General features: G+C 56.1%; 3 protein-coding genes across 4 annotated transcripts in view; 1 reads left to right on the top strand and 2 right to left on the bottom strand.

Moving 5' to 3' along the window:
* The window catches only part of SEMA6B (semaphorin 6B), a 27,434-nt gene extending 25,156 nt beyond the window's left edge, over window positions 1-2,278 (bottom strand). The window contains exon 1 of the mRNA XM_073887188.1: window positions 2,229-2,278. The gene's annotated coding sequence lies outside the window, so the exon portion shown is untranslated. The remainder of the gene's footprint in view (window positions 1-2,228) is intronic.
* Window positions 2,279-39,736: 37,458 nt separating this feature from the next.
* TNFAIP8L1 (TNF alpha induced protein 8 like 1) lies at window positions 39,737-53,709 on the top strand. Of its 2 annotated transcripts, XM_073887381.1 has the most exons (4): window positions 39,737-39,836; window positions 40,365-40,472; window positions 42,639-42,756; window positions 52,063-53,709. In XM_073887381.1, exon 4 carries the CDS (start codon window positions 52,068-52,070, stop codon window positions 52,626-52,628), a length of 561 nt encoding a protein of 186 aa, XP_073743482.1. In that variant the 5' UTR covers window positions 39,737-39,836; window positions 40,365-40,472; window positions 42,639-42,756; window positions 52,063-52,067; the 3' UTR covers window positions 52,629-53,709. The 2 variants fall into 2 exon arrangements, with proteins under 2 accessions (XP_073743482.1, XP_025717184.1); XM_025861399.2 differs by lacking the exon at window positions 42,639-42,756 and having other exon boundaries at window positions 39,743-39,836.
* A 2,315-nt stretch (window positions 53,710-56,024) lies between these two features.
* MYDGF (myeloid derived growth factor) lies at window positions 56,025-66,913 on the bottom strand. Its single transcript, XM_025861398.2, has 6 exons — window positions 66,277-66,913; window positions 65,136-65,186; window positions 60,676-60,737; window positions 59,205-59,286; window positions 57,804-57,876; window positions 56,025-56,505 (listed from the first exon to the last, which is right to left on the bottom strand). The coding sequence occupies exons 1-6, from the start codon at window positions 66,580-66,582 to the stop codon at window positions 56,426-56,428; spliced, it is 654 nt and encodes a 217-aa protein (XP_025717183.2). The 5' UTR covers window positions 66,583-66,913; the 3' UTR covers window positions 56,025-56,425.
* Between the last annotated feature and the right edge of the window lie 2,230 nt (window positions 66,914-69,143).

Below are 69,143 nucleotides of genomic sequence, written 5' to 3'. Positions count from 1 at the left end.
GCAGAGGAGGCGACAGGACCCGGAGGAGCCGTGGGTGCTCAGCCCCAGCAGAAGGTAGGCAGGAACTGGAGGGAGAGTGGAGAGGTACAAATCCAGGGCATTCTTATGTGACCTCTCTTTGCCCAATCTCCCTCCACTCAGGCCCTAAACCCAAAGATCTCCTCCTGAGGAGATGGCAACCCAGAGAGGGCTAGACACCTGTCTGAGGTCACACAGCTGTGGCCCTCTTAGCCCCAGCTTTTTCCTCTACACCGAATTTTTTCTTTTGGAGAGGGCTGGGGCACTGGAAGCTCCAGGTCCAAATTTCCACACGGCCCAGAGTGGACAGGGTGGTGGTGGGTCCAGGGTAACCTTTGGGAGGGCTCCTGGGTTTCAGCTGATGTGGCACCTCCTTTCCCCCTTAACCCTGTCTAGCAACCCCAGGAGAGGAGAGGTCTGGCTTCCCCCTTTGCCCACTCTGCCAATTTCTTGGGCCTCAGTTTCCCCATCTACTCTTGGGAACAGGCCAGTTCACATGCCACTTGAATGAAGCTTTTGCCAGGCCACCACCTACCCAGTAATCAAGGGATCTCCTATGGGCCACAGTGACCTCCCAGCCAACTTCCCAGGGAGCTTAGGACCCCCTCCCAGGTGGGCCCTGGACCCACTGGTGAGCCCCAGCCATCTCCCCACATGCTGTACTCATTCTAAATAGAGTTTAGACCAATTGCCCAGATACATCCCCAAAATTCACCCCTAAAGGAAACCAATAGCGTCTACTAGCATTTGGGAAAGAGGCTGGGTGGGGGGAGCCCATGGAGGAGGGGATGCTCCAGCCAGAGGACTCCTTGAGAGCGGAGGGAACCCAGAGAAACATGAAGAAATGCAATTTTGTAAATGGGGTGGGGGTGGCGTCTCTACTGTCGGCCTAGCCATTAGCCACCCTCCCGCTTTCCTCCTTAAGCCCAAACCCAGATCCCCAAAGCTTGAAGGTCCCTTCTTCTAACTCCAAGCCTCAGTTCCCCTCCCGTATGCGGGTCAAAGACGACAACCTCCGGGGTGGGGGTGAGGGTGGGGGGCGAAGGGGCAGGGAGGGTAGGATGCCGAAGACCTCGGCCAGAGAGGGCCAAATAGGGGCTGAGGGTCTGTGAATCGCCTCCAGCCCCAGGACTCTTGCAAATACTCCCAGCTCCAGCATCTACCGGGGCAGGGGTGGGGGGTGGTTCCTACAGCAGCGCCCCCTCTGGGAGGTGCCCTAAACTCGGAGGGCGCCCGCAGGCGGAGAGCAAGGCGGAGAGGGGGGGCACGTGACCCCCGCCCCGGGGACCAATCAGCGTCCGCAGGAGGGGGGCCACACTCGGCGCCCCCCACCTCTCCCGGCGCGCTCGGAGAGAGACGCTTTCTTTGTCCCTTTGTCAGCTCTTGGGGGGCCCCGAACCCCCCAGGCCCCCACTGCAACGGGGGGATCCGGACAGGCTGGCTCTCTCCCCCCACCGCGTCCCCTCCCCCGCGGCCCGGGCCCTGGACTCTTTCTGGGCCGGGCGTGCGGCAGGAGAGGGCTCAGGGGCGCCCAAGGTGCGGCGGCTGGACCGCCGAGTGGGGTGGAGGGGCCTCACCGGGCCAGGACCACCGCACCGGTCCCGGGTCCGCCTCGACTTAGCTCTCAGGGCTCCGCCCCCCAGCACCACCCCCCCACCCCCGGCCAGCAGGCCCCTGCCGACCCCGAACCCCCCACCTGGGCCCAAATCCAGCTCCCCAGCGGCGCAGCCGCGAGCCCCGTTATTGTGCCTCCCACGGCCCCCCCGGACAAAGTCTCCACCCGCTGCGGTGCCGACAGAACCCCCATTATAGCTCCAACATACAGGCCCCCAGGCAACAATCCAGGCCCCCCCAGCTGCGGTGCCATTAGACTCCCCCATTATGGTGCTTCATTCAGCGCCCCAGGCCCAAATCCAGCCCCTTCAAAGCGATGCTACTGGACCCCCACTACACCGTTCCATACAGTGGCCCCCCTAAAATCCAGCCCCCTCCCCAGTTGCGTCGCTGACAGATCCTCCCGCGATAGCGCTCCACAAACCCCCTCGCCGGCCAAATCCATCCCCCTCCCGGCGGCGGGGCCCTCCGGCCCCCATCCTAGCGCCTGACCCGGCCGCCCCAGCCGACGATTCAGCCCCCCAGCTGCGTGCCGACAGACACCCCGGGACTGCGCCGCCCCCAGCCCCCTCTCGCAGACGCCCCGGGGCGCTTACCTCGGAGCCGCCGCGCCGCGAGTGCGCGGGAGGGAGCGCGAGGGCGGGAGGGCGCGGGCGGGGGGGGGGGGCCGTGCGCGGGGGAGGCACGGCCCGACCCCCGCCCAACCGGGCATCCCGCGCGGGGAGGGGGCTGGGGGCGCGCGCTCTCCCCGCCCCCGGCCCGCGGCGCCTCGCTGGGGGAGGGGGCTCAGCCCCGGCCCCCGGCGCGCTGGCGTCGGCTCCGGGGGGGGCGCTGCGCGGCGGCCGGACCCGGGGCGCGCCGCGGCCGCATCTCCTCCGCCCGCCGCGGCCGCCGCTGCGACTCGCGGCTCCGCCACCTCCGCCCCCCCTCGGGCACCCCCCGCTTAAAGCCGGGCCAGAGTCACGCAAAACCCGGCCCGGAGCTACGGCGGCGCGGAACGGGGGGAGGAGCCGGGTGGGCGGCAGGAGGCGCTGGAGGCGGAGGTGGGGGTGGGGGAGGGACCCAAGAGGAGGCACCCTGCTTTTGTCTACGTGGGGGGCCTAACTGGGCCCCGCCCCGACTTCCCGGTCTCATCCACGCTGGCCAGACTCGCATCCCCAGGATCCATTCCCCAAGCCGACCCAGGGGGATGATGGAGATGATGCGGCGTCATGAACCCCTTGGTCTACATGGCCCCTTTCATATATGAGGTCATTTATTCAATCCACAAGCATTATGTTTAACAACACTCGATGGACACGTGAGGAAACTGAGGCACAGGAAGGCGTCTTGTCCAAGGTCACTCAGTTAGAAATTGTCGGATTTGAACCTAGGCAAGCAGGCTGCAGGGATCACCCCAAGGCTCGTGCTGTCCTTTGTCCAGCGCCCATAGGGCCTGGTCCAGAGGGGGGCTTCCAGAGGGCTGCAGGCCTCTCTGAGCCAGTGGGGAGCCCTCCTGGCCCCTTCCTTTGGCACTCCAAGACAAACCGGTCTTCAGGTTTGGGAGACCTCCCTGTAACCCCCCTGACCCTCTGTGACCTTAGGGGAGCAAAGGAACCTCTCAGAGTCTCAGCGGTGTTCTGGGTCCAAAGCACCTCCCAACATGAGAGCGACATGTATGCAGATGTCTTCCCTACTGGGTTGTGGGCTGTCCTGGTCCCTCCAGCATCTCCAGTATACAGTAGGTGCTCAACAAATGTTTTACTATTATGTATTTATCTGGTGATGCTTCTTGCACACACACTGCATGCTGGGTGTCTTCTCAATAAATCTTCTCATTCATTCCTCACGGAAGCCCCCCAAGGCTGCCCTCGATGGGACGCTGAGGCGCAGAGAGCTGGAGGAGCTTGCCTGAGGCCACCGATGGATGGGAAGAAAGCATGAGCCCTCTTACTGCTGACTTACTGAGCACCTTTTAGGTAGGCCTTACCCACTTTGTCCCATCCATGGCTCCCAGCAGTCTGGCGGGCTCAGACAGGGCATGTGGCTTCCCACTGGCCATGCGCAGAGCGTGAAGTGGGGCTCAGACTTTGAACCCTACTCCTCAGGATACACTGGATCCTGGGCAACCTTCAGCCTCCCTGGCTTCCGTGGAGACAATCCAGTTCTTCCAGGCCCCAGGCATCAGCCAGGGGCCGGCCGAGACCACAAACCTCCGCAGGCAGCCAGGCCTTCCTGCTAATGGTTTTGCCCTGACCGGCTTTCTGGCTGAGCCACCGTCCCAGGCTAATCAGCCGGCACCTGCTCTCTACCAGCCCCTACCCCTGTGTCCTGCCCACCTGGGAAGATGGAGGCCTGCCTGACCCGGGGCGGGGGGGGGGGGCGCTAAGTCCAGCCCCTCAGCTTGGTGCCCAGGCTCTGAGCCCTCTTCCCACCTCCACACCAGTACTCATGCTGTGTCCACCCCCCACCCCCCGGCATGCCCTCCCTTGCCCATGGCCTTGGCCAGACTGGAGTCCTTCGCAATCTATTCCTTCAACATTTATTGGACGCCCACTGGATGCCAGGTCCTGGTCTGAGCAGTCAAAAAGACGAACTGACTCACTACCTTCACACTAGCAGGGTCATAGAAGAACCAGGGCTGCAGAATGGAAGGTCCAGGTACAGGCTGAGATTGCTGGGTGACGGGGACTGAGTGAGGACCACGGGGAGGTGATTTGGGGGCCAGAGAAGGACCATAGATAGATCTGGCAAAGCACAAGGCGTGCGGGGCGGTGGGGTGGGAAGGTTATACTAGGCAGAGGGGCCTGCTTGGGACAAAGGCCCTGAGGGAGGCCCCACCCCCGCAGGCCGGCTCAGCTGCCACCCAGGCTTGGGAGGACATGAATGGGTCTTTCATGCCCTGGACCAGGGCAAGGTCAGGTCGGGCTGCTCCCTTCCCCCCAGCCCTGGGCTCCTGACTGTCTGAGCCCTGACCTGGAGGGGGTGGCAGGAAGTTCACAGTTTGCCCTCGGGGGGAGCTAGGGAGGCCCAGGGAGGGGAAGAGCCTCGCCCGAGGTCACCAGCGCCAGCAACACCCTCCTAATTGTATTAGTCTGAGCAAAGCTTGCCCCTCTAGGCCTCAGTTTCCCCTCCAGAGCAGCCGGGTTGAGCCGCTCTGCGCTCCCGTCCTGCTCCGACGCTGGCGGAATCCAGTGCGGGTTTTGCCGGCGCCCGCGTCCGCCGACACCTTCTTCCCAGCGCGGCCGGGCTGCGGCCCCGGGTCCGAGGGGGCCTGGGGAGATCCGGAGGGGCCCTGGCGGCCTTGGGGGCCGCGGGATGGGCTGAGGCTGCGCCTGGCCTGGTGCCTGGCGCCTGCGGGGTAGGGAAACCCCGCCCGGCTGCCTGCGCGCACCCTCTGAACGCTCCCTGCCTCGGCGCCCTGCTGTGTGACTCCGGCCGCTCTCTGCCCCTCTCTGGGCCGCGCGGGAGCCGGGCCGGCGGGCGGCGTCTCAGAGAGGTCGCCTGGGTCCCGTTCCCTCCCTGGCGGGCCCCAGCCTGGTTTTACCTAACCAGGTGCGGGCCCTCTTTTAAGCCCAGGTTAGGGGGTCGTCGCTGCCGGGTCGCGCCCCTAGTAGCTGCTCGGGCCTGGGAATCCCCTGGGGGCTCGGAAAGGGCAGCTCCGATTGGCTGAGGCTGCGTGTGACGTCAGGGCCTCCCCGACGCCCCCTCCCCCAGAGGCACGTGGGGGTGGCCGCGGCAGGGGAGGGGCCCGGGGTCCGGGCGGATTCGGGGTGTCCCCCCAGCCTGAGGCGGCAGCTGGGCAGTGCAGACGCGATTCTCCTCGGACAGATTTTTCCCTAGTCCCATATCCCCCTCCAGCCCCCCCAGAACGGCAGCTGCTCAGGCGGCAGATGCGCCGGCTAAATCCGCCCAGCTGGTCCCTCCGCAGAGCTAACCGCCTAGAACCCATTGTGGTTGGGTAGGGGTGTGTGTGTGTGTGTGTGTGTGTGTGTGTGTGTGTGTGTGCGCGCGCGCGCGCACGGGCGCGCGCCTGGGGGGCATGACCCTGCCCCTTGCCCTTTGACCCCTGCCTCTTCGCAGGGCGGGTTGGGGTGGGGCTCCTCTTGTGGACCCTTCCCCAAGTTCAAATACCCTCCTGGAGCTCTTGGAAGGATTTGGGAGACCTGGTGCCCAGAGAGGGTGTGGCCCTTTCCAAAGACTACACAGCACCCCTGGGCCTGCGGTCCAGAAAATGCCCCATGCCGGGCGTGCATTAATAATTATAACCGTTTATCCCGCCACTACTGCATGCAGCTCCAGGATTCGAAAGCACAGGTACTATTACACCGTTTTCAGGTGTGGAAACAGGCCCGGAGAGAAATGTCTTGCTGGCTCACATAGCCAGGGAATGGAGCTGGAATTTGAACCCCATGCTTTTAATAATTTCCAGGGGCTCAGGGACCCCTTAGCTTGGTAGGCTCTTAAGGCAAGTGACTTGGGGTCATTCACTTGAGTGGGTGGGGTCTTGATGGCCACCCCCTGCCCTGTGTTTGGGCCCCTCTGAGCCCGGCACAGACCCTCCCTCCTTTGCTTCTTCAGCCCCATTGGGTGCCACTCTCATCTGGAAGTACTGAGGACCCAGGGGGGGTCTTCCTGGAGGAAGAGGAGGTGGCTCCACTCTGAAATGTTGGGGGTGTAGCTGTCAAGGGCTTGAGGGTGCTTCGAATATGTAGTTTTATATCCAGCCTGTCCTGCCTCTGGGCCTTTGCACTTGTTCTCTCCATCTGGAATGTTGTCCCCACTGAATTCCAGCATGACCTACCCTCCACCCTTCAGGTCTCATGCAAATGTCACCTCCACAGTGACAGCTGCGTCATCCCTGTCTGTCCTCTTACCCTGCTTTGGTTTTCTTCATTTTATTTGTCACAGCCAAGTATTGTACATTGTTCCCCACACAGCACTGTTTTGTTTCCTGCTGAATCCCCATTGCCTAGAACAGTGCCTGGCACCCAGTAGGTACTCCATAAATGCTTGTTATCCAGAAATCTCAGAGATGTGGGCACGAATAGAGGACTGGAGGGCAGAGGGCAGCCATGGGGAAGGCGCATATGGTAGTTCAGTCTCGGTGTGTATACAGGAGCCTGGGCCATGACCCTGGTCTGTGCTCCCTGCATCCAAAAGTGCCCTCCCAGACCCCACCTCCTTCTGCCCTTCGCCCACACCAACCTCCTCCCTCCTCCCTATTCCTCCAAAAGCCCTTCCTGCCTCAGGACCTTTGCACAGGCTGTGCCTACTGCCTGGTGGAGGGAGATATTCTTCCCCTAGATATATGAATGGCTCTGTCCCTCACCTCGTCCCTCACCTACTCAGGTCTCAACTTAAATGTTCACCCCAATATGTCCCCATCTAAATAGTCACCACTCTGGGGGGACCTGGCTGGCTCAGCTGGTAGAGCATGCGACTCTTGATCTGTAGATTGTGACTTCGAGCCCCATGTTAGGTGTAGACATTACTTAGAAAATGAATCAATAAAATAAAATGGAAATCCCACTGAAGGGGGAACCATAAAGAGTAATAATTAAAAAAACACCACCCTTTTCTCTGTTGTGTTTGCTTTTGCTGTACTTTTTACTGTTGGCATTTCTTTTTATCACTTATTTTATTCTCTTCCGACCCCACCCCCATTCCCTGCCAGTTAGCTGTGCCAAGGAAGGGCAGGAGTCTGCCTTGGTCTCCACTGGGCCCCTGGGGGCTAGGACAGGGCCTGGCACACAGTAGGCACTCAGCAAGCGTGTTGAACAGATGAATGAGCGAATGGGGGCACCTACAAGCTCTCTGGAGTCTGTCCTTGTCACATGGAGCGGGAGCCAAGGTTCAGTAGGGAACCCAGGGTCATGCGGTTCCCTCAGTAGCAAAATAGGGCAATAGGAGGTCACCCCTTCAGGCTGGGGAGGGGTGCCCAGTGAAATAATAACTCAAGGAGCATTTATTAAGCATTTACGGTGTACACTGTAGGCTCTTTGCACGTTTTCAGCCAGGATGGGGATTTGAACCCAGGGCACCTGGTCTCAGAGTTCGTCCAAATCCTCCTCCCCCACAGAGGTTGTATGCAAGGCCCCCGCGCACAGTAGGCCTTCAGCCAGGCAGTCAGTGGGGAGTGGCTGAGGGCTGCCCAGCCTGACATCCCCTCTCCAGCCCCTTGCACCAGGGGCTGGGCTGACTGTGTCTGGCAGGAGCTAAAAGCACCCTACATGGGCCCAGGAAACATTAGATAGAAGCAGCAGGATTCACTGCCTGATGTGCAAGGAAATTGGAGCAATTATAAGCACTTCCTCAGCTCAGAACCACTGAAATCCTCCCCCCAAAGGCCCAGGTGTGTCCTGGGCTAGCCCGGGTTGTCCCAGAACCCCCTCCCCGAAGGCCTCATGTGCAAATGAGGCAAGGGACACCTTGGTTCCCAGAAGTGGGAAGTGCAGAAGGAGGGATCCAGGAAGCTTTGAGCTCCCTGGGGTCTGTCCTTGGATATGGATAGGAAACAGCCACAGAGAGGACTGAAGTACAGGGTTACTTGTGGGGGGCGGGGAGTGTTACATTATCCCTTTTCAAAATCTGCCCTCCCCTGGCCTTTACATCCCAGCCTAGTGAACACACAGAGCTCCTTCCTCAGGGCCTTTGCACTTGCTTCTTCCTGTGCTTGGGAAGATCCTTGTGTGCCTGGCCAGTGTTTCTTTCTCCCAGAGACCTCTGACCATTTTGGGGGACAGGGCAACTCTTCTAATCCTGTTTTCTTTCCTCTAAAATCATCGTGTTAATCCATTTTCGAATCAGTAATAGAGTGGTGAGCTGCCCTTCACCCAAAGCAAGCAAGCCAGTGGTGAAACGGGTGTGCTCTCTGCAGGAAATTCTGACCCACATTACAACATGGATGAACCTGGAGGATGTTATGCTGAATGAAATAAGCCGGACACAGCTGGACACATCCCGTAGGACCCCACTCCCAGGAGGTCCGCAGAGGAGTCCCGTCCACAGAGACAGAGAGGAGAGGGTGGGAGCCAACGCTGAGGCAGGGGATGGGAAGTCTGTGCTTCATGGGGACAGAGTCTCAGTTTGGGGACATGGGAAGTTCTGGGAATAGACGGATGGTGGGGGTGGCTGCCCGACAACATTAATGTGCTTAGTGCTTAATGCCATGGAATGGAACCCTTACAAATGGTTAAAACAATAAATATTACATCATGTACAGTTTACCACAATAAAAATAAAAGGAAAATCAAAACTGTTATGGAGAAAAAAAAAAAAAACAGACAGTGACACTGGAGGATGTGTGTGAATGACCTCAGCTGGTGGCAATTCAGTCATTGCCACCAGGGCTCTCAAACTCAGGTGACACTGACATCAAAGTGTGGAGGTGTCGTGGGTGGGTGCTGAGCTCACACTCCTTGCCCGTATTTCTCGTACTTCTCGTACCCTTCCACCCCACCCGGGGCCACCTCTGCTCTGGCCACAGGACCTCCACAGTCTTTGAGAAGCAGAGCTGAGCCCATGGGGCTTGCCCCTTGTGGATCTATTTCTTCATCTAACTTTACCGAGCACCTACTCTGTACTGGGCTCTCCTGGGCGGTGCTGGGGATACAGTGAGGACCGAGACAGAGCCAAGCCCTGTCCTGGCAGAGCATGGGGCTCAGGGCAGGACAGGATTCATTTATTTAACAAGTATTTATTGAGCACCTACTGGATGCCCAGCTTGTTCTAGTCATTGGGAGCGCAGCAAGGAACAGAACAGACGAGTCTCTGGCCTTGTGCAGCTGATGTTCCAATGGGGTTGACAGATGTGAAGCTGTATAAACAAGTGAAATCTATTCTGGGCCAGATGATGCTAAAGAGAAAAATTAAGCAAGGAAAGAAGATGTGGAGTGCTCACTGGGTGGGGTGGGAAGGATTTTAAACAGGTGGTCAGGGAAAGCCTCACGGAGGAGGTGACATCCGAGCAGAGACTCGAAGGAGGTGAGGGGAAAACTTGTGTAGGTATATAGAGGAAGAGCGTTCCATGTGGGGGGTGGATAGTCAGTGCAAAGGCCCTGGGGCAGGACCATGCCTGACCTGTTGGAGGAGGCAAGTGGCTGGAGCAGCAGGAGCTCGAGCCAGTGAGGGGGAAAGAGGGAGTAGGGAAGGGCGGGGAGGGAGTGGGAGCAGGTCGTGCAGGGCACTCTGTCTCTCAGGGACCACTTTTCCCCGGCCTCAGGGCCTTTGCCCATGCAGTTCCCTCCTCCTGCCTGCTGCCTCCCTTCCTCCCAGACTCATTCTGCTAACTTCTCCTTTTTTCCCAACATAAATGTCACAGCTTGAATCCTACCCACCCCAGACGGGGAGCCCCAGGGCATCTGGCGGCTGTCTTTGTCAAGGCCCTTGGGCTTGGTCTCAGCACCTCCCAGCACAGAACCCGGCACAAAGTAGGCACTCAATGAGGTAGTGGGCAAGGTCCACGCAAGCGTCAGGGAAGCCTCTTTGCCTCCAGAGTCCCACAGAGCAATGGGCCAGTTCTCATCCCAGCCCTACCCTGGAATTGCCCTGAGGCCAGTGGCTCCCCTTGTCTGGCCTTCCCCTTCCAGAAGATTCCAACAGGCCGCGATGGAGGTGGAGGTAAGAAGATGACTCTTGTGATGCAAGCGTGCGGTGGGGGGCAGGAGACCCCCACCACACCCTCCCACATCACTGGCACTGCCCACTCCCCAGCTTCCAGTTCCCCTAGGCCAGTGGGGATTTCAGGGAGGGGGGCAGGGAATAAATGTGCATGTCATTTACATAAAACCTGCACAATTAGCATAATGATTGCTGGAGTCTAGAGAAACGGGCAAGGGAAATACGAACTTTATTTTTTTTTAAGATTTTATTTATTTATTTGAGAGAGAGAGAGAGATGGCGAGAGAGAGCAGGAGCAGGGGGAGGGGTAGAGGGAGAAGCAGACTTCTCGCTGAGCAAGCAACCCGATGTGGGACTCGATCCCAGGGCCCTGGGATCATGACCTGAGCCAAAGGCAGATGCTTAACTGACTGAGCCACCCAGGCGTCCCAGAAATACTAACTTTAATGACAAACAAGGTAGGCAGTTTCCCCATGGGAACAGCTTGTCCTAAGTCCACCCCCGTTTTACAAATGGAGGAATTGAGGCCCATGGAGGTGAGGTCTAGCCAGGGTCTCTGCCTTCTCGGGGCATCCATGGACACAAAATAAGAAAACACATGAATGACTAAAATAATTTCAGATTATTGTAAGGGCCGGGGAGGGGGGAAGAATGAGGAGCAGTAGCTGTCTGGGGGCATCAGGGAAGGCTTCTTGGAGGAGGTAACATTTGAGCTGAGATGGAAAGGAGCAGTAAAATCCAATTGGGGGGAAAACAGGGAAAGGGCAGATAAACAGCATGTGCAAAGGCCCTGGGGTAAGACTGTGCCTGGAGGAACAGTGAGGAGATCCATGTGTCTGGAGCAGGTGAGCGAAGGAGAGAGAGGGAGGAGTCCCTTCCCCAACCTGGCTCCTCACCCCCCCATCTCTCCCAACCTCCTTTGGGCTCAGCTCATATCACCTCCACCAGAAAGCCCTCCGGACTGCCCTGGTCAAATCTGAACTGCCTGCCTTGGCCCTGCCAACTTCCCAGGGCTCTGCACAGCATAGAAGTCCCACATGTGCCCTAAGAGAGAGAAAGAAGGTTCCAGGGTTCTAGGATCTGAAGATTCTGACAACCTCATCATCCTCAGTTCTGGGCTGAGAATCTCACCTGCACCTTCCAGGGATGGGCCCAGTGTCGCTCCTCCTTTCTCAGCTGCCTGGCAGGGGAGGGAGGTTGAGCCAATTAGGAAAAACCAAAGCACCATTAGCTGCTTCTCTTCACTGCTTTCCAGTAGGGTCCCTGGGGTTGGGGGCTTTGGCCCAGCTACTGGAGTGGGAGCCCGGCCAGGAAAGATCCGGGAGTGGGAGACAGGCAAGCTCAGGAGGGGCTAGAAAAGTGTCTATTTTTCCTCCTGCAGCTGTATTTATAGATTCCCTTTGATGTCCCAGCGGTTGGCTGACCTGGTTCCTCGCTGCTGCGGAAGGAAGACAGGTTCTTGGAGCTGCTTCTTGGAGCTGGGCGGGGGTGGGGGGGGTGCCTGGGTGTGGAAAGCCTGTATGTGCAGTGACTGGGCCCCTGGGCTTGGGAGGAGGAAGGCAGGGAGCAGCCAGCCTCGGTTTCCCTATTTGCAAAAGAGGCGTCAGTGTACCGTTCTCAGAAAGTTGAAATCGTGACTCATGCCAACGTAGAGTAAACACAGGTCAATGGTTGATTAACTCGTTGTCGGGGAAACCAGTTAAATGGTCAAGCTGGTTTTTAAGAGCATTTTAAGGAACTGCATATTTATCAGGATTTTTCCTTTTAAAGATCATCAGGATAAGATTAGCTTAGATACGAGCTAGTGAATGTCCTACATGCCATGAAATCCTAACCGGGGTTCTCTTCTGCATTCTGCAAGTTCACTGTAACTTCCCAGGGCCTGGGCTCTAATCAGATAATAAAAAGCAAAGTCAAGCAGAGGTGCATTTGCATCAAGCAAAGCTGCCCCACAGAACTTTCCGTGATGAGGGATGAGTTCGAAATCCACACTTTCCCACCGGGCAGCCACCAGCCACAGGGCCTCACCAGCGCTTACCTCGTGGCTAACGTGAGCAAGATCCTGGATTTGTAATTTCACTGTAGTTGACGTAAATTTTAATCGTCATAGTCATCTGTGGCTAGTGATATCGTAGTGGACAGTGCAGTGAAAATAAAATAATCTGTGATGGCCATTTTAGACAACATCCCCGCGGGACGTGGAAAGCACCTGCTGTTCTCGCTTCATCTCCGTATCTTAACAGGTAGCATGACGGCAGCAGTGATCACAACCCTATTCATGGGGTGGCCCTAGGGTGTGAAGTGTCCCTCCCCAGGCCCAGGAGAAGGGGGTCCCAGCTTTACAGCTTGGTGACTTCGGGCAAATGGCTTGGCGTCTCTGGACCTCGGTCTCCACATCTGCCACAAGGGACTTCTATTAAGGGTTCCCATGACCGCATTTGATTTGGGGGAGAATTAAAATCAGCTAATCCATCTCAAGAAGCCTCACGGCGAGCTCGAAATATGTGCTGTTGTTGGTACTCCTAGATGATGATTTCACCTCGTGCTCTGTTTTCACATCTGTGAAATGGGGTCAGCAGTACTTGAGAACTCGGAATCTTGCCATAAGACAGAGCTCATTCGTAGAGAGGCTGTACACGGGGCTCCAGGCACACGGTAAGCATGGAGGAGGTGGTTATTACTGTTGATGGTGGCAGGGACCAGAGAGGTGGACTAACTTCCCAAGGCCACATAACCAGGCAATGCCAGAGCTGGGAGTTGAAGTGGGGTCTTTCCAGCTGAGGTCGGGAGCAGTGCCAGGGCTCCCCACAGGGTCAAGAGGGATGGCGTCGGGCCTCTGAGGACCCGGCGCCCAGGCTCCAGGGTTAAGCCCATGCAGCAGCTGAACTTCCGTGCATCTACTCCTCTGAAATCCCTGGGAAGCGAGGCATCAGATGTCCCGGAACAGGCCCCTGCTCTTGACAGGCCACACACACATGGAGGGACAGCTGGTGAGGACTGGTGGGCCAGGGAGGAGGGGCCCAGGGGAAGGGGGCACCTTGGCCAGAAAGAGAGGTCACAAGCTGCCCCAGCAAAGCCACTCCCAGACAAGGGGCCATGAGCCTTCTCTCCACAATCCTCCAGACCTCAAGTTCTCTCATAAACATTTGGCAAATATTTATGGAGTACCTGCTGTGTACCACGTGCCCTGCTGAGCCCTCTCCTTAAGCACTGGGAAACCGAAGCTCGGAAAGCCACGGTCGCCTGTCTAGGTCACACAGCAAAAAGAATGGCAAAGCTGGGACTGCAAGCCCAGGAGCTCTTGCTCCTGCCTCAGGGCCTTTGCACCTGCTGTCCTCATTGCCTCCCTTGACCCCTCCCAATTAGCCTTTAGCCCTGTTCGGATGACACCTCCTGTGAGAAACCTTCCCCAATCCACCAGCTCCTGAATCCCTCCATCACAGCTTTTTGACCCCCCCAACACACCAACCATCTCCCCCACTAGACTGTGAGCCCCCTCAGGTTGGGGCTGTATCCCTTGCCCCCAGCACAGACTTGCGCACAATAGGTACTTGTTGAATAATAAGATGAATAGATGAATGAATGAAGTCAGAATTTCTACCCGACCCGCATTTCAAAATCAGTCCCTTGATGGGAAATGAGGTGCCAGAGGTTTACACTGAGATTTGAAGGGGCCATGCATGGATGAAGTCCTTCTGCCAGTGTCTGATATAGCCCTGGACTGGGTGCTCCAGATAGGGGGTCTCTGTAGGTGTTTGCTGGGTAATGGGGGGGCATGGGGTGTCCCCTAAGGGGGGTAACCTCAAGAGCTCTGGCTGTTTCAGTCACAAAATGTGTAGATGCTGCTGCAGATGAGGAAGGGTGAGGGAGGTCCCACCCGAGAAGGGTTCCCATTTCTATCTGCACTGTCCAAGAAGGGCTGTCCCAGGTCACCCTCTCTGAAGGAGCTGAAAGGTAGGAAGGGCCTCGGAAGGGAGATGGGGCTCTGAAGGGGGAGAGGGCTCCCAGAGGGGAGGGTCTCAGGGAGGGGAGGGGGCTCAGAAAGGGGTATCTCAGAAGCGGGAGAGGGGTTCAGGGATGGGAGGGGGCTCAGAGGGGGTGGGTTCAGGGAAGGGAGGAACTCTGGGAGCAGTGGGGGCTCAGGGAGGGGAGGGGCCCTAGAAGGGGGTTTCAGAAGAGGGAGGAAGTTCAGGGAGGGGAGGGGGCTCGGGGAGGGGAGAGGCTCAGAGTGGGAGGGGGGTCAGGGAGGGGAGGGGGCTCTGGGAGCCGGGAGGGCTTAGCGAGGGGCGAGGGGCGGGGCTCAGGAAGGTTGAGAAATGGAGCGCCTGCCTAGCTAGATTCTGTCTTACCCTGGGGCCCCTGGACTCCGGGGTCAGGTGTATCGTGTCACCGGGTTGCGTGTCCATCCAGAAACCTGACCTCGTCCCCAGGGCTCAGGGTCGTCCCCAGTCCCGCACCCTACCCCCCTCTCTTCTCAGGTCCTCCAGGTTCCCTCCGATCTCCCTCCCCCACCTCCCCAGTCAGCTGTGTCCGTATTTATAGCGGTGAGGGCCCATGTCGCTTTACTTCCGAAAGGGATTGTGTCCCTTACTCCTGCCTTCAGAACCCCCCACACCTGTTCCCGGCACGAGCCTCGCGGCCAGGGGGAGGGGGCGGCCTCGCTTTCTGGAGCCATCGTGGGACAGGGGGCTAGGCCAACTCCCAGTTCTCTCCGAGGCCCCGCCCCTCTCGGGGCCCCCTTCTCCAAGTCTTCCCCGCCCCGAGCCCCCGTCTGATCGCAAGACCCCCTCGCTGCACACCAACCCTGAGCCGCCCCGTTCCCAGGCCCCCAAGGCCCCCCGGCCCCGCCCGCCCCGCTTCTCCTCTGCTCTGCCCATTGTCCTGGCTCCGGGTGCGGGGGCTGGGCGGGCAGGGGTCTGCGTGCAGGGGGCTGGAGCCCCCCCCGCTGCCCACCGGTCTCTGGGCAACGCTGGCAAACCCCGAGCGATGCTGGCCCTTCGAGGGGGGACACAGAGGCGGCGCTGCTCCCCGGGAGGGGCCACAGCTGGGGAGGGGTCTAGGCAACAGGCAGATCTCGCTGCCCCGGGTTGGAGAGAGGTTAGTGGGCGGGAGCCACGAGAAACCTCCCTGCGCTGTCCCCCCAACCCCTTTACCATCCCTCCTTCCCCTTCAGACCCCACAGCGGGTGCTGGGCACACCCGGTTCCATGCGTCCCCACAACCTCACGGTTGGATTCTGCAGCGAAGCCCACACCATCCCTGGGGAAACCGGCCGGGAGCATTTGGAGATCAGGTTCTGGGGCAGGGCCTAGGGTTGGAGCCCCAGCTCTGCATTTCCCCACGGCGCGGCCCCACTACTCTCCTGAGCCTCTTTGCTCATCTGTCCAATGGGCAGGTAGCAGGACCCACCGGCTGGATTGGTCTGTGGATCCCACGGCTCCCGCGCCGGAAATCAGACGCTTAGCACAGGCTGGTTCAAACTCAGGCTGAGGCTTACCAGCCCCGCAACTGGGCCGGGCCACATCCCCGGGCCTTGGTTTCCTCATCCATAAAATGGGGATTATAACAGGATGTACTTCCTGAGACGTTGAAGGAGGTAGGACACATACCGGTGGTAGCTGTGACTTTTATTCTTCATGTTACTTTTACTTTTATTTCCCTCTTAGTTTGGGTCTTTAAGAGGCTCAGAGGGGCTGTGTGTATGGGGGTGTCATGTTCCCAGGGCTTCCCAGGGTCCCCCCCTCACCGGCTTGGTGTCAGGGGTTGGGATAGGTGTGTCTGGGACTGGTCTGGCTGCCTGCTGAGGCACCCCCCTCACCCCCGTCTCCACCTGGACCATGTAGGTCACCCAGAGCCCCTGAAGTGGGAAGACCCCCCAACTCTGAACTTGTCTGAATAATCCCTAGAGAGTGGGGAGCAAAACCCCTATTCCCCCCACCCTGGGCCACGACTCACCTGGGTGCTGGGGGGTTGTGGGCTCCAGGCCAGTGAGGCCACGGCAGCTTCTCCCTTCTCCGAGAAGGGACCCCGCTGCCCCCTCCACCTGCCCCGGCGGCCCCCAAAGTGGGTGCTCCTGCCAGGGGCCACCTTCCCAGAGTGCATCTTCCTGGTGTGGAGGTCACGAGAGCCCCATTGGGGCAGATTCGGGGGGCGCTGGGGAACAGATAAGGGAAAGTGGGAACAGTGAGTGGAGGCAGACAACTCTCAGAATTTTGCGATAAAGAGCAGAAAAATGGAGTGGTCACTGGAGAGAAATGTGGGATCAACGAAAGGGTTTTAAAAAGACGCAAAGGGTCTTGAACAGTGTAAACGTTCACCAAACGGATGCTGCTAAATATACTTTTATTAGATAATAATTAAAATCATTATCCTAATGATGGTTATTACCAGTTCCCGATGCTTTGGGCAAATCCCAAACGGCTCCAAAGTCTGTCATTCCCTTCAGCCCACAAAGGAAGGGCTAAAAGTGACAGCAGGTGCCAGGGGCTCGGAGCCCAGGGTCTAGACCCAAGGGTGTCCATGCGGAGGCATCGTTTCTATTTTCATACATTGGTGGCAAAGCCCAGGAGGATGTAGATTCTTGCCTCTCAGGTGGAGTGGAGCGGTAATGAGGCTCTCCAGGGAGGATGAAAGCTGGAACCAGCTTCTAGAAGCTGGTCAAGCGGGGATGGCCCCAGATGAAATCAAGGGGGGAGTTGGGAGGCCCCCCAGCCTGACTTCCCCCCAGTGGCCAGTTTGCAGGTTATGTCTGGGAGGGGCTACATCCCAGAGTTGGGTCTGAATGCTGGTACTTTCTGCCAGTGCACATTTGTTGAGTGCCTACTATATGCCAGGCCTGTCTGGGGCCCTGGGAACTCTCTGGAGGCTGCGCCAGATATTAATGAAAGAATCTCCCAAATACACTTGCAACTGTGACCAAGAGAGTTTTAAGGAATCAGAGACTTACAAGGGAATGAGGGAGGTACCCTGAGCTCAGAACAAAAGGAGGGGAGAGGGACGGGTGACTGGCAAAGGTCCTGGGGCTACATGCCCTGAACAAGCCCATTATTTTCTTGTCTCAGAGCTTCATTTACCCCATCTGGGAGATGGAAATAATCAGACCCTCAGAGAGCCTACCTCCCTAGGTCATGTGTGCATGGGCGGTCCCAGCACGCTCCAACATTGACTTCTTTATTACGCTTTACTCTGCCCTCCCCACCCCCAATCCAGGGGTCAGCTTGGCTAGGACAGACCTTTGTGCACATCGTGTTCACTGCGGTAACCGCTGGGCCTGGCGTGCAGTGGGTGCTCAATCAGGATTTGCCAAATGCATAAACAATAAGCATTATAGAACACTGAGTATGCGCCAGGCTCTGTGTTAAGCATTTTGTAAATATATATATTTTTTTAAGATTTTATTTTTAAGTCATCTCTACACCCAATGTGGGGCTCCAACTCATCACCCTGAGATCGAGAGTCGCGTGTTCTTCCGACGGAGCCAGCCAGGTGCCCCGTGTTTCGTAAATATTAACTTACTTCTAAGCCTTCGTGGGGGGACCGAGGCACCTCATTCCCATGCTATACTACCTCTCTGTCTGGATGTTGTGGGTTGTGGGTCTGTCTGCATGTGTTCACGTGTCCATGTGCATCTCTGTGTGCTCTTGGTATAAGCAAGCTTATGAAGATCAAACGTACCGGCGGTTCACACAGGCTGGGGACGAAGGCCCTGAGTCTGCAGGTCAGTGGGTGCCCCAGGGCTGGGGGCTGGAGAGGGAAGAGCAGGTAGGCACAAGGTCCAGCCCTCAGGCCTTTTTTTCTCACCTAGAGCAGGGGGCCCCTCCCACCTGCCGTGGCCTGGACCCCCGCCCAGCTGCCGACCTCGAGAACTCGAGTCCCCCCCCGGGGATGCAGGCAATCAATTAGAATTGGCAGCGCTGCCTAAGTAAAAGGCTTCCTTTAATGAGGAGGCCGGAATAGCTGCTGCAGGCTGCAGCCCCTGGGCTGAGCCAGGCTGGGCCGGGGCAGCAGGGTCTGGGCTAGGGCAGCAGGGTCTGGGCTGGGGCAAGGGCACAGCAGGGGCAAGACACACCGCCATGCCTTCCAGGGGGCCTCAGGATCCAGTGGGAGTGACAGACATGACACCAGGCAACCCATACGGGGTTGTAATAGGAACGCACGGGCAGCAGCAGGGACCAGAGGGGACATCAGACATCAGGGCAGGCTTCCCGAAGGAGGTGATCCATAAGCTGAGATCTGAGGGATGCACAGAAGTGAGTCCTGAAGGGGGAAGGGAGAAAGAATATTGTGGCACGGTTAGGAATTATTCCACGTGTCCTGGTTGTCTAAAGTTGCATAACAAGCCGCGGACGACAAGATAATGCTCCCCCAGAGATGTCCATGTCCCAGTCCCGGCGACCTGTGACTGTCTCACCTGCCGTGGCAGTAGGAGCCTAGGCTGCAGATGGAATTAAGGCTGCAAATCAGTCGACGTCGAAATGAAGAGATTATCTTGGATTATCCGTGTGAGCCCCGTGTAATCACAGGGGTTCTTATGAAAGGGAAGCCACGGAACAGAATGGAAGGAGTGTGAGAAAGGCCCATTGGCCGTCGCTGGCTGTGAAGGCGGTGGCGGGGGGGAGGGCACCAGCCCAGGAACGCTGGCCTTCAGAATCTGGAAAAGGCTCACACGGGGTACCTCCCTAGAGCCTCCAGGGAGATCAGCCCTGCCCATACCTGGGTCCTCGCCTGGAGAGACCTCTGCCAGACTTGCGGCCACAGAACTTGAAAACACTCACTGTGCGTCGTTTGAAGCCATAACTTTGAGGCGAAACTTGGGGGTCCTTGGCTTGTCGCTGTGCCACCCCAGCGTCCGCCCCTGTCGTCCCGAGGCTGAACCTCCGTGTGTCTGAATCTTCCTTCCTTCTCTCGGACAAAGACACCACTCCTGGGACGTGGGACCCGCCCTAAGTCCAGGATGACTCCGTGTCTCGAGATCTTCCTCAACGGATTACACTGAATTACATCTGCAAGGAGCCTACTTCCAGATAAGGTCTCGTGTAGAGGTTTCGGGTAGGGGGCAACGAACGTGTGTTTGATTTTTGTCTGTGTCCTCCTGTGAAATGTCAACCCCAGGAGGGCAGGAACTCTGCCCATCTTGGATCTCGCAGGGTCCTCTATGCCTAGAATACTGTTTGGCACACAGTTTGTACTCAGTAAGTGTCCATTCATTTGGCAAGCAATTACGGAGCGCCCACTGTGTACAGGGCCTTGGTCTTTCCACATCTTCTCTGGAAAAGGAGAAAATGTCCGATTCTTCATTGTTGCAAGGGCCCAAGGCAAAGAGATCGAGGCGTGGGGAGAGTTTGACCTCTGGTTCTTCTCTGTGTAACCCTGGGTAAAAGCAGCCCTAATGGGGGATCTGGTGGCATAGGGAGGGGGGTGCTGGTGGACATGGTGCCTCTGTAGGAGGAACGAGCCCCTCTGGGGATCAGGGTCCTATCCCCCAACTCAGCCAGAGCCAGATCCCAGAGACCAGGACAGCAAAGCTCCTGAAATGGGAGATGTCTGTCCCACCCAGGCCTGAACTGAGAGGGGGAGGCCACATTTATGATACCCTTACTGTTTGCAACCACCTGGACATTTTCCCGGCTTCTCTCCAATACCTCACCTGGAGCCTGTGAGGGAGGGTTTCATCCCATTTTACAGTGGAGGGGGGATCCAAGGTCTAAAGATAGGGAGGGATTGTCGAGGGGTACAGGTTCATTCTCCCAGAAAACAGGAACTGAGTACCTACTATGTGCCAGGCCCTGTGCTGGGGATTCTGGGTTCACTGCAGTGGCCAAGACTGCCTGGGGGCCCTGTCTCAACACCAGGGATTATCAACTTAGGATGATGAAGGTCATGATGGGGGACCCCCAGGTATTTGGGGGATGCAGGCAAGACACCTGGCCCAGTCTGGGGATCAGGGAAGGCTGCCCAGAGCAGGGGCCACTGAAGTTGGGACCTGAAAGCTGAGTAAGAGTAGGGAGCAGAGAGAACATGGTCCAGCCAGGGGTACAGCGTGTACAAAGGGCCTGGGGTGAAAACCAGAGAAAAGAGTCTTTATAAGAACTGAAGAAGGGAATATGGCAGACATGTCGGTAAGGGTCCAGGCAGGGTGATTCTGATTTATTATTCTGAGGTCTTTTGGGGAGGTTTGTATTTGACCGGTAAATCTTTTTTCTATCCTTTGACTTTTAAGCTTATCTGCATCATTCTTTTTATTGTTTTTTTAAACAATTTATTATGGAAAATTTCAAACATATATAAAAGTAGAGAAAATAGTATAAGAATCCCCAGCTACCCATAATTAATGTCAACTTTTATCAATTCATGACTGATGCTGTTTCACCTCTTTTGGTATTGTTTTGATGAAAATTCTAGATACCAGGGGTGGCTGGGTGGCTCAGTCATTACGCGTCTGCCTTCAGCTCGGGTCGTGATCCCAGGGTCCTGGGACTGAGCCCCGCATCGGGCTCTCTGCTCAGCGGGAAGCCTGCTTCTCCTTCTCTCACTCCCCCTGCTTGTGTTCCCTCTCTCGCTGTGTCTCTCTCCGTCAAATAAATAAACAAAATCTTAAAAAAAACAAGAGAAAATTCTAGATACCATATAATTTCTCCATACACAGATCAGTTTTTATCGCTAAAAGATAAGGACACTTGGCTAACAATTTAACAATACTTCCATAAAATCATCAAATATCCCGTCAGTTTAAAAATTTCCAATTATGTAAGAAATGTGACAGTTTTTTCCCCTAAGTTTAAAGCAGGATCCAAATAAGATCCACACACACAATTGGTTGATTTGTCTTTAAGTCCCTATTATTCTATCGATTCCCATCCATCTTTTTCTTTTTCTCTACAGTTTACTTGTCAGTGATGTAGCATTCTGTTTTAGGTGTGTGTCTTCAAAAAAACATGAGATGGATTTTGTTTGTTGTTGTTTCTATGTGTCCAATCTGAGAGTCTGTGTCTTTCAAGTGGTGAGTTTAGTCCACTTACGTTTATTGCATTCACGGACATATTTGGGTATATTTTCATCCCCTTCTTCTCCCGTGTTTTCTGTTCAATGTGATTTTTTCTGTTGCTTCCTTTTTATCTCCTCTCCAACCTTCTGTTGAATTCGCTGGATTTTCTTTATTTCCTTTTGTATTCCCTCCAGTCCTTATTCATGCTCTTCCTGTCCTCTGGACAGTCACCCTTATACCTTTCAACCTGCATACTTAGCTTATCATAGCAAAAGTTGATCAATATCTCTTTGTATCTACCAACAAGACAAGGTCTTAAGATTTGTGCACACCACACACCCACACCCACACCCACACACACACACACACACGCCTACCTCAATTCTGCGTGGCACACTTGAGTTCCACCAGGGCACCCCCAGGGATGGAGAGGAGAGTGGGGTACCTACGTGGGTCATCACTACCTGCAGGGATGGCAGAAGAAGTGGAGACGGATTCCAGGGGCCCTAACTCTCTGTGTGAATTCAGGTAGGTCCTGCTTTGGGTCTCAGTTTCTCCATCTGTGGGAAAGCATTACGAGTCCCTCCTGTGCTGACATCTGGATTTTGAGCCTCCCACCGTCTTATTTGTTCCCACCACCCAGTCAAGAGACTGTGATGGCAACTAGCGTGTAGGACTGAAATGAGGGGCTTCAGGAGCTGAAGGAGAATGCTAATGTCGTTATTTACATCACTGAGCTAAATAATCTCGGGAATTGCTCATCGGGGCCTGATAATTCGATTGGATTTCATGCACAATTAGGCCTTCAGAGCTGAGGCATTCGTACTCGAGTTCAGGGAAGAAGCCAGTCTCCCCGCCGGAGAGGCTCAAGGTGAGGGCATAGCAGTGGGGTCCCCCAGGCCCAGGAACGTGTCGGATGTACAGGCCAGTGGGAGGCCTGGATGTCCCAAAGTCAGTGGGTCCAGCCGGAGCTGGAGTTGGAGACCAATCAGGTTCAATGTGTCATTGCTCATTTATTACTTGATTTATATTTGGAGAATTTTTTTAACCAAGTCCAGAGAATAATATCACATAAAGACCACCTCAGTTAATGAATATAGTTAATGTTTTGTCATTTTTGCCTGAGATGTGTGTTTTTCTTCTTATGTGAAAGAATTCAGAATGATCGATTTAAAATCTAAGTCAGACCCACTCCTCCTCTGACCACAGCCCTCCAGAGCTCCCACTTTCCTGGAGGTAAAAGCCCAAGTCCCCCCCTCCCCCGTGGCCCCTAGGTCCCTGCAGAACCTGCCCTTGTCCCTTCCCTGCCCTCCCCTCCTCCTTCTCTCCCCCTCATTCACTCTCCTCCAGCCACATGGGCCTCCTTGCTGTTCCTCCAACATGCCAGGCCTGGTGCTGCCCCAGGACCTTTGCACTGGCTGTTCCCTCTGTCTGGAATGCCCTTCTCCCAATCTTTTCATCCTAGTGATTAGTCACCTATCCATACTTTAGTGCCTCTGCTCCGAGTCCCTCTTCTGGTGCGGTCTTAACCCTCCCACCCAAACCAGAGACTCCTCACCCATTTCCCTCTAGACAACCCTCCCCAAGCAGCTCCGGCTTCCTTCTGCCCCAGCCTGGCCTCCAGGGTCAGAGAGTGTTTTATGGGGGAACCTCCTGGGCTCAAGCACCTGCCCAGGCACGCCCCCCCAAAAAACTGCTGAAAGAACACAGAACAGCAAATCAAACACATATAATGTGCATGTCACTGAGTCTCTAAGGCAGACCAGGGCTCTCCCGGATCTCTGCGCGTCTCTCTCCAGCACCCCTTATCTGTGCATATCTCTGAACCTGTGTGTGTCTCTCTGTGTCTGCATCTCTCTCCCCTCTGTCTCTGTCCCTCCCATGGGACAGCACCTGCTTCATTCACTGCCTCCCACCACCCTCTCTCCTCTTCTTCCTCCCTGCCCCCTCCTTCCCCCCTCTGCCCTCCCCCACACCACTGTGGGCCCCCGTACCCTTCTATCACGGGTCGTGGGGTGGGGATTGTTTGGCCTTCCTCCATCAGCACCCCCCTTTTCTCTCTTTGCCTCTCCTCTCTCCTCTCTCCCCTGACATTCTATTTTGGTCTTTGTTAACAGGGATCTCAGATGTGCTGGGCACACTCCCCCAGCACTGCCCATCTCTGAGCTCCACATTCCCCTTCTCTACTGAGGTGGGGCCCCCCCTTCTGTTTCCGGGGCCCTCCATCTGCTCCCCACCTCCCCAGGTACTCAACTTAGAGCTGGGAGGCGGAACTGAAATGTATCCTGTGGCCTCACCTTCTCCTTTTCTGGGGGAGTGGGGGTGGACGGACCAGAGAGGGAAGGGAGCCTCCCCAAGGTCACACAGCAACTGGCCTGAAACGCCCTGCAGCCTCAGGTGCTAGTCCCAGTGCCCCTGCTTGCTTTGTGCCCCCCGCCAGTTCAGCTTCCTCATGGGTATGAGGTCAGCAAGAGTGCCACCTCACTGGGTGACAAAAAAGCCAGCGCAGGGAAAGTGGCTGGGACATGTGAAAGATGGAGTCGTGGGGACCACTGTAGATGGGGATATTTCCAGGGAGTGTGGTTGGGGGTGCCTGAGCTGGCTGGAGGCAGGTGGAACGAGCTGGTTTGTTCTACCCCAGAAGGGAGTGTGGATTGTGGGGGCTGGGGAAGTCAAGAGCATTGGGTTGCCTAGCAACAAGGATGAAGCTGATAGACGGTGTCAAGACCACTGATGTCCCGAGATCTGGGGTGGGGTGGGGTTAGGCGTTCAGGATTCTGCTGGGAGGGGCTGACATTAATCAAAGTGTGTGTGTGTGTGTGTGTGTGTGTGTGTGTGTGTGTGTGTGTGAATTCATTTGTTACATCATCATTATTGAGCCCCTACTGTGTGCTAGGTGATGAAAACACCAGAGTGAACAAAACGGACAAAAGCCTCTGCCCTCACGGAATTGATATTCCAGTGGGGGAGAGGGAAGGTTAACAAGGTCAAGTGGATGGGGCTCCTGGGTGGCTCAGTTGTTGGGCGTCTGCCTTCGGCTCAGGTCCTGATCCCGGGGTCCTGGGATCGAGCCCCGCATTGGGCTCCCTACTCCGCGGGAAGCCTGCTTCTCCCTCTCCCACTCCCCCTGCTTGTGTTCCCTCTCTCTCTGTCGCTCTCTCTGCGTCAAATAAATAAATAAAATTTAAAAAAAAAAGAAAGAAAGAAAGAAAGAAAGAAAGAAAGAAAGAAAGAAAGAAAAGAAAAGAAAGAAGTGAATGCTGCCAACATGCACCAGGCAGACTTGAAGCCGAGCCTGCCCTGGTCACACCTTCCGATGAGACTGTAACCCAGTTGCTCCTGGCACGTGGTCTTGTGAGACCCTGAAGCAGGACACTCAGCTAAGCCACACCTCAGTTGTGGACCCACAGAAACCATGAGTAGTAAGGTGTGTTGCTTAAAGCCTCTCAGTGTGGGGTCATTTCTTCTGCAGCCAGAGATGACCAAGACAACAGGCAGGATTTCTTCCTTGGGGTCTGTTTCTAGAAGGGGTGGGAGAGAGGCAGGGGGAAAGGCAGAGGTTTACAGGTGGGGCAGGCTGGGAAGCGGTTGTCTGGGGCTCAGAGAGGGGGAGTTTGGGCTTGGGTCACAGGGTGGTGGGAGCCACAGGTGGTCTGGGGCAGCGTGGGATGGGATGAGTCTGGATTTTGGATTGGCCACTCTGGTCAGGGCTGTGTGGGGACTGAGCTGTCAGGGTGTGAGCAGGACTGGAGCAGGTGGGAGCCCGGGTCTGGGACCCCAGAAGTCCCCTCGCCCAGCAGCCCTGACTCTGTGATTGCACTCCAAATTTAACATCGGCCTCACCCTCCAATTACCCCCAGATCGCCCGGCCCCGCTCCCTCTACTGCCCGTGAAAGAGAATGGAATTGTATTTTTATAACTTCTTGTTTTTCCCGAACAGAGTTCCATGTGCGCTGGGCTAAATTTAAAATCGGATGGATGTAGGGTGATCATGTTCACTCTCGCTCCCCTTGGAACAAAGTAAACGCCTCCATTCAGGTGCTGCATCTCTCAGGATCCTGGGTGAGGGGTGCTTTCTGGCTGAGGAGCACCAGGAAAATTCACAGCTGGACCCATCCTCCCTGAGGCCTGACCCTGACCCCCTCCTTCTCTGGGGTCCCCAGTCACAGCCCTGGTCGCCCTGCTCTGGAACCACCTGTTTGTATGTTTGTCCCCTCTGTGGGAGTTTGCTTTTGCTGTTCCCTCTGCCCGCCACAACCTCCCCAGACATTGCTAGGGCTGGCTCCCCCTTCGGTCTCAGCTCTAGTGTCACCTTCTCTGGGAAGCCCTCCCTGACCACCTCAGCTCAGAAAGCTGCCCACTCACTTTCTATACCATCATTGCACATTTTCTCTATACATTTGCCATCTCCTGGAATTCTCTTAGGCACATGACATCAAGTCATTAAGTACAATTACGGGAATTGGACTTTGCCCGTCCATCCCTTTCAACTTCTCGGTCGCCCTCCCCACATAATTCATTTACCACTCAGCAAACATGTTTTAAGAGGCTACTGCACTAGACCGTGTATCCGATGATTCCCAGCCCTGTGTGCATATTAGAATCAGCTGGGGAGCTTTCAACTCCTACCACCACCTTCCACCCTGCCCACCCCCTACAACGTGGGGGATTCTGAATTACTGCATCTGGAGGGGGGCTGGGTACATGATCAAATGTGCCACCACAGGGTAGAAGGTTCCAGGCTTCTTCACGCCCCACAGGGCTGTGCTCACTGCTGCCACCGAGGTCTTTGCCGAAGCCGGGCCTCCGCCTCAAACACCCTCCCACTTCTGCCCCACCTATTTAAATCCTCCAAGACTTTCTCTCTTCATTATAATCATTTATTTTTAATTTTTGAAAAAAGTAAAAAAGGTGCAAAGATGAATTTAGCAAACACCTGTGCATTTTATAGACAGGACTGACAATGAAGGGTTAACACTTGTCCTATTTGCTGCAGGTCCTTTTCATCTTGTAAGAAACTAAGGAAACATTAGAACTAAGGAGGAGGTCTCCTTTGAGACCCACTTCCCTTCACACAGTCCCATATGCTCATGTGTGCCCATTCTCACACGTACAGCCGTGAACAGTGAATAGGCTTATTTTGTGCATTAAAAATATGCATTAATGTACTCATATGGTGTATGAAATTCTGCAACTTCATTTTTTTCTCCTCAAAAAAATTTTTTTGAAGAATTTATTTATTTATTTAGAAAGAGCGCATGAGCAGGGGGAGGGGCAGAGGGTCTCAAAGCGGACCCCACGCTGAGCATGGAGCCCATTGTAGGGCTCCATCTCTCAACCCTGAGATCAGGACCTGAGCCAAAAATCAAGAGTCAGACGCTGAACTGACTGCACCACCCAGGCTCAACATTTTACTGTTGACTGGCTGGGTTCCAACTGAAACTCTACCACATGCAGCTCTGTGACCTTGGGAAAATGACTTAAGCTCTCTGTGCCTCATTTCCCTCATCTAATATAGGGGTTATCTATTGTTGATAACAAAATACTCCAAAACTCAACAGTTTAAAAAGATAAACCTGGAGGTGCCTGGCTGGTTCTGCTGGTAGAGCGTGTGACTCTTGATCTCTAGGTTGTGAGTTCGAGCCCCACGTTGGGTGTTGAGATGACTTAAAAATAAAATCTTAAAAAAAAAACAAAAACAAAATAAAACAGCAAATCCCTTGCAGCCTCGGGGGCGGGGGGAGCTGCTTCCAGAGTGGTCCGCCCACATGGCTGTGGGTGGGAGGGGTCTTCTCACCACCTGGTGGCTGGCTTCCCCTCCCCCCGTTGAAGGGTCCAAGAGCAAGAGAGCCCCAGTGCCTTCACACCCTAGCCTTCGGAGGCACACGCTGTCACTTCTGCCTTATTCTGTGAATTAAAGCAAGCCACCAAGCCCCAGCCCGCCCTCAAGGAGAGGGGAATCAGGTTCTGTCTCTCAAAGAAACTGTGAAGAATTCATGGACCTGTTTTCAAGCTGCCGCATGCAGAAAACACAGACATTAATACTCCCTACGTTTTTGAGTGGCTTTCTAAGAGATGTTCTATGTTATCACATCGAAAATGGCCCCTGGCACATAGTAGGTGCTCAGTGAATGTCAGAAGCTATTATTTGTATAGATCTAAATTAATTCAGTGTTGACTACTCTACCCTGTTCCATCATATGAATGCGCCTTTTTATTTCTAAGTTCTCCTCTTGACGGACTTTTAGGTTAACTCCTGGTTTTGATATTCCAAACAGTGCTACTGAGAACAGCTCTTACACATCCCTCTATGTGCTTGGCAAAGTATTTCTCTAAGGACGATGACTAAGGATGGATTCTCTGGGACATTGCCTGTGTGCACTCAGTAAGCCCCTATCCCCACCCCACCCTCCACCATCTCCATCCATCCCCCAAACAACTGCTCACCAGAGTTAGCGCCTCAGGACCTTTGCACATCCTGTCGCTCTGCCTGGACTGCTCTTCCTGCAGATCTTCACGTGGCTCCCTATTCACTTCCTTCAGGCCCCTGCTCGAATGTCGCCTTCTCAGAGATGCCTTCCATGAACACTCCGTCCTTCTGGTAACCTGTTTCTTGTTTGGTCAGGGAACTTATCACCTGCCATTGTGTTAGGCACTTCATTAGACTGTTTATTGTGTGTCTTCTCCAACTGGAATGTTGGCTCCACGAGGGCAGGCAATTTTGTCTGTTTCCTGCCCTGCTGCATCCCTGGCGCCCAGAACAGTGCTGGTACATAGTGGGCATCTAGCAGATACTGCTGCGTGGGCATCAGCCTTGGATGTGGCTCTCTAGGGTCCTGAGACTTCTCTTTCCCGCGGGTTCCATCCTGTGCTCCCCTAAGCTAACATCAAGGCATCAGCAGGATGGCATTCCTTCTGGAGGCTCCAGACGAGAACCCCTTTCATTGCTCTTTCCAGCTTCTAGAAGCTTCCTGCACTCCTTGGCCCATGACCTTCTTCGCCATCTTCAAAGCCAGCAAGGGCTGGTCAAGTCTTCCTCAAACTGTGTCAGTGGGGTCCTTTGCTTCCGTTGTCACTTCTCAGACCCTGGCGCTCCCACCTCCCTCTTGTTCCAAGCCTGGTGATGGCAGCAAGCTCCCCCGGTTAACCCAGGATCACCTCCCCATCTCAGGACTCTTAATTCAATCCCATCTGCAGAGTCCTTTTTGCCACCACAGGGTGACATATGAACAAGTTCTGGGGATTAGGATGGGGACATCAGTTGGGGCTGGGGGGGGGAGGGAATCATTATTCTGCCAACTACAAGAAGATGCGATGTGGATACATTCGTTCGTGCTGCAAACGTGTAAACATGTATAGAGCACCTCCTGTATGCCAAGCTGTTCGGGGTGCTGGAGACACAGCAGGGAACAAGGCTGACCATCATTCTGGCCTTCGCGGAGCCCAAATTCTAGTGAGAGAGACAGACAGGAAACACGAGCAGTGAGGCAGAGTATCTGGTGTTGGTTGGCAGGGAGGGTCAGCCTGAGAGGGTGACGTCTCGGCTCCCTGCCCTAGAATCTTGCTGCCAGCCTTGCCCAAAGTGCCGCATGCCCCTCACCACACAAAGCATGACTCCGTGGGGTGCTCGGCAGGGTATGAAATAACCTCAAAGTCCATTGGCAAAGACTCCACTTAAATGTCATTTCCAGGGCGCCTGGGTGGCTCAGTCGTTAAGCGACTGCCTTCGGCTCAGGTCATGGTCCCAGGGTCCTGGGATCGAGCCCCGCATCGGGCTCCCTGCTCCACGGGAAGCCTGCTTCTCCCTCTCGCACTCCCCCTGCTTGTGCTCCCTCTCTCGCTGTCTCTGTCTCTGTCAAATAAATAAATAAAATCTTTTTAAAAAATGTCATTGCCATCTTTCTCAAGTCTCATTTGTGTCTGGGGGGGGGGGCGTCTTCCCCCCGCTAGCCCCGCCGCGTGCCCTGGGACCGGTGTTTCTACAGCCTGCCATAACCAGTGAGATTCGGAGTAAATCGTATTTTCAGTCACCTCCCATCTATGACGCGGAGGCTGATTTTTTTTCACCTCTGTGATTCAGAAAAAAGAAAAGACTTTTAGATACCAATACATGTATTGATATTCCAAATGTGAGTGGGTTTCAGGGAGAATATTAATTAAACCATCATGGATATAGGAAAATGTGAGATGGAAGAAACCATTGGCACAGGTTTGGGAAACGGGACCTGTCCATTTTACAGATGGGAAAACAGACGCCCAGGAAAGGGAAGGACTTCCAATACCACCCACCGCTGGTGGACTGAAGCTCTTTCTCCAGGAGTGGAGGAGAGGTGGGGGGCAGAAAATATTCCATCCTGTTCACCCCCTTCCTAATCTATGAACAGGAGTCTCCCCCAGCCTCCTCACCCTCAGCTAATGAGATGATGCTCTATGATGATTTCCAGGAAAGAGCATCCCAGGCAAACGGCACAGCTCATGCAAAGGCCCTGGGGCAGAACCTGCTGGCCATGATGGAGGAACAGTGAGGAGACCCGTGTGGCTGGAACAGAGTGAGCGAGGGGGAGAGAAGGAAGAGGGAAGGACAAGGAGGGGATGCAGCATGTCGTGCAGGGCCTTGGGGACTATGGGGAAGGACTCAGGCTTTTACCCCTAGGGAGGTGGGAGCTCTGGAGGGCCTTGGGCAGAGGTGGGCGGGACCTGACTTGGGTGCTCATGGCGTCCTCTGGTGGCCGCCGGGAGAATGCACTGCCGGGGAGGGCAGTGATTGAAGGGAGACCAGTCCAGCTCTGTCTCTCACTAGCTAGCTGTGCGTCCCCAGGCAAGGGAATTCCCTCTCTGTGGGCTCAGTTTTCTTATCTAATAAAAGAAGGACCTTAACAACGCCTTCCTCCAGGGGCCATGGCCGGGACTCAGATAATGTGCAGAAGGAGCTTGTTGCCCCAGATTCTGGCTGGGCGTGGGGCTGCTGAGTTATTATTTTATGGTGTCAGGGTTCTGCTCACACACCCTTCCCAAGGTGGGAGGATGAGGTCAGCTGCACCCCCAGCTCAGGGCCCGATGAAGTCACTTAGACGGGTGGTGTGAGGACGGCGATAGAAATAGATTTCCCACCTGTGCCCTGTGCCTCCAGGAGAGATGAGGATGAGCAAACATTGGGAACGTCACATATCCCAGGCTGTCAGGCGTGATCCAGCACACCTCACTGCCCAGGAGCTCCCTCCTGCAGGAAGCCCTCCCAGATTGCCTTGACCCTTTGGGGTTTTGCAGGCAGCTGTTGGGGGGAGGATCTCAGGGAAATAGTGGGGACCCCAGAGAGGCTGGCCAGACCAAGCTATGAGAGGGAAAGATAGAGAGGACAGCAGGAGTGCCCCAAGGGTGAAGGAAAGTGCTAAGCTGGAGAGGAAGTCAGGCGGGCGTGGGTCTGAATTCTGGCTCAGACTCTCGCTTGCTTTGTGACCCCGGAGAAGTCTGTTCTGGGCTCCATTTTCTCGGCCACAAAGTGGAGAAACAAGTCTCCTTAAGGTGCTTAGCAAGTATTTAGTAAGCACCAGGGACGCAGCAGTGAGCAAGGCAGAACCAATCCTGGGGCCTCCCAGGCCAGTGGGGGAGATGGACGTGTCATGGTGTTGCTATAATACAGGCTGCTCATGGATTTGGTGAAGGGCGCCCAGGGCTCTGAGAACCCCAGAGGAGGCCCTGATTCAGCCTGGGGAGGGGGCGGTGGATCAGGGAGCAACTGCCTTCTCAGATGACTCCTGGGGAGTGAATGGTTCTCCAGGAAGGGAAGAGAAGGGAAGGGAAGGGAAGGGAAGGGAAGGCAAAGAGGTAAGGAAGAGGCGCTGGCGGCAGGCTCAGCCTGGACAAAGGTCTGGAGGGGAGCGGGAAGATGTGAGAGGAGCTCTGGGTGACGGGGTTCTGGAACGCACCACTCCCTGGAGGAGAAAGCGCCCAATGCAACTGTCCGGGGTCATTGGGAAATTACACAAGAAAGCCCTCCGGAAGAGCCTGGCTCACAGCAGCAGTCCCAATTTCTAGGCTGTGAGCGGGCCGAGGACAGGGACTGTCCTCAGCGGCACCCCCGCCAGCACAGCGCCGAGCACACAGTGGGTGCTCATTTTCCAGATGACAAAGTTGCGGCTCAGAAAGTGCAAGTCATTTGTCTAGAGGAACACAACAGGCAACTAGCAGAGCAGGGATTTGAACCCAACTAGCGAAGTCTTACTGACTGAATAAGTGATTATGGATTCATAGTAGGGCTCTCCATCCACTGGAACTCCTTTGTGGCTGCCTTTTGGGTTGGGATTGGGACTGATTTTCATAGTCCCTGTGGATCCTCTGACTCATATTCCATCTCTCGCTTGCCCAGCAGCTCTAACCAACCCAGTCATTATGAGCTAATTGCTGTTTTCATACCTCTGAGCCTTTGCCTGTGGTATTCCCTGTTTCTGAAACACTCTCCTTCTTGTTGCCAAACTACTTTCTCCTGGCAAACTCCTATTCAACCATCAAAACCCAATGTCCCTCCTCCATGTAGCTTACTGGGACCCTCACAGGTAAACTCCTTCTCCCTTCTGCTCCCTGAGCTCTGGGACCTCCCTTTGCTGGGAGCATCTGTGTAGAGCTCTGTTCCCCCAAGACTTGAGGCCCGGCTCTGGAGGATGAGGCTGTACTGGGTCCCTGATCTCCCAGCACAAAGCTGGGCACTCAAAGGGATGGGGAGCTGTTTTTAGGTTTTTATTCTGGAGGCCTGTGAAGCTATGGGACTTCCTTCCTGACTCATAGCCCCTGCCCTCCTCACACATAACCCCTGCATACCTGCTGTGAAGGGCCTTGGAGGAGATGTCCTTGCTGGATCCACAGGTACCAGAAGCTGGAAAGTCTGGGGACTTCGGGCACAGCCTGATCAAAGAGCCTCGGAACTCACTCTCCATCTATGACTCAGCTCTGCTGCTGTCCCCCCATTGCCTTCTGGGTCGAGAGGACCCGCCTGTCGGACTGGCCCTTGGCAGATCCGAGCTGCTGTTTCCCACCTCCGGACTCCTTTCCTGTAATTCCAAATCAAGTCGCAGGGCTGGCTCCCCTTGGCTCACACTGAGTCACGTATGGTAGCAGGTGTTCTTGGGGGGCCCCTATCTCCGTGGCTTTCACAAACACTTACACTGCTCTGCATGGGCGCATTCTCTCTGCCTGGAGCCCACGTTCCTGGGAGCAGCCCTCAGCCAATCTGCTCAAAAGTTGGAGGAACACCCCAGCTCCCTTGCTCTTGGGCTGGAGCAATGCAGGGGCGTAGTCTACACTGTTTCCCGAGGTCCTCAGCAAGCCTGAGCCTCAGGTGCCTTAGGCGGCAGCTGCCCTGCCCGCGACACACCACATCCTGGCCGCCTTCCCTTCCTGGCTAGCTCTCCGCTCTCCTCCCGGTGTGAAGCAGAACCTCCAGGCAAGGCTTTGGCTGCAAATAGTTCATCTGGGAGGTGGCGGTGGTTTTAAAATATGTCCACAAATCCTGCGACACTCCTCCTTTCAAAAAGTGAAGTCTAATTCCCCTCCTCTGGCATGTGGGCTGGACGGAGTGACTCACTTTTAACAAACAGAATATGGCAGAAGTGACAGCATGTGACTTCTGAGATGGAAACGTACAGGCCCATGGCTTCCTCCTTGCTCTCTCGCGCTCTCTCCCGCTCATCGCCCATTCTGGGGAAGGCCAGCCACCATGTTGGAAGGACACTCAAGCAGCCCATGGGGATGCCCACGTGGCAAAGGGCTGAGCCCCCCCTCCCACCCCCAACAGCCATGCGTGGGAGCCAGCTTGGAAGCACAGTGCACACATGGATGGGTACACGCACGCCAGCCACCCGATCAGCTCACGCAGACAGAGGCCCCTCCAGCCTCGTACATGCACCGTAGCAGAGACGTTCAGGAGCACCTGGCATTGAAAAGGTTAGATAAAGGGAAACTGCCAGGGACAGCAATGGGGAGAGAAGAGCATCCTTTTCCTGAGCATCAAGAGCGAGTTTTCTATCCCACTCTGGTGCCTCCCACCCCCACCTCTCTGGCCCCCTTCATCCAGGCCACTGTCTCTCGGCCCCAGAGGAATGCCAGGCATGAGGAGGCTGCAGACCCCCCACCTGCCATGCCAAGGGCTCTGGCCACATCATCTTTCCTTCCACTGGATCCTTGCACACACCATGGTCTGCCTCACCACAGGACCTTTGCACATTCCCCATCCCCCCACCCCGGAACTCTCCTCCTGCTTCACCTCCCCTCGCCGAAGCTCACATATCTGATGAATCTCAGCTTTAATGTTACCTTCCCTCAACACCTATCTCTTCATCCCCACCCACGTCAGCTCTCCCTGCCAAAAGCTCTCGCAGTTCCTCGTTCTTCATCTTTTTTTCCTCTCTTTTGGCATAATTTTAGATTTACAGAAAAGTCGCAAAGGCAGCATAAAGAGCTCTCTGCTCTTCACCCAGCTTCCCCTAATGTTAGAACCTTACACAACCACAGTACGTCTGCCCAAATTAAGAAACCAACCCCAGGCACGATCTTGAACTAAAACTCCAGACCTCATTGGGATTTCTCCCGTTTGCCCACTAACACCCCTTTTTCCATTTCAGGGTCCAGCACGGGACCCTGCATTGGCCTGAGCCGTCACTGCATCATTATAATTTATAAATGGTTGCATCGGTCCTCTTTCGTGCCCCCCTGGAGAGTCAGCTCCCTGAAAGTGGTGAATTTTGTCCGTTTTGCTCCCTGGTGGGACCAAGCATGTGCTCAGTAAACCTATGTGGAATGCATGAAGGCACAGGGGGGTGCACGGGGTGGGAGAGGCCAGAGCCCCGACTTCTCCGCCGGGGTTCCCGTGGACACCTGGTGACTTTCTATAGGGTATGGTAACAGTCTGCCTGGGTTGACCCAGCCAATCCCCCACTTCTGCACAATTCAGCGTGGGAGGGACGTCAATAGCCCCAGCTGATGGAGAGAAGGAACAGACTAACAGACAGACGGAGTCCCTCGGCGAGAGCCTGAAATGGTGCTGGGTGTGTGTGACTCAGGAGCAGAACCCGCTCCTTCACGGAGCTGTCTTGCCACTCAGTTGAGGAGTGCGAGGTGGGTTCTGCCAGCAGAGAGGCTGGAGGTGATAAAGGTGTGGCAGTGCCTCCTTGAGAACCTAGGAGAAGACTTTGTCGGGGGCGGGGAGGGGAGGTCAGGCACAGGGCACCCTAGGTGGATCTGGGGGAGCCTGTTAGAGCTGCTGAAGATTTTGGAGCAGGCACTGATCTGAGCAAGGGGCTGGGACCTTGGGAGTTTCTTAGCCTCTCCCCAAGCTGGGTCAGTCTGGGCCCTGGGGGAGGGCAGCTCCTTTGTGGGGGGGGGGGGTGACACAGCCCTGTAGGGAAGAAGATGGCCTGAGGGGATCTGCCTGGAGAGACAGGGCTGTGGGATCCCCAGGGCCCAGGGTGGGGGGGAGTCACAGCCAAATCTGGCTCAACATCAACTGTGTCCCCAACTCTGACCTTGACCCTTCTTTGCCTTTAACTTGTCCTCAACTCTGGCCATCTCCACAAATAGCTGGTTTCCATATCTTCCCAATGACCCCCCACAACTGCCTCCATCCCCACTATCTCTCCCAGGGAAAGGCTACTCAGCAGGTCCCCCACACCCTGGCTCTGCCTGCTGGCCACCCTTCTCAGAACGCCCAACACCTCCTACTCCACCCTATGGGGTAAAATTGGGGCAGGGCATCACAGGGTACCCCCTCTTTCCCTGCACTCCACCTCCCTGGCCTACCAGCTCCAGTCTTGCCCACTGTTGTCTACCTCATGCTGGCTCCTGGAGGAATTCCCAATACCCTAATCTCTCTAGGCTCTAACGCCCTCCGTGGCTCCCCACTGCCCTCAGGATGAAGTCCAGAATTTTATTCCCAGTCTTTGATGGTCCTGAGGGCCCCTGTGGTCTGATCAGGACACACAGTTTCCTGTAGGCCCCCAGAGCTTCCCAACCTTGGTCCCCTTGCTCAGGAGACCTCCCTTTCTAGAGTGCCTTCCCTCCATCCACACATCCGTCCTTTCCACAACGTCCTTATGCCTCCTTCTCCTAGCCTGGGAGCTCTGGGCCTGAGCTAAACACCTCCCCCAAACAGTAATAGCTGTCCTCATGCTGGGCACTCACAATGGGTTAAGCACTTCCCTGCATCCTCTCTGCCAATCTCTGCAACTGCCCCAAAAGATGGATATCATGGCTGTGACTCACAGACGAGGAAACAGAGGCTCAGAGAGGACCTATGATTTGCCCACAGTCGGCAAGCCAAGAATAAAAAGGGCCCTCCTTCCCTCCTCTTCCCATGACGAGCTCCTGCTCTTTCTCAGCTCAGTTGTCACCTCCCCCTGGAAGCCTCCCCGGATCCCCACCGGGGTCAGGTGACAAGTGTGGGCTCCCACAGCCGCCTGTGTGTTCCCCATCACAGCCGGGTCGAGTCGCTGCTGCCTGGCCTCTGGCGGAGGCGGTCAGGCTACGCACGTGCGCCGGGGCTCTGCTGAGCAGCCACGGTGTGTCCTCCGAGTTTTACAAAACTCTGAATCTGATGCTGCCACTGCACCCATCTTCCAGATGAAGCCCCCGAGGCTCCGAGGGCTGAAGTTTCCTCCCGCCAGGAATGACAGAGGCGCACGACCCGCAGAGGCAGCAGCGGCTCAGGCCACCCCGTTCGGGACCGCGCGCACCTGCCTGCACTAGCGTTGGTCTCCGCACCCGCGCGCCTCCCACCCGCGGCGGCTGCGCGGCTGCCACTTGTAAATCGGGCCTCGGCTGCGGCCCAGGCGCTCCGCCGCTCCGCGGCTGCCGCGGGGGCGGCGCGGGCCGGGGACTGAAATTGCCGTAGCACCTTCCCGCCCCACCTTCCTTCTGCCGCCGGGTTAGCGGGCCCCGTGACCCTGACCCTAGGCTGAGCCCGTGACCTGGGATGAAGGCTGCCCCCCACGCTCAGTGCCGTCGGGAAGGGTCCCTGAGACCTCCAGGCCTGGGCCGCGGTGTGGGCACCCGCAAGGTTCGCCCCCTCCTCCCGTGCCCTCCTGGGCCTGCGCACCCCCGTGGGAGGGGTCGGGCCGGGCGAGGCGCTAGGCCGACGGGCTGGGGGCACGGATGGATCGCGGCACGTGGGAGCTAGCCTGGGCTTGGAGCGTGGGAGGGGCGTTCTGCCCCCCCGCCCCGTGTCTGGTCTCCCAAGGCGCCCGGAGTTGGTGGGTAGCCGCCAGGGGGGGCGAGGAGGGCCTCCCGGAGGCTCTAGGAGCACAGGCTCCCCTCACTCCAACCCCCGAGCCCCACCACCGTGGTCCCATTGCGCAGACGCAAGACAGACGCGCAGAGGAGTGGGTCGCTTGTTCCGGGTCACACAGCCCAGCGGGGTGTGAGGCCTGATCTCGGGGTGCAGGTGATGCTGGGATGCGTCTAGGGTGACTTGGACCTGGGGACCCTGCCCTTGCACGCAGATGTCTCGCGGGGCGCCCCGGCCACCCATTCCCGGGAAAGAAAAGGCGCGGCGGCCCGGGCTGCGCGCAGAACACGCCCCCTGCCGGGCACGGCCGGAATCCGCGCAACCAAGACCCGGCTCGGGACGGAGCCCTCATCCCCGCTGAGCCCCCACTCCCGCTGAAGCCCCGAGCTCCAGGCCGAGCTCCGACACCGGCTGAGCCCCCAGCCCTGGATGTAGCCCTTTATCCCGGGCTGAGCCCCAATTCCGAGTTGAGTCCCTGACCCCAGATAGAGCCCCTGGTCTATTCTTTACTGTTCAGCCCCCTGCCCGGCTGGGGAGACCTCAGGGATGTTGGGGCCACCCAGAGGAGCTGTACACATTACAGACAATTGAGACTGCCCCAGGTTCTGATCCCACTTCTGCCACGACCCGGGACAGGTCACTTGCTTCCTCTGAGCCTCAATTTCATCATCTGTGAAATGGGACTCTTGTATAGCAGGGTTGCTTTGAGGTTTTGGTGAGTTAATCTAGGTAAAGTGCCAGCGGTGACTGGCACATAAGAAGTGCTCAGTGGGGGCATCTGGGTGGCTCAGTCAGTTAAGCCGTCTGACTTCGGTTCAGGTCATGATCTTGGGGTCCTGAGGTGGAGCCCCAAGTGGGGCTCCCTGCTTGATGGGGAGTCAGTCTGCTTCCCCTCTCCCTCTGTCCCTCCCTCTGCCCCTCCCCCTGCTCATCTTCTCTGTCTCTCTTCCTCTCTCTCTCTCAAATGAATAAATAAAATCTTTTTTAAAAAACTGATCAATAAAAACCAGCTCTAATAATGTTATAACCAGGTGTGCTGCTGGGCACTTGAAAAAAAGTAGCTTTAGGGGTGCCTGGCTGGCTCAGTGGGTAGGGTGTGCAACTCTTGATCTCGGGGTTGTGAGTTTGAGTCGCACTTTGAGTGTAGAGATTACTTAAAAATAAAATCTTTTTTAGGGGTGCCTGAGTGGCTCAGATGGTTAAGCATCTACCTTCAGCTCAGGTCATGATCCCAGGGTCCTGGAATCGAGCCCCACATCCGGCTCCCTGCTCAGTGGGGAGCCTGTTTCTCCCTCTGCCTCTCTCTCTCTGACTCTCATGAATAAATAAATAAAACATTTTAAAAAAATAAAATCTTTTTTAAAAATTTCAAGGGGCGCCTGGGTGGCTCAGTCGGTTAAGCATCAGACTCTTGGTCTCAGCTCAGGTCTCGATCTCAGGGTCGTGAGTTCGCCCGTACTGGGTTCTGTGCTGGGCATGGAGCCTACTTTAAAAAAAAAGAAAATTAAAAATAAAATAAAATAAACCCAGCTTTATAAAAAACATGTATAATTCATACACCACAAATTCACCCACTTATACAATTCAGTGATTTTGGTATATTACATTATCCATTTTCTAAAATTATGGTAAATATATAACATCATAACCATTTTTAAGTGTACAATTCAGGGGGCATTAAGCACACTAACATTGTTGCAACCACCCTCACCATCCATCTCCAGAAATTCTCCATCATCAATACAACTCTGTCTGCATTAAGCACTAACTAACCATTCTCCTCTCCCCGGGCCCCTGGTCACCTCTCTTTCACTTTCTTCTCTATGGATTCCCCTCAAGAAAGTGGAATCAGACAATACTTGTCCTCTTATGACTGGCATCTTAAGCTTATGTTTTCAAGGTTCACCCAGGTGGCATGAATCAAAACTTCCTTCCTTTTATGGCTGAATAATATTCCAGTGTCTGGATGGACCACGTTTTGTTTATCTGTTCATCTGTCGATGGACATTCTGGTTCTTCCCCACTTTTGGCTGCTGCGGGTAACACTGATATGGACATTGTGCAAATATCTGTCCAAGTCCCTGCTTTCAACCTCTTCGGGTTTATACCTAGGAGGGGGATTGCCGGGTCACAGGGTAATTTCTCTGAGGACCCAGCAAACTTTTCCACAGTGGCTGCAGCTTTTTAAGATCCCACCGACAATGTACAAGCGGTCTCATTTCTTCGCATCCCTGTGGGCACTTTTTATTTGTCCTCTGTGGGGACCTTCCTATTCCCATGGCACAGATTCAGACCACTGAGGCTCTGAGAGGTGAACACATGATGGAGATCAGGAAAAAGCTGGGTTTGAATCCACCTGGATCACTCTACCCACGCCCACCCTGTGCCCACAGAAAGAGTTTGCTGTGGTTTGATGAGATGCTAAAAACAGTTTGCTCCATTAGCTACCCTGACCCAAAGAAGGGGTCCTCACAATTTGGGACGGAGCCATGAAGAGATGGATCTCTAGCAGTGGGTCTCAACGGGGTGATTCTGCCCCCTAGGGGACACTTGGCAATGATTAGAGACATTTTTAATTGTTGGGACCTGGAGGGGAGGAGCTGCTCGCATCCAGTGGGTGGGGGCCAGGGATGCTGCTCAACACCCCCCAGGGCCCAGGTTGCCCCCCACAGCAGGAGTGCAGCACCTGGTTGCCAATCGTGCAGAGGATGAGCAGCCCTGGGCTAGGGGAGGATAGGACCTGGCTGAGGGCAAACCACTCCTTGGTCTGAATCCTGGCCCTGCCACCTATGTCTGTGTGTCCTCAGCCAAGTCACTGCCCCATCTTTGGGCCTCAGTTTCCCTCTCCGAAATGGGATAAAGAGACATTTCATTTATTTTTGCCTCGGGAGCAGAACCCTGTGCTGGGGCTGTGTGCGTCCCGTGCGCATACAGCAGGAACTCCACAAACGCTTGTCTGGTCTGCTCTGGCCTCCCTTGGCCCTAGCTAAAACTGGGACCCAGAGCTGGGCTGCAGGGAGGAAACTGAGCAGCAGGGGAGCTGGGAGCCGCTCCTGGGCCCAGTTCCCAGGACTCACAGCTGCATCCTCCTAGGGGGGCCCCAGCTGGCCCAGCCAGCTCACCCGCTGGCGGCCAGGAGGCTCCTGCGTGTTCTGCCGCCTCCTTCCCACGGAAATCGAGGCTGGATCTGGGAGTCCCCTGGTGGGGTTTCCAGGGTCCGTGCTACCCAGCGACTGCCTCAAACCTCACCTGAGAATTTACCTGAGCCCGGGGAGATTCATCTTCAACCTTGCGTCAGATTCAGCCCATTTGGGGCTACAGGACTCTGCATCTTTTAAGGGGCTCTCAGGTGATTCTAATATAAAGGGTTCCTAGGGGCTGTACTTTAAGAAACATGCTTCGGCACCAATTCCTGTCACCCAGGTGGGTAAAGTGAGTCCCCGAGGGAGGAAGGGGCTTGCCCAGGGCCAGAGTTGATCTGTTTTCTTCTGGGCTCTGTCAGTCTCTTTCTCCCTGCCCCCCTCCTCACCGGGTCTCAGTTTTTGACTCTGGATCTCCTTCCTCTCCTTTCTTTGGCTCACGCCCCCCCCCCCCCCGCCCCCCAACACCGCATCCGGCGCGTTTCACGATTCCGGAGGAATCTCTCGGAGCAGTTTGGCCCCGCCCCAGACCCCGCCCCCTCCAGATAACTTGCTTTCATTGGCCTCTTCGTACGCCGCCCGCACTGCCATTGGCTAATTTCACGCCTTCGGCCCACCCCACCCCCTCCGCCCCTCTTGGGTCCTTTCCGCGCGGGCGGGGGCGGGGCGGGGCCGCATCGGGGGCGGGGCTTTTGGAGGGCGGGGCCGAACTTCCCGCCCCGCCCCGTCCCGTCCAGTCCCGTCTCAGTCCTCCCGCGCGAGTCCCGCGTAAGCCGCAACTGCTCCTCGGAGACGGCTGTACGGAGTCCCGACGCTCGAACCGACGGACAGGCCCCGGAGAGCAGGTGAGGGAGCGATGCCCGGGCGCCTCCGCTTCTCAGCGCACCTTGGGGGCCACCTGGACGCCCTGTCTCTCTCGCCCCCATGCCTGTCCGTATTTCTCCCTGAGTGTCCCTCTGTTTCTCCCTTTCCCTCTGTGTCCCCGTCACTCTCCTGCTGGATGGGTTAGGGGAAGACAGATTGGGTCTGAACTGCCCTCCCAAGCTTGGGGTTGTGCTCTGGGACCAGCGTCCCCCCACCCCCATGGGGACTCGGATGGACTCTGCCCCTTTCACCGAGCAGGGTGCCAGGTGCTAGGGCCGGATTCCCAGATTCCAAAGTTGGGAGGGCATTCCAGGTGGTGGGCAGCCTGGCCAAAGGTGTGGTGATGGGAATGTGTGTGGCTTCTGGTTAGTCCAGGCGGCAGGAAGAGCCATGGCCAGTCCCACCCAGACTGGCCACCTGGGAGCTCCCCAGTGGCCTGAAGCCTTGGCCTCAGTTTTGTCAGCTATGAATTGGGACTGTAGCTGCCTAGGTAATTGGCAGGTGACCTGACCTAGATCTGTGTGCATCGCCACCTCCTCTATCCTGGGGGGCTCCCTGAGGAGGGGCAGCCCCAGCTGTAAACAGACCTCCAAGGTTGCTTCCTTCCCGCGGGGGGAGTTGAATGCCCTGGGGGGGCCACAGCTGAGTGAGGGCAGTTCAGGCTAGTGGTTGTGGAGTTCAGACCGTTTGGCTCCCGTTCTGCCACTCACCATGCTACCCAAAACAAGTGATTGGATTCTCTGAGCCTCAGTTTCCTGTCTGTAGAATGGGAAGGGACAGAACTCCCTGGGGGAGAGGGCTGCTTCCAGGTTAAATGCAGGAATGTGGGCCTTGCATGTCTCCTCCGGGCCCTCCCTCTCTCCCCTTCATTCACTCTGCTCCAGCCATACCAGCCCTCCAACACGCCAGACATGGTCCTGCCCCAGGGTCCTCTGCATGGGCTCTTCCTTCAGCTGCCATGCCAGGTCCATGGGCAACGACTTTGAAACATAACAAGTTGCCTAGATGGGCTGGGCCAAGGGACTGCCAGGCAAGGGCTGGGCAGCTGGGAGGAGCAGAGAGAGGCTGGCCCAGGGACGCTGTACCTATGGAAACCAGAACAAAGAGTTGTCACCCCAGCCACACAAACACCTGGGCTGTGCTTCTATCCCTTGCAGGCCTGGTGGCCTGGGAAGCTGGTAGTAGGTGAGTGCCCAGACTACTGGGGGGGGGCTGCTGGTGGGGGGCTTGAGCCCCTCTCTGATGAGGGTGGGAGGTCCCTAAGCAAATAGATGAGTCAGACAGGTGCAGTTTGGGAGGCCTATGGTGTCCCGTCCTGCTGTGTGGTCTTGGGCAGGTCAGATGCTCTTGAACCTGTTTCCCATCTGAGGCCTGGGTAGGACAGGGGACTTTCAGTTGCTTGGTGATCTGATGTGGTGGGTTTAAGAGGCTTCAGTGTCCCTGTCTGTCAAATGGGGCCAGGAGAGGGTGCCTGAGGACAAAGCTCCAGCTGTTGTGGCGGAAATGTCCCTGCCCAGAGGCAGATGCTGAATAATGGCTGAGGCTTGTCCTGGTACAGCCTCAGGTGTTAGGGACATGGGGAGGGGGGGTGTCCACAGCCCCAGGTGTTAGAGACGTGTGTGTGTGTGTGGGGGGTCCCACAACCCCTAATGTTAGAGACCTAAGGTGGGTGTCCACAGCCCCAGGTGTTAGAGACATAGAGGGGGTGGGTGTCCACAGCCCCATGTGTTAGAAATGTAGAGGCAGGGGAGGGGGGTCCTGGAGATGGGCAGGCCTGGGCCAGGTACACAGCATGTGCCCCTCCCCTGGGCACCCCTCACCCCCACCCCCCCACCACGACATAACTCCCTGGGCTCCCCCACCTGAGCTTTCCTGGAAGCTCCTCTGGCTGAGTCCTTGGGATCCTCCAAGACTTTGTTCTCCAGGCTTCAACATCCACTTCTGTCCAATGGGGTAGTGGAAGTTGGGGAGCATTTATCTGGGGGAGCCCCCACTCCGGAGGAGCTCGCGTGGCACTACTACATGGCCTTGGGCTGTCTCTATCTCTCTCTGGGCCTCAGTTTCCCTGGCTGGACAGTGGGGCCTTTGGATGAGCTCTCAGACTCCATGCCCCTCTGGTGCTGGGAGGTCATTTATTCACTCAACAGGTTCTGAGGCCCTACCGTAAACCAAAGCCTGGTGCAGGGCACCTCCGACACAGCACTGACCAAGGCCAAGCTGGTGCCCTCCCTCACTTGGCTCACAGGTTGGACTTGGGAAACACAGGTGATCATTCAGAAATATCATTATGCTTAATTGTAACTGCATGAAGATGATGGAGAAACAGATGGATGTGGAAGTTAGTTTAGATGGGGGACCTGGGAGGGGCTCCTGAGGAGGTGACATTTGAGCTGAGGCCTGAATGACAAGAAAAAAAAAACAGCAATGTGGAGACCTGAGGGGAAGGGCATTCCAGTCAGACGACACAGCCCATGCAAAGGCCCTGGGGCAGGCCCGGGCCTGGAGTTTCAGAGGAACAGTGAGGAGACCCATGTGACTGGAACAGAGTGAGTGAGGGAAGAGAGTGAGGGGATGGGGGTGGGAGTAGGTCATACATGGTCCTGTGGGCAATGGGAAGAATTTGGGCTTTTACCCCAGAAAGGCGAGCAGTGGAGGGCTGTGGGCAGATTCCTGACTCCGGTGCTCACCGCCGCCCTCTGGTGGCCTCTTTGGGGAGGACGATGAGGAAGTGTGAGAGCCCGAGCCCGGAAGGAGGGCTCAGGGCTCAGGGAGCTAGGACTCAGGCAGTGGAGAGGGGAGAGGTGTGCGGAGCTGGGACTCACCTAGAGGCTGCATCCACATTGCTGCCACAAGACCCTCGTTCGAAGCCTCGAACATCTTTCGCTTGGCCTCAGCCTGGCCTGGTCTTTTCTGTAGGGGGTGGGCTGTGCTCTCCCAACATTCCTGCTTGGCGCCCAAGCTCTGCTTCAGTGGGAGTCTGACCGTAGTTGGCAGGGTCCCAGCTCCCCCTGATGCTCGGCAGGTGGCCAGACCTGGCTCCGGCTCTGGGGAACCCCGTTTGAGAACCACTGAGGCCCCCAAGCCCCTCCAACAGCAGTCCTTTTGCCATATCCAAATTGGGCACCGACTGTGAGGTCCGAGCGGTGGCTGATTAAAAACCTGACGCCGTGGGGTCCCTGCTGTTGGCAGAGGGTCTTTTGTGGGGAAAAAGGACAGAGGGGGCATTTGCTGCTGTGGGCGGAGGCCTGGGGCCCCTGAGGCCACCCTGGGCCACTACAGCCAGGGCTCAGAGAGGTGAGATGGAGTGGCTGGCCCGTCCCTGCTGCGCTGGTCCATCAATTATTGACACCTTTTGTGTGGGACATGAAGAATTCATGCGGTGGGGACGGGCTGCCCGGGGACCCGGGGCCTGCTGTCACCGGCTCAGCCCAGCTCATGAGAGCCCCAGGCTGTCTTGTCAGGAATTTTCACGGCTAGGTTGTTAAACACAGCCATTATTTAAAAATGACAGACTATGAGGAGCTTACATTATATTTAAAACTAGGGTATAGAATATTATTTGGCCATAAAAAGGAGTGAATCGTTGACATGCGCGGCCCCGCGGACGGACCCCGAGCCCACGACGCTCAGGGAGGGAACCAGACACAGAAGGCCACACGGGGTGTGCGTCCACGTGGGTGACGCGCACAGACTAGGCTCTTCCACGGACGGGAAGGAGGCTCGTGGGGGCCGGGGCCTGGGGGAGGGGACTGCTGATGGGGACAGGGTTGCTTTTAGGGGTGATAATGGCAATAGTCGCACAACTCTGTGAATATATAAAAACCACTGAGTTGTACACTTTAAAAGGACAAATTTTCTGGTGTGTGAGTCATATGTTGATAAATCTCATAAAAAAGCAAAGGTCATAAATAGTCAAAAATTGTAACTTCCTAATTATTCTACCGTATTTGACTAAGATCTGTACTCTTGAGGTCATTTTCATCTATTGGATGCGGTTGGCGGAAATGGTGAGCAGCTCTTCCCAGCTCCACCTTCACTGACATCAGGTTGGAAGCTTGAAATTGGCCATGGTGGGAGCACGTACACCGTGGAAATTGGCAACTACTACACATCGGGGTTTGATTTATTGTTCTGTTGATTGTCTAGACCAGGGGTTGGCAAACTTTTTCTATGAAGGGCCCGAGAATAAATATTTTCAGCTCTGCAAGCCATACAGGTCTCCGTCCCGTGTCCCCAAGGCTGCCGTTATGCGCGGAAGCAGCCATCGATTGACTTTATTTACAAAAACGGGCAGTGGGCCAGGGTTCGCCAACTCCTGGTAGATCTCAAGAAAGTGATGAAGAGAATGCCAGTGATGAGAATTAAACTCAACAGTGTGTCGGGTCCACAGCGGTTTCCTTGTGAAAAGCGCAAGAGCATGGAGGAGACGCTCTCCCGCCCCCGGACACCTGCCGTCGGGCTCGGCCCCGACGTCGCTCTCGTTGCTGATGAGCGCAGTTCTCATTCTCCTTGTTTCTCGGTAGTCTGGCTTGTTCCCGTAAAGGAGAATGTCAGATGGCATCCGTGCCCAGAACTGCACGTTTGTCAACCACATGTGTAGGCCCGTGACCCATCCTGGTTTGGCGAAACTTACCTAGAGCATTTTGCGGGAATCGATTTGGCTGTGGGGACTCGATACGGGGTTGCGGTGTGCTCAGCCCCGGTGGGATGGGGGAGGGCCGGGAGGGGTCTCCCCACCCCCACCTCCAGGGCCTCCCAACAAACAGGGCCTGGGCAGCTTTGCAACATCATTTCCCGCCCGCATTAACCTGCGCCTCGATTTGCATTCAGTGATCGATTAGTCATTCAACAATCCTCTAGTTAGGATCCACTGCATGCCCAGGGCTGGGTACTGGTGACCCCGCCAGGACTAAGACAGACCCATTGCCCACCTTCACGGCCTCGAGCCTGGCCTAGGAAGCCTAAGCCATGAATCAACACAATGAATTGTCACAAATAAGCGGGGTGAGGTGGAGGAGACCAGGGATGAATGATTTGGGGTGTCAGGGAAAGCCTCTCTGAGCAGGGGGACCCTTATGCTGAGAACGCCCCCTGCTCCCGACCCCTGGCAGAGGCACAGTGCATGCAGCAAGGGGATGGGTGAGGCTGGAGCCCACTGAGCGACGGAGAGACTGATGGAGGGGGTTGTGGCTGTAATGGGGGAGAGACTGGCTTGGCTCCTGAGTTTGGGAACTGAAGGAACTGGAAAGAACAGGGTCCACTGGGAGGGTGCCGTTCACCGGTGTGTGCCCTTCGCCTCTCAGGGGAGGCTCGGGGACAGTCCTGCCTCCCGTCTTTGCCTCTGCAGGTAAAGGATGTTAGAGCAGCCCAGAGGTTTGAGGTCAGGGTCCGTGGCCAGTGTGCAGGGCGTTTGGGAGCTGGAGTGTCCAAACTGGGATGAGGACAAAGTTCCGAGTCCAAAAGACAAAGCGGGGTTGACAGAGAAAGGGTGGATTGGGCTCCACAGTTCTGGGGAAGAATGTGGGGGGCAGGGCAAGCGTCAACAGAGCCAGGGACTCTGTACCTGGACACCCATTTCACAGGTGGGAAAGCTGTCCCCAAGGGCACGGGGCCTGTCTGGGGTCCCTGTGGGGAGATAGCAGGGCTGTGGGCGGACCCAGACAGTGGCCTTCACTCTCCTCACTGCTCTTCTAACACAGGCACAGTCCTGCCCCAGGGCCTTTGCACCAGCCGTTTTCCTCTGCCTGGCTCACCTTTCCCCTAGACCTTGTCTTTCCAGTCCCAGCTTTGGCAGCTCCACCTCAGAGAGGCCTTCCTGACCGTCCTGGCCAAGGTCACCTGCTGTCCCTGGCTGTCACTCCCCCCTCCTTGGCTCTTATCTCTCTCTGAAATTATCCTGTTTTTGTGTCCACTGATTTCTGGTGTCTGCTGGAAGGAGGCTTCCAGCAAGGAAGATGCCTCTTAGGGGACTATTTTGGAAATTTGGAGGGCTTTCTTTTTGCTTGTGATGATAACAGGATGTTCTGGCATTGGGGGGCAGGGAGCAGGGACACTAGGCATCCAGCCACGTGCCTTGAGTAGCCCCCTGGCACACACAACTTCCTAACGTCCTGTCAGACACAAACCGTTGAGTGGGGTTTTGCACGGTTTTAATACCCAGTGACTGTTCCCAAAATGCAACTCCTGGGTAAATTGAGGGAGAGGTGGAGCTCTTTTCGACAGGAATCTGTAGCTACATGTTCACTGCCATGCCCCATAGCAGATCCCTAGGAGATGCGCTCTATCCTCAAGTGCGGTGGGCCTGTGCTGCTAAGGCGGGAAATTCTTTTCGATCCACCATGTATTATTAGGCACCTCCTATGTGCCTGGCAAGGTGGAAGTGATTTACAAATCTCAGCTTGTGTGATCCTTTTATTTCTGTTTGTACTACAGCATGGGCCAAATCCTGACTTTTCAAATGTTAAATTTATTTAACATTTTAAATATGAGGCATAAAACATATAGTAAGGGGCAGAAAGGTATAAAATATATACACTTAATATATATAGTAAGTGTTCAGCTTGATAAGATATAACCCGAATACCAGAAAATTCAGTGTTTTAAAGTGTTCAACTTCCAGAACATTCCCTCTCCCCAAAAAGAAACCCCATCCCCATCAATAGTCACGCCCCACCCCACACCGTCCGCCTCCAGCCCCGGCCCCCCCGACACCCCCTTCCCGTCCGTGGATGAGTCTGTTCTGGCCGTGTCACCCATGTGCACTCACACCACATGTGGCCTTCTGTGTCTGGTTCCCTCCCTGAGCGTCTTTCCTGCTGCTGGTTGGCCATTTATGTTTCTTCTTTGGAGAAAGATTAGAATTTTTTTTTATCGAGATTATAAATTCACATATCAAAAATTCATCCTTGGAAAGTGTACAATTTGCTGGGTGTTAGCATAATCACAGAGTTGTACGACCATCTAGCTCGATGGCTTTTTATATTTGTATAGACCCAGATTGAGACACAAAAACAAGGGGTATTCTAGACCCCTTCCCCAATCAGTCTGCCTCAGACTACCACCTTTATACCATCTATTTATTTATGTTTTTAAAGATTTAATTTTTTTTTAAAGATTTTATCCATTTAATTGACAGAGAGAGAGAGAGAGAGACAGCGAGAGAGGGAACACAAGCAGGGGGAGTGGGAGAGGGAGAAGCAGGCTTCCCGCAGAGCAGGGAGCCCGATGCGGGGCTCGATCCCAGGACCCTGGGACCATGACCTGAGCCGAAGGCAGTCGCTCAACCAACTGAGCCACCCAGGCGCCCCTAAAGATTTAATTTTTTTAAAGATTTTATTTTTGAGAGGGAGAGGGCACACGTGAGTTGGGGGGAGGGGCAGAGGTAGAGGGAGAAGCAGACTCCCCACTGAGCAGGGAGCCCGATGTGGGGCTCGATCCCAGGACCCCAGGACCATGACCCGAGCAGAAGGTAGACACCTAACCTACTGAGCCATCCAGGCGCCCCTGAAGGTTTTAAAGTAATCTCTACACCCAACATGGGGCTTAAACTCACAACCCCAATATCAAGCGTCACACACTCTAACTACTGAGCCAGCCAGGCACCCCCTATTTTGTTTCTAAACTGGTGGGTGCAGGTAGATAGTGGTGTCTGCAGATTCCATTTCAGGGAAACGGGGGGACCCAAATTATTTTGTAATAAGGTGGCCTGGGTCTAGAAGGCTGGAATCCTCCAGAGGGCAGGAACAGGATCTCTTCGGATCACTCCAATATCCCGTGCTGGGGACACACGTGGTGCTCCATAAATGCTCCTTAGCGACTGAATGAGTGTTCTAGCCAAGCCCTCGATCCTTTAGCAGGCTTTTTTAGCTTTGATGATAACGGGACGCTCAGGCACTCGGCGGGCAGGGACTGTGGACGCTGACCATCTGGCCCCTGAGCCCCTGGGCGGTTCCTGGGAAGGCCCTGCCCCAGAAGGGCTGACGTGGCACAGCCTGGTCACCTCCTAGCTTGCCCGCCCCCAGACCTGGGTGAGTGTGTAGGAAGGAAGGAAGGCTGGGGTTTATTTTCGTCTGTGGCCTGCTCCCCTGGGATGGCAGTCATCTCCTTGTCCGCCTGCTTGGACGGGGGTTTCTGGCAGAACAATGGGTTGGGGAAGAGGGGGTCATGCAGCTGGGCTGGCCCAGGTGTTAGCAGGTCTGGGGGCTAGGAGTTAGGAGGGGTTAGGAGTGTGGAGGCCTGGAGGGAGGCTGCAGCTGCCTTCACCCACCCCCTTTTCCTTCTGGGCTTAGGAGGGAGGTCCTGCTGGGGGCCCAGCTCCCCTCCGGAACCAACACACTCAACCAGCACTTGCAGATTGGAAGGCCAAGGCCCAGAGAGGGACAGAGCCCCCCCGCCCACCTCACCCCCGAAAGTCATACAGCAACCAAGATAGGCAGCAAGACCTGGGGTCCAGGGCCCTTGGGGTCCAGGCACCTGGGCCTCCTCCCTGGACTCAGGGAAAGTCCTTTCCTTCTCTGAGCCTGTTTGTCCATCTGTAAGCTGGGAGACTGAATGCAAGGCCTTGGGGGTTCCTTCTCGTTTCTGATGTTTGTGGACATCCTTTCCCTCATGCGTTCAATAAACACTTAAGAGGTGCCTGCTGTGTACCAGGCCCTGGGCTGACCACCGGAGGCACCATGTGAACAAGGGAGCCCCAGCCCCTGCCTGCACTGTCAGGCCAGGGAGACGAACAATGAAATCAAGGTGTGCAAGGCCAGAATGGAGCATGCCCGGGGCGCCATGGGAGCCAAGGGGCACCTGGCCCAGCCTGAGACACCCAGGAGGGCTTCCAGGAGGAGGTGACTGCGATGCTGAGACTTGGATGAGCAGTTTACAGGGAGAGGAGGAGTCCTGGTACAGGGAATGGAGTAGAACATTCTAGAGAAACTGGTGGGAAGGCATCTGGGAGGCACAGGTACTCCTTCAGCAGCCTGAAGGTGCTGCTGCCCTTTCCTCAGAGGATCTCACAGACAAGTAGGGCTATGCCTTCAGGGAGCTGAATGGCGTAGAGCCTGAATGGCAGAATGCCAGGCAGTGGCATCCAGCCCCCGGCCCAGGGAAAGCTCACAGCCTGGGGGGCACTGGGGTTGGCCACAAGCTTCTGCCCTAGGACAGACTTAGTTTGATCTTCATTTTACAGATGGGGAAACTGAGGCACGGGGCGGTTATATTGCTTGACTAAGTGGTCAGATCTGGGAGCAGGTCCTAAGTCCTGGGGCTGGATTTGTCACTGAAACAGCTCCTGGCCCTTGAAAGCTCGAGGTGATTTGCAGGCACCAACTGGGGAAGGTGGAGAGAGTTAGGCCTGCCAAGGCGGTCAGTTGCTGTGTTGCTGTGTGGCCTAGGGGAAGTGGCTCAGCCTCTCTGAGCCTGTGTAATTTCTTCAGCAAATTGGCAACCAGCCTACCACCTGGCGGAAATGATGAAATGGGCGCATGCTGCCGGCTCAGGGCCTGCCATGTGGTGCCAAGTCAGCAGCACCCCTGCTATGGCCCAGGCCCGTGTAGCCCTGAAGGCTGGTGACGGTGTGGGGGGCAGGGAAGGCAGTCCTGCGATCCTCGTGCCCACCTTGACCTCTGAGGGCAGGCGAGGGGGCAGCCCAGGGGGTGGGACTTCTCTCAGGGTGTGAGCTCAAACAAAGACGGGCTTTGTGGGGGCTCTGGGGGCTGATCGGGCACCCACATGGCATTCCCGGTCTGGCCGGCCTGGGGCCGGGATGGGGGTAGATTCTACTAGGGCCTGGGCCAGTGGGTGAGGGCTGGGGGTGGGTCTCAGGCTCGCCTCATTCATTTTTCTGGAGTCTCCAAAGACACAGCGGGTAAGGAAGCAGGCCCCTTGCCTGCCCCGTGGGCTGGGGTGAGGCCGACCAGCTGGGGAGTGAAGGCCGATGCAGGTGGGCAGAGCAGTGTTGGAGGGTGCCTGGGGCACTGCGTGGCCCAGAGGAGGTGCCTCTTCGTCAGCTTGCTGGTTCGGGGATGGCTTCCTAGAAGAGGTAGTATGCAAGCCAAGCTGAGGGATGAAACTTCGAGAAGAGGCAGGGACTCAGGGGCCAGGGCTCCGGGGGGATGAATAGGAGTTCACCAGGGAGGATGCAGGCACCGAAAGAGGTGTGGGGCCGGGTCCTGGGAGCTGTGGGAGCTGCCAGCTGGTCCTCAGAAGGCAAGGATCACGCCCAGATGTGCAAGTTGGGAAGAACTGTGGCACCGCGGGAAGAAGGTGGTGGGGGGGGTGGCTTCAGAACTCGGGGCATCTGGCAGTCGGCCGTGGAGACAGGTGTGAGGAACAGAGTCTGCAGTCGGGAGCCTGCTCACTGTGCCCCGGGAGCTGGCCTGCTGCTCCCCTTGGCCACTGTCCCAGCCCTTTCCTGGGCAGGAGCTGTCACAAGTCAGTGTTTCCAGATCAGAGGCGTCACTGGAGCAATGTGTTCCTAGAAACCTCACCTCACACGTGCCCCGCCACCACCACCCCCCCCCCCCGGGCCCCCCCCGCCCCTGGCTCCTACCCACCTGACTCATTGCCCGCCCCGGGGCCCGGGGAAAGGGGGGCGGGGGGGGGGGGGGGGGATTGGTAGTAGCTGGGCTCCTCCACCCTAAACAGCCCAGGGCCTACTGAACTGCAGGATGGGGGTGGGGAATGACAAGCTGGACTTAGTGGGGGTGGAATCTCCCTGTGGTGACTCACCTTGAGCCCCTCCTCAGCCCACAGTGAGGATCTGGTGGGCCTGGGGGACTGGAGAACATCCTGCCCAGATTTCACCATTATGCGTTCCCTCTTTTGACTTTACCCTTCCTTCCCTCCCTTCCTTTTTAAAATTTTTTAAAAGATTTTATTGACTTGAGAGAGAGAGAATGAGAGCGAGCGAGCACAAGCAAGGTGAGGGGCACGGGGAGAGGCAGACCCCCAGCTGAGCAGGGAGCCCCATGCGGGACTCGATCTCAGGACCCTGGGATCACGACCCAAGCCGAAGGCAGACGCCTAACCAACTGAGCCACCCAGGCGCCCCTCTTTCTTTTTTTAGAAACGAACTCCCTTAGATCCCTTAGGGTCCCTTTGGTCCCCATCTTTTCAGTGTGACTGATTTTTTTTCACAAGCCTTCCTACGGAGGTGTCCTGCCCTGTTTTTGTGCTCTGTGCTCTGGCTCCTCAGAGTGTCCCTCTAGGCCGCGGAGTGTGAAGATCTATCGGCCTGGGACGTGCCCCTCTGCCCACCTCCTCACCTGTCCCCCCTCCAGAAGGCCTGCCCGCACCCCTGCCTCTCTGGGGAGCCCACGCGATGGCATCTTGTAGCTTCTGAGGGTAGCACAGCCCATGTGTCCTGGACATGCCTCCACCCCGCACCGAGTAGGTGCTTCCCGGCAGGTTTGTGGAACGGCAGGCTCCTGTCGGTGAGGCTCTCCTGGGGCTGGGCCACTGGCACGCGCCCATTTCACGGATTGGGACGACGTGGCACAAACACAAGGGGCCCGCCAGGAAGGTCCCTGGAAGGCCCCGGGGCTGTGGGGACTGACGCCTATGTGCCTTTCCTCCTGGCAGGGCCGATGGACACCTTCAGCACCAAGAGCCTGGCCCTGCAGGCCCAGAAGAAGCTCCTGAGCAAGATGGCGTCCAAGGCCACCGTGGCCGTGTTCATCGACGACACGAGCAGCGAGGTGCTGGATGAGCTGTACCGCGCCACCAAGGAGTTCACCCGCAGCCGCAAGGAGGCCCAGAAGGTGCTCAAGAACCTGGTCAAGGTGGCCGTGAAGCTGGGCGTCCTGCTCCGCGGCGGCCAGCTGGGCGGCGAGGAGCTGGCCCTGCTGCAGCGCTTCCGCCAGGGGGCGCGCCGCCTGGCCATGACCGCAGTCAGCTTCCGCCAGGTGGACTTCACGTTCGACCGGCGCGTGCTGGCCGCCGCCCTGCACGAGTGCCGGGACCTGCTGCACCAGGCCGTGGGCGCGCACCTGACCGCCAAATCCCACGGCCGCATCAACCACGTCTTCGGCCACTTGGCCGACTGCGACTTCCTGGCGGCGCTCTACAGCCCCGCCGAGCCCTACCGCTCGCACCTGCGCCGCATCTGCGAGGGCCTCACCAGGATGCTGGACGACGACAGCATATGACCTCTGGGCCTGGGTTTGCTGCGGGGGCGGGGGCAGCTCCAGAACCTCTTTTCTCCCATCCAATTCTGGCCAAATCCCCGGGACAGGTGCCCATCCTCTCGGAGAGGATGCTAATCCGTCGGAAGCAGTGGTTTTAAGGGATCTTGTCGCCTCTCCCTCCGCCCCATCTCCAGAGGAGAGGAGCTCAGCCTGCTGGCCCGTGGCCCCCCCCAGGCACCCCGAGACTGCTCTCTGCCCGGGCCGGCCTGACCTGACCCGCACCACCCCTCCAGCCACCGGATGCCTTTGGAAGCTGGCGCTCGCCACTTAATGATGAACGATGTTGCCTGTTCCTTGCGACAGGGTCGTGGTGAACCGGGAGAAAGGGAGTGTTATGGGGTGAGCTGCATCTCCCCAGATTCTTTGGAGTCCTAGCCCCCAGGACCTCTGACTGTGACCTTCTTGGGAAAGAGGATCGTTGCAGATGTAGTTAGTTAAGATGAGGTCACGCTGGAGTAGGGCTGGGCCCCTGGTCCTTGTAGGAAGGGGACATTCGGACGTGGGTGAAGATGGGGGCAGACACTAGAACGGCCCGGCTGACACCCTGATCACAGGCTTCTGGCCTCCAGAACTAAGAGGGAACACATTTCTGTTGCTGTCTCCGCCCGGCGGGGGGCACTCCGTTCTGGCAGCCCCAGGGCAGGTGCGCCGGGCGCCAAGGAGAGCGCCGGGGTGGCTGCTGTAGGTAGGATGTCTCGATGGGGTTGGAATCGCAGCCGACTCCCACGTGTGAAGGGTCAGAGTGTGTCCCCGGCCCGGGGCTCCAGGGTAAAGCCATCTGAGAGGCATGCCCATTTGAAGATGATTATCTCATGTGTGTTCGGTAGACCAACACCTGTTTTGACGAGACCACGGAAAGCAAGGCTCAACAAATTCTGGCTTTGGCGACACCCAGAGGATGCAGGGACTCTCAACTCAGGGCGCAGATGGACACGTGGGGTGTGGGAGTGTAGCTGTGACGCTCGTTTGTAGAAGGGGCATTGGTTCTAGCGGACTGCGTAACGCTGCGGCAGGTGGGCCGAGGCAGGGCTGGGAAGGCTGTTCGGGGCACCTGCAGGGCGGGGGAGGGGGGACGAGGTCTCACGACTACTTGTGCAGGACCAGGTCTGTGGGGCACAGCTTTCAAACCGGAGGACTGCAGGCCTTTGTGGGCGAGCAGACGGGTGTGGTCAGCCCCATCCATTGTTTGAGACACCTGGCATTTGTCAAGGAAACTGCACGCACCCATCTAGACGTGGAGTCTTCCTCGGAACCTTGCCTGAGCCTGCGCTGGCCACCGGTGTCACTGCACTGACATTGCCCCTCCGGCCCACTGCAGTCCCCACCACACCCTTTTGCCTCCCCCTGGCCTGCTGCACTGGCTGACAGGGCACCGTTGCCCCAGATGCAGGACAGCCTTCCTCTGGTTGGGTTTCTGCTTCCCTGAGAAAGCCAAGGTTCTCCTGCCCGAGAGCCAGCCCCTCTGCCCACCTCTGCCCCACCTCTGCCCCACCCCGCTAAGGCAAACCTGCCCTCCCATCTTCCGTCAGGAGACAGATCTTCACATTCAAGAACAATCTGCGTTCTGAGCACCCAAGAAGCCCCAGAGGAAAGAAAGCCTTTGTCCTCGGCTTTGCACACTGAATGCATCCATATGCCTAAGGCTTTGTGCCCTGCTGGGCTGCCCAGCCTGTCCTGACTCTTCATAATTTGAGATTTAATTAGAAAAGCCAAAGAGCACTACAGAACTATTTCAATAAAAGCACACATCTTCCATTTGCATTATGTGGGACTAGCGGTTAAATTGCTGGTGCCGGCTGACAGTTTTCTCTTGCCCTCCCGGGGCTCCTGCCCTTCAACCCGAGCTTGCGTGTAATGTCACATGCCCGCAGTGCAGTCCTCGCTGACAGGTTCAAGTTCTGCTCCCCCAGGCGCCAAGAGGGCGGACGCGCGGGCCCGCAGAGCTCGGCCTGTGTGCACCCAAACGGGTTCGGCTCAGCATCTCATCATGACCAAAGACCCCAGGGCCAGGGTGGGTTCCTTTTCGAGTTTATCCGAAATATCTAGAAAGATGCCTGCAAATGGCTGGTGGGGGCAAGGGCAACTAGTTTGCATCCAGATGTCCTGCCCTGTCCCAGGACCAGCAGGTACTGGCTCTGCATCCTTGATGACCCCACAAGATTTGGAAGTTGTAAGTGATTCCAGGCTGGTCATGGATGCATCTGTCCCTCCTGCTGGGGTCGGGCCCATGTGACCCGCGGCGGCCCCGGGTGCCACGTCACTCCCGCATTTCCAGCTGCCTTGTTTCTGCAGGGGACCCTGGGCGGCCATGTCTCCGGTGTGCTGTGGCGATCCACTTGGTTTTTCCGTCCACTGAACCTCAAAGCCGGAGCAGCAAAGGCTCCCGGCCTTCCCTGGGGTCCCCATGCTCACCAGAGCTCAAAGCACATCTGTTCTGGAGTGGGGTGAACCCCCTGTGGACGCGTGTGCCCTTGAGAACTCTCATGAGCAGTGTGGAATGTGTGTGCCGGACAGTGAGGGATGGCGGGGTCCTTCCCCGAGGGTATCTCCGGGGCCACGGGGGGACCCTGCTACTGCTGTGTGCTCTGAGAACAGCTGTTCTTCACGCTCCCAAGCTGGTCTACACACACCGGGGGTGTGGACAGGGGGAGAGTCCCACTCCACTTCCTACAGGTGTGCGATCTGGGGCAGGAACCCTCACACCTGCTTCTTCTCTGGCAAGTGGGGTCACCACCGTGCCCACGTCCTCGGGCTGACATGAGGGAGGCCAGGCAGGTGAAAGGGGAGGAGTCCTCCATCAATCCCACACGGTGATTCCGATAAGCAAGGACTCCGATGCACAGCTCACAGTTTCTTTTTCCCTCCTTTGCTCACGAGAAAACCTGGTCGGAGAGCAGGCTGAAGGGCAAGCTGGGGTCAGACTCCCAGGCCCCACTGCTGGGAGACCAGGACCTTCTGAGTGTCTGGGGCATTTGGGGGTTTTGTTTGCCTAAGGATGTTTGTGGTTGCTGTTGTTTTAAGTCACCACATGCAATCCGGCTTCAAAAAGAGAAGTGAAGCCAAGCAGCCAGATGCAAAAGAGGTCTGCCCTGAGCACTCCCCCACCTCAGGGTGACCTGCAGGGTGTGGCTGGCCCTGCCCCACGAGCTCAGGGAGATCCAGGTTCATGGCCGACCCCCTTGAGACCTGGCCCTTTTGCGCCTGCAGAGGAGTCATGCCTGGAGAGTCCAGGTGCCTGTGGTGACACAGGTCGCCAGAATCCAGGACGGTAGGCGGGTGCGGGCAGCCAGACCCTGCTGTCGCCCCCCAGCCCTGAGTGCCCAGACAGGCCGGCACCAGTGCCAGTTGCTACCGTGGTTGCTTTTCAACCATCTTATTTATTTAAATATGAAAAGAACATTTCATTTTTTCCCAGTTAGTCTGGAAGAAGGTCCCCTGGGAAAAGTGTAAGAAAACAGTTGGCTCAGACTCAGGGCAGCAGGATTGCTCTCCCTGGGAGTGATCTGGAGCCCGGCCTGATCCACAGGGAGACACGCACTGGCTTCAGAAAAGCCATGATTCCCCCAGGAGCCCCCCCTTCACGTGCCCCAGTGCCTCTTTTGGTAAGAAAGACGGGCAGCGGGTCTCAGACCCCTGCTCCATGTTCAGAGGACATCAGCCAACAGTCCCCCCTAGAAAACCAGTAATGCACCAGCAGTCCCAGAGCCCAGCTCCTTCAGCAGAGATGAGGAAAAGCCGCCCCCCGATGGGGCTCCTGGTCACAGCTCACTGCGGGAGGCCTTGGCTACAATCACCAGCTTGGACAGCTCGGCCTTGAACGCCCCGGGCCTGTGGGACACTGCGAGACAAGAAGCACATGGTCGGGCCCTCGCCACTCCAGAAGCGCTGGGTCCTGGGCGGGGCAGGGGAGCAGTCCCCGAAGTGGACTTAACAGGGAAAGGCCCCCAGCCCTGAAAGTCTTATGGGTGAGGGACCAAAGAAAGGAGAGGTTGGTGGGCCAGTCCTGAGGGCAGCAGGAGGCCTCAGGAACACTCAGGGTGGGAAGAGCAGTGGTCATTTCTGCCACGGAGAGGATGGATGGGAGGCGGGGGGCGGGCTGCGTCACCTCCTGCTTGCGCTGGCAAACTTGTCTGAGGCCCAATGGCAGCTTTCCGGCAGGACCTGGGATCGCGGCCTTCACCTGCTATTCCCCAGCGGCTCAGCCCTGCCCCTCTCTGTGTACCCTGAGGTCAAGGTTCTGCTGGCCGCCCCATCTCCTGTCCTGGACCTCTACTTGCAACAGCTCCCACACCCTCGAGGACCTGCAGGTGGGGCAGGGCTCCTTGCAGACCCAAGGCCCCTCCTCCCGAAAGGCCCACTCACTGCACCCCCCCCACCCCTGTCCCATGCCTGGTGATGCCCACAACCACAAGGATCCTTCACCTCACCTCTTGTGTCCCTCAGGACACCTCCACTCCTGTGTCCATTGTCATCATTGGCCCCCACCCGTGCTCTCAGGCACAGAGCCCCAACTCTGGAGCTTCCCACCCCTCTTTTTGCTCACACCTGCCCCGCAGGGCTGAACATGGCCCAGGACACCAGGCTCCCCGCCCCCGACCTTAGGGGTTAGTGACCCTGCTGCCCAAGCATCGAAGCTGTTCCTAGTCACAGAACCCAGGACAGCCAGGCTGTGTGGATGTCACAGGCCCCCCCGTTCTAGGAAGCAATCCACTGAACGTCCCCAAGAGCCTCAGAAGATTTTCATGCCCTCAGGTCCCTAGTAGGGCTTGCTTGGCCTGTGCCATGAGCTAAGGGTGGTTTTTACATTTTAGATAGCTTTAACCAAAGTCAAAAGGAAAATGGTATTTTGTGATATGTAATTCACATTTCTGTGTTCATAAAATCAAGTTTTATTAGGACACAACCATGCCCATTCAGTGCCCTGTGGCTCACGGCCTTTGCTCTCCCAGATCGAGTCGTCTCGGCAGAGGCTGTCTGCCCCACAAAGCCAAAAATATTTACTAGGGGCCCTTTACAGAAACAGCTTGCAGATACTGGGCCATAACCTGCCCCTCTGATGGAGCTGCTATCCCCCTCTCTCCCCACCTTCTGTGCCTGAGAACCTGGGGTCCATCTCCACAAGCCGTCCTTACATACCTGCTGTTTTGGTCACTTCAAATTCATCGCTTTTCAGGGGGACGTCGCTTTCTCTTTCAAATGCAGCTTTCGACTGAAAGAGAACAAGTGGAAACATCCCTAATCAAGAAAGAACGCGATTCAGCCTGCTCTTCCTGCTCCCAAGAGCCCAGCTTGGGCTAAAGCCACACACTTCGACTAGAGGGGCACGTGTGGGCGCTGCTCTTCTAAGCACTCAGAGAATCCAGCAGAAGCAGTGGTTAATCCACTTAAGAGACTGTCAACTGGCTTAAAATCTCATGCCTTTGCTGCCAATCCCTGAGAAGGGTATTTCCCCCTTCGGTGAACATACAGAAATGACAGAAACAGGACAGTCTCTTGAATGCGATTTTTAAAAATCAGAATTGTCTTTTTCAAATCAGCTAGATATGAGTTTTCTAATAAGACAAAAGCGCAGACAGCAGTGGGGCCAGCGGTGTGGTGGCAGCGCTGGGATGGCTGGGAGGCCCACACTCCGTGAGCCTGCAGTCAGGCGCTTGCTGCGGGAAGGTACTTTGCGGATGTGATGAAAGTCGGCCAGGAGCTGACTTTAAGGAGATCATCCTCAGCGACCCTGGGTGGGCCTGATTCCATCAGCGGGAAGGCCCCTGGGAGCAGAGCCAGCTCCTGGCACTAAATCTCTTAATGCCCGTCCCTGCTGGTTCGGCTGCTTGGACTGATACGGTGGTTTTCAAACCGCGTGTGACCCAAACGCAGAAGCGGGGGTGGGGAGCAGGGCTCTGCAGTGCGGCCGGCCCCTGCTGCGGGCCGTGGGGGTCAGCGGTGTGGCAGAAGGCACTGCCCGGGCCATGAACCACAGGTCACGGGAGCCACCGGACACGGGGCCCTGCCCCACACCGGTGAGCACACTGCCTGCACCTCTGGGCCCACACCTTCCCTTGCTGTCCTGGCTAGCGTCCTGGGCACCCCCCCCCCGGCTTCCTGTGGGCCCTGCCAGCAGGCGCACCGGCAGGAGATGGCAGGTGATAAGAGAGGAAGGCCAGGTGTCCATTTCCTCCTCTGCCCGCCGGGTCTCTAGGGGTCAGCAGGGTCCCGCTCTGAGCCCAGTGGCACCTCCTCGTCCAGAGTCTGCGTGGCGCCCCATGTCCTCCCACGTTACAAAATCACCCTCTAAGGACTTGTGTCTGCCTCCTCACTTCAACCGCCTCCCCACCCCTGCTGGTGGAGGGAGGCGATGCGGGGGAGCCTGGACCCTGCCCCCCCCCCCCCTCTGGGCCCCAGTGTCAACGTGCTTCCCTGGGGAGCCCTTCCAACCCCAGCAGCCCCCGGCACAGCGCCACACCCTCCCTCCCACCTGTCTGGGAGGTGCAGTCCATGCGGGACGCCCCAGGGCAGCCACCCCCGCAAGCGTGCCTTACTCACGTAGGCCATGCCGTACTCGATCTCGGCACCCCGCACCTCTGCCTTGAACTGCGTGAAGTATAGGTAGGACTTGCCCTGGGGCCTGCAAAGGAAGGGCAGGCAAGGGAGTCAGCCCTGGCCTCCTCAACATCGTCTTTTCTTTCCTCTGTACTAGAACATTCATTTGGCTCATTTATTGACAAGTCTGTTTCTCCTTCTGGGTGCAAGCTGTTCTAGGACAGGGACTGAACACTTTTTCATAAAGTGCCAAAGACATTCCAGGTATTGTACCAGGAACCAGGGAAAGGCAACATCCCAGGGGCTGAGAAGTACAGGAGTTAACTAGGCAGAGGAGGGAGAGAGCAGAGGGCAGAGGTCCCATGGAGAGTGCTGAGAGAGTCCAGAGCAGACAGGAGCTGAGAGAGGGCTGGTGGCAGCAAGGGGGTGACAGTGTGTGCGGGGTGGAGAGCCTTGTGCGGCCGTGTGCGTAGAGCAGACGGTGGGGGTGGAGAGGCAGCAGGGGGGAGCCAGGAGAGTCCTGCTGGGGGTGCATCAGGAGGGAGGCGGGGGGAGGTCCAGGGAGCCTCCCGGACTCTCTAAGCCCCAGAGGCTGTGCCGGGCCTGGTCAGTCAATGTGTGAAACTGGGAGAACAGCCCGTTCAGGCAGGACCTCTTGCTAAATGGGTGGCCCCGCATGAGCATGGCCGCAGGCCTGTGTGGCCTGGCGCTGCGCCCACGTAGGGTGCTGGTGCTCACATGCCCAGTCATCAGGGCGGCCCCTGGGGCTCCTCTGCCTGCTGCCGACAGGGACCAGTCCACAGAGTGGGTAAGAATGTCCCCCAACACTGCCTAGTAAGCACCTGCTGTTTACAAAGCATCAGGCAGAAGACTGTGGGCTGCTGCCTGCAAGTAGGATTAGAACACAGGTGTCCTTTGATTCAACGTCGCTGCCACGGCCCTCCAAGTGCTCTGTCCCCCTCTGCCGACCCCCCGTGAGGGTGGGACCACGGCTTGGACTTCTGTGCATCCCCCGAAGTGCCTGCACCATGCCAGACCCACAACCAACACCGGAAGAACGAGATCCAGGCCACAGAGCCCAGGGGAGCAGGGCTAGGATGTGATACTGCTCTAGCACCCTCCCCCACTGAGCTGAGCACCCCCTTCCCTCTGTCCCTTCTCAGGCCCACTGCTCACTCATGCCGCACTGCAGGGTGCGGAGACGGAGGGGGACGATGTGGGGGAGCCCAGACCCTGCCCACCCCCCGGGGCCCCAGTGTCAATGCACTTCCCTGGGGAGCACTCCCAACCCCAGCAGCCCCCAGCACAGCGCCACACCCTCCCTCCCACCTGCATGTGGGTGACCAGCGCCCCCAGCCCACGCTCCTCAGGGGTGCCAGTCCCTGCTGCCTGGAGGTACCACAGGCACACACACCCCAGCAACCTCAGTGCATTCCTGCAGGGGAGATCTCCCCCACCGGGACCCCGGGCTCACCTCCAGATGGTGCAGGTGAAGTGCTGGTGGTCTTCGCTGGTTCCCAGGCTCATCTGCCACTTCTGGGGAGAGAGGGGAAGATACAGGTCAGCCCAGGACTGCAACTGGATGCCCTCCAGTTCTGAAAAGGGAGCGAACCTTCCCTGGGCCTCCAGGCTGGAGCCTGGCTCAGGGGCGGGGAGACTCCTCCGGGCGAGACCACAGTGGTGGGCATGTGTCCTCATACGTCCATCCCCACGCTTACTGCAGCACTAAGACTGAGCCAGACTGTCAGCTACGGGGTTGGAGTGGCTGTGACGCGGCCGTGTGGGCTTGGCGACGGTCACAAGCGTCCCGCTCTTGGTGGCGACCGTCAATGATGGGGGGAGGCAGTGGGGGCGGGGGGTGTATCAAAATCTGTGTCTTGTGCTCACTTCTGCTGTGAACCTAAAACGGCTCTAAAAAATAAAGCCTATCAAGAAAAACAAACACTAAAATAAAAGGAGACCATATATTCATGCTTGTTGGCTTGGCATCAAGGCCTCGGAGCAGATGCGAGACTGTAATACTCGTGGTTACATGGAGGACGTGGGTGGAACCCATGCTTTTTATGCGTTCTTTTGCAAGGATGTGAACGCATTAGCTTTGTAAAAAATCAAACGAAAAAAATTGAGTCGGACACTCAGCCAACTGAGTGACCCCAGTGCCCCTGAAGATTAAAACTTTTAAATGACTCCCGGACACACCGCTAACAGCTTCTTCTAATTTTCATGGCCTCTGCAAACCTGGCAAATGGACACGGACAGCCACTGGGTTCTGGGTGCCTTAAAGCGTCTGTTTTGCTAGTAAAATGCGAGTTTACAGTCCCTTCCCCCAGAGCAATAATATCCTCCCAGTACTGGTATTCCTGGTTGAACACCAGAGCTTCTTCAAGAACAAAAACAACGCCATTTTTAGGTTAATCACGACAGGAGTAAGTGGTCACCCAGATGCCGTCTGCCTGCCGCAGGGATGTGGGAACCAGTGACTGGCTCGTCAAAGGGACGGCTGTGGGCCACACCTGCGGACTCAGCAGACTTTTCTCCCTCCCTATCTAAAAACACCTGTCCGTGGCTCCAAGGCCTGTGAGCACCTGGAAACGTTTTATGCTACGAAATAGATCTGAGAGTTTCCCACAGCTCTGAAAAGACTCTTGAAGATGAGGCAAATGTTTAAACACTGTTTAAAAAATTATGAATGCAGGGACGCCTGGGTGGCTCAGTCAGCTGGGCCTGGGTCATGGTCCCAGGGTCCTGAGATCGAGTCCCGCATCGGGCTCCTTGCTCAGCGGGGAGCCTACTTCTCCCTCTGCCTGCCACTCCCCCTGCTTGTGCTCTCTCTCACACAAATGAATAAAATCTTTTTTAAAAAATTAGGAATGCAAACAAGCTTAAAACCGAGAGTTTCTTAGTAAGAGGGTCAACATCCCTCTGAGTGGCTTTCTGGTTATGTGAACTTGACCGCGGTCTCGTGGCTGCAGGGCGCGATGGGCAGATAGTAAGCCTCAGGTCTGGGCAGCGCTCGGCTCCCTGTGGTCTCATCACCGCGCTAGACGGCTGCGGCTGGGACAAGGCCATGCCATCACACGTCTGCTCTGCTTAAAGGTGATTTCTTCAAGATGAAACCCCTCTTCCAAAACAAACAAATTCAGCCTATTCCAAGACAAGGCTCCAGCCTGCGGTCGCCCCAGCCAGTGTGCGTGAACTTGGCTCTCCCTCATCTGACATGGCAGCAGGCTGTCCACCTCTAAGAGTTTAAGTTCAGTGGGGGGGGGGGGTGCATGTGCTCTCTTCCAAGCTGCTGGTGACACTGGGTCAGGAGCACAGAGCAGTGGTTAGGGGTCTGTACCCTGGGCACCTCGGTCACTTCCTAGTTGGGGAAGGCCGGGTCTCTGTGTCGAGTGTGAAATGGGGTAACGCCAGAGCAGTCTGGCCTCCTGGGGTTGTGGAGAGGAAGAAATGAGGTGTGCGTGTGGCTTAGCACAGCGTGGGGCACCCGATAAACGCCACAGTAGAGGTGCTACTTCGGTTCATTGTCCCATAAATCAATTAGCTACACACATCCAAAAGGCTGCCACGTGGAAGAGGGTGCATTGGACTGGCTCTGGGTGCCTGGGGGTAGGCTGGACTCATGGGCTTTGGCTCACCATTACGAGGAACGTTCCACCACTTGGCTTCATCCCATAGTGGAAGGACTAGCTGGAGAAGCAGCGAGGCCAGGGGTTGTGGCAAGAAGGGGCTGACAATGGCAGGACGCCTGCTGTCCTGGTGGCGGGGGTTACCATTTGCTTGCTACATTTTGTTAAAATACTGTCACTGGGAATCATTTACTTACAAAGAAGACACATCTAGAATAACAAAAATCACTCTTGCCCAGTGGTTTCCAACGAGGGATAATTCCATCCTACAGGGAACACTGGGCAATGTCTGGGGATGTTTTTGGAAGTCACCACTGGGGAGTGGGGTGCTCCTGGCACTGAGTGGGTGGGGTCAGGAAGGTTGCTCGAGGCCCCAGTGCCTGGGACAGCTCCCTCACAGAACGACCCGGCCCTGAATCCCGGACATCAGTGGTGCCAAAGGTGGAGAGAGATCTGCTCTTGCCCATTTCAACGCGCTGTCCCAAGTGGGAGGAGAGAAGGGCTGAGAACCGGCCTGCCGGGAGTGTCAGGCACGTGAGAGGCTCCTAAGCAGCCTCCATCTCTACGACTCTACACCGTTAGGTGACACAGTACCACACACTGTTCTGGAACAAGAGCAGTATTTCCTAAAGCCTGGTTGTTGGGGAGGAAGGCACAATTAGGGACAAAAAGATCTTCAGTCAGGTCAATGAAGATGAGGGGGTTTGCTTCTCCCTCTGCCCCTCCCCCTGCTCATGCTCTAACAAATGGATAAAATCTAAAAAAAAAAAAAAGGTTTTTACTGATTTTTATAGTGATGACGAATTCTTCCTTTTCATTTCTCTTTTACTCTTTCTAACCATGTTGAGCAGAAAATCTGTGCATCTTCCCGAAAACTTGCAGCTCTCCCTCCCAATAAAACCAAGCAGCGGTATGCAGAAAGCACTCCATGCCAGTCCTTTATTCTCGGAGCACTTTGTAACGGTGTGTCACTGCTAGTCTGCCACTGTTGGCATTGCTGCCCACGGCTGCCATAACCAACCACCCCAAACTTGCTACCTTACAACCACTACCATTTCTTCTCTGCCTGTTCTCGAGGCCAAAAGTCAAAATCAAGGTGTCCCCAGGCTGGGCTCCCTCCGAAGGCTCTGGGGCAGCAACCTTCCTGACTCTTCTGGTTTCCAGTGGCTCCAGATGCCCCGTGGCTTGTGGCCACACTCCTCCATCTTTGCCTCCATCTTCACATGGCCTTTTCCTCTGTGTCTTCTCCTCTTCCATCAAATCTCTCCTGACTGTCTCTTGTAAGAGGAGCTCTCACTGGATTTAAGGCCCACCCGGAAACCCAGGATGATCTCTTCATTGCAAAATCCTGAACTTACATCTGCAAATATTTTTTTCTAAATAAGATTACATTCACAGGTTCCAGGAATTAGGATGTGAACATATCTTTGCGGGGGGGGGGGGCATTCAAGTCACCACCCTGCCTGATAAATGACCACAAATTTAGCAGCTTAACTGCACTGCCCACTGATCAGCTCAGTCCCCGAGGCAGAAACTGGCCCTGGCAGGCCCTCTGCTCAGAGTCTCGCAGACTGGACTCAAGGTGTCAGCAGACTGTACCCGTCTGAGGTTCAGAGTCCTCTTCCATTCAGTTCTTGTGGTGGTAAAACGGAAGCCTTGCCACAAGCCAGGGGCTGCCCTCAGCTCCGAGAAGCCACCTGCACTCCTTGTCCTGTGCCCCCTCACAGCCAGCAATGGTGAGTCACCTTCTTCTTATGCTTCAGATCTCTTATTTCCTCTCTGCACCAGCTGCTGGAGAAAACAGCCACCAAGAAATGGGGACCTCAGTCCTACACGGCAAGGAACTGAATTCTACCGACAACCTGAATGAGCCTGGAGATAAGAGCCCTGCCAGTTGACAACTTGATTTGGGCTTTATGAAACACCCACCTGAGCTGACCGTGGCTTCTGACCTCCAGAATTGTGAGATAATAAATGGGTGTTGTTTTAAGCTGCTAAGTTTGTCATGATTTGTCATGCAGCACAGAAGGCAAATAAAACACTCCTAAGAGAGGCTCATAGGTGCAGCACGTCCGTATCTCACGTGCCTCTTTCCATCCAGACATTTGTTCACTCTGTGGAATTATAGGGGGGGATCTACCATCACTAGTTACCTTGAGCATTATCTTTTATTGGTGAGACAAGAACAGTTCAATAAGTTTAAGTTAATTAAGGTATGACCCAACTCCACTGCCCCCCTGGAGAGCATCTCTCCATGACAGTGGATACTGCCATACAAAACTATGTGGAATTTTGAACAACTCACCTCGTTGGTCCCTCCTTGAGAAGCATAGGTGAATGCACAAGTGTATTTGTCCTGGAGAACGGAAGGTGGAAAAAAGCTTGTTAGGAGGTGATCCTTATTGCTTACGTTGGAGGGTCTCAGGATGTCCTCTGAGATCCAAAAATCAAGAAGATCCAGCTTTTGAGCATCTGCACTAAGGGGAAGGAAGCAGAGCAAGATTCCTGACCGACGTCCCTGGAGGCCAGCCTCTCAAGGCCTCCCAGTGTCTACCGACCGAGAACTCCCCTACCTGCCCCCCTGCTCGTGAGCTCCCGAGTCAGGACAAACAACTCAGGTGCCTTCTGGGGGATGAAGAACAGGAAAGGGGAAGGGGGAGGTCCCACACCCCCCAAGCACCCACCCATCTAGGCACATGGACTTTGGAAGCAGGACATGAACACCAGAAGACCCACCTCTGCTGTGCTGTGGGCCTCAGACAAGTGAAAGCTTTTTCTGAGCCTGTTTTCCTCATCTGTGAAATGGTCCTAGCAAATCAAGCGTTTGGCACAGTATCTGGCTTTAAGGAAGCACTCAATAAATGGCCGCTAACGACATGACATCCGTTACAGACACGGAACACAAACATGGGAGGGGAAGGACTTCTCCAACAAGCTGGGGACAGGGCTGGGCTGGACCCCGGCTTTTGCGGACGTCCAGGTGAGGAGGGAGGAGGGCCTTGCCTCACACCTCAGCGAAAGAGAAGGAGGACCTGGCGCAATGGAGAAAAAGAGCGAAGTCTGCCCACTTCCTCCCTCGTCAGAGCTGCAGCGGGGCTGACCTCCTACAGGGCCTGGAGGCGAAATACCCCTCAGCCTCCTCTCTGCCCACCTCTGCGGCGGCTCGGCCCTCCGAGGGCCGGGGACTCGCCTGGTCTGAGAGTGAGGGCTGCTTGGGCGCGCTGGGCACGCGAGAGGAAACAGAGACTGAGGCTGGCGACCCAACCCTCCAAGTCCCCAGACCCCAGGACGCCGAGCTCCTGTAAGTTCAGTCGCGCCTCAGCGATGACCGCACCCCCCGGCGTCCCTTCCTCCCAGTCCCCGCCCACGGCCGTCCGCGCCCCCTTCCCAGGACCCGCCCCCAACGGCGCCACCGCTCCAGCCCCCGGGGCGGCGGCGGTACGTACCCCCGGGCCCACGTTCTGGGAAAAGGAGTGCACGACGCCGCCAGGTCGCACGTCAAACGCCACCGTCGTGGGCTCGGACACCGCCTCCGCCGGCCTCAATGCCACGGCCGCCAGCAGCAACACAGCCCACGCACCTCCGCCGTTCCGCCTTTCGCTGGGCGCCGCCATCTTGGGATCGGGTCCGCAGGGCTGGGGCGGTGACGGGACGCGGCGAGGGACACGTGGGGCGTCCGCTAGAGGCCACGTCGGCGACGGCGCGGCCACGTGACCTGGCGCACCCCGCCTTCTCCCGGCCGGGGCCGCCATGTTGGGGCGGGGCTTGGACTTACGGGGTGAGTCCCTGGGGTGAGTCTCAGGTCCTGCCGTCCGTCCGTGCTGCGATTCCTAACCCTGTGACTGACCCTACCGCTCTTCCAGTTAGTAAACGTAGTAAATTCCGTCTGGAATGAGGGAAATGGACGCTAACCATTGGGCAAATACCTCAATTGTTGCAGCCAAGATCCCTGGATGGATCTGAAAATAAGGGGAACCCTCGTTTTTAGAATGGAGTGGAGAGGCCGGCAGCTAAAGCTCTGCGCCCTATGACTTCTGGTAATTGCAGACCCAATAGGAAGTCCAGCACCCTGCCGGTCCATAGTATGTTAGCCACTACTTCACTGCCCTAGCAGGAGGAAGGAAGTTTTCCCCTGCCCTGGCAACAGCCCAGCCAATGAGAGACAGCCACAGCCCAGCCAATGAACGATAATTACAGCCAGCTAATGAAAGACAGCCAGAGCCCAGTCAGTGAGACAAAGCTACAGCCCAGCCAATGAGACACAGCCACAGCCCAGCCAATGAGACACAGCTATAGCTCAGCCAATGAGAGACAGCCACCGCCCAGCCAATGAGACACTGCTACAGCTCGGCGCCTGAGAGAGCCAGAGTCCAGCCAATGAGAGACAGCCACAGCCAAGCCAATGAGAAGCCGCCACACCTGGAACTGAGAGCCATGGACTTTTGTTTATAACCGCTTGTTGCAATTTGCCCTTTCTTCTGTAAAAGGGTAGTTCTCTCCCTTGCTCTGCAGATTTGCCTCTGGTTGTTGCGGTAGCTTGCTTGTCCTGGGTTGCAGTTTTCTGCTACTCCTGAACAGACCTATTTTTACCGGTAAAATAACTGGCAGTTTTATTTTTTAAGGTTAACAGATATAAAAAGTGGCCGGGGGGCGGGGAGAATATGATGAAAAACAGGATATTTCCCTAGTCTCAAAAGTATTTCCCCCAAGATACTTACTAGTTATAAAGGGAAAAATAGTACTTTTAGAGTGAAGACACCTCTTTAGCCCAATGATCAAAGTTAATGTCACCAGTGAGACTTCCAACAACCGGGAAGGACATTTTCAGTGGCACCTCTCGGCTTCCTGCCCCAAGTGCATGACTTCAATCTAATTATTATAAGCTAATATCCTACAAAACCCAAGCTGACGGACGTCCCACCAGATAACAGGGCAGTCCTCTTCACAAACATCGTGAAAGACGAAGGCTGAGGCACTGTCACAGGAGGAGGAGACCAAGGCAACAAAACACAATGTGGGATCCTGGATAGGCTCCTTGTCCTAGTTCAGCCTGTTCTAACAAGAATAACACAGACCCCGGCAGCTTATAAACAAACACATGTTTATTTCTCACCGTTCTGAAGGCTGGAAGTTCATGATCAAGGTGAGGCACCTTTGGTGTCTGGTGAGGCCCGCCTCCTGGGCCACAGGCGGCCCTCTGCTCATATTCCCACTGTCTCCGCAGAGCGGAAGGGGCAGGGAGCCCTCTGCGACCTCTCTCTTAAGGGCACTCATCTGAATCATGGGGGTCCACCCTCATGACCTAATCCCCTGCCAAAGGCTCTGCCTCCCCATACTTCCCATCACCATGGGCGTTAGCTTTCAACATCCGAATTTTGGAAGGACATGTTCAGTCGTAGTAATCCTGGACGAGAAAAAATGGCCTCTACCTATTAGGTAATAGGACTGTATTGATGCTAATTTCCTGGCTTTCATTATCCTGATTCAACCATGGTTACGTGGTGATGTGAACATTAGGGGAAGCTGGGTGAAGGGTCTCCAGGAACTCTGTACTATTTCTGCAGCTTTTCTGTCAGCCTAAAATTATTTAAAAATAAACCAAAAAGAAAATAATCTCTACCTCAGGGCGTAGTCAGGAAAATTAACTGAGGAAATGCAGGTGAAATTTCTACAAATAAGAACTCTTAACACAAGCTTTCCCCCACCCCCTTTTTTTTGGTCACATATTGCTTAAATTTTCGAGAAAACACCAATGGCGAGGTCTGGAGTGTCCAGAATTAAGCTTGTTTTCCTAGCCCTTCCTGACTTGAAAGAACAGAATCCAGAAAGAAAATGGCATAGGTAACCCTTAAGCTGGGTTCTATCAAAAAACCTGTCAGGGCCTCAAATCACTCTAACCCCCACAGATACAGAGGATGAAGGTCAATGTCAGGGAGGTCAGGAGGATCCTCCAGCAGGCTGACAGCTCCACAGATAACCCTAATTCCAAAATTGATGCCCTTCTGGTATGGGCAGCCTGTCTTAAATTGGGATATCTGCTCGCATTAAGAAATTTCTTTCTCCTTGCAACTGCCTGCTCTGGGCCCATTGGAAATTGGCTCCATAAACTGGATGATCAAAGTCTTATTCTGTGTTTCACACAGCATGGGCCTGTTGATGTCTTTCCCATTACCTCACCTGCTGTGTTTGACCTTCAGTCCATCACTCTGAAGGATTCAATTAGTGGCCAAGCGCTGTTGCGAACAAGATACTTCAATTGTGAGCTGTTTGAGTCTCCCACTGAAGATAGGGAGGTTTGTATGTGCATGTTTTT

Source organism: Callorhinus ursinus, unplaced genomic scaffold (genome assembly GCF_003265705.2).
Source record: "Callorhinus ursinus isolate GAN/ISIS: 27379988/994484 unplaced genomic scaffold, GSC_fseal_2.0 scaffold77, whole genome shotgun sequence".
Classification (NCBI taxonomy): Eukaryota; Metazoa; Chordata; class Mammalia; order Carnivora; family Otariidae; genus Callorhinus; species Callorhinus ursinus.
The sequence above is the reverse complement of the archived record's forward strand: the minus strand, read 5'-3'. Positions and strand labels throughout refer to the sequence as shown.

Excerpts from the sequence above, each read along its gene's own strand:
- TNFAIP8L1 (XM_073887381.1), top strand. The coding sequence starts at position 52,068 with ATGGACACCTTCAGCACCAAGAGCCTGGCCCTGCAGGCCCAGAAGAAG.
- MYDGF (XM_025861398.2), bottom strand. The coding sequence starts at position 66,582 with ATGGCGGCCCCGGCCGGGAGAAGGCGGGGTGCGCCAGGTCACGTGGCC. Across the intron at positions 59,287-60,675 it reads TTCACCTGCACCATCTGGAG|GCCCCAGGGCAAGTCCTACC; the intron begins GTGAGCCCGGGG and ends CTTCCTTTGCAG. Across the intron at positions 56,506-57,803 it reads TGAAGTGACCAAAACAGCAG|TGTCCCACAGGCCCGGGGCG; the intron begins GTATGTAAGGAC and ends CTTGTCTCGCAG.